Raw genomic sequence first — 72089 nt, 5'->3', positions numbered from 1 at the left:
CTGGGTTTATAATGGGGGGACTTAGGTATATCAACTACTTGAGTCGCTGGTGTTTGTGATGTAGGTAGACTGTCATTTATATCTTTTTGATCTTGGTTCAGTGCAGCATCATGTGCTAATGTGACGTCTGCGTTATCAATAGGAATCAAATCTGAGTCTTGACTAGGGGATGATGTAGTGGCTAAGACAGTATTGTCAGTTGCTTTACTGGTTGAAGAACTTGAAGCTCTGCAGGCAGCAGCATCCTATAAAATGGAAACATATATATATATATATATATATATATATATATATATATATATATATATATATATATATATATATACAGGAAGCAGCATCCTATATATATATATATATATATATATATATATATATATATATATATATATATATATATATATAATGTTTCCATTTTATAGGATGCTGCTGCCTGCAGAGCTTCAAGTTCTTCAACCAGTAAAGCAATTCCCACTTTGGGAACCACTGATCTAAGTGAACTCCTAAGACTCCTACCTACATGTGCGTACTTCCTAAGACGAATAAAAGCTTTTTAATGATAGCCAGAATACAGTAAAAAAGGCAGCTCGATACTGAAGTTAACTGAACAGCGGGCTAGGAACATATTTACATTGACATCCTTTAGTATACCTAGTAAATTATTGTGATTATTACACACACACACACACACACACACACACGCATGCACGCACGCACGCGATATATTTCACTCAAAACGCATTGAAGCTAAACACAAATTATTTTTAATTTCACGGTGACAACCTTATATTTTTTTCGTTAATTGTAGTAGATTTGGAGGTCCCCTCAGAAAGCTTGGTTGGGAAGTGCCCCTCGCTGCCCCCCCCCCCAATGACGCCCCTGTATGCGGTGGTATTTCTGATTTTGTTTTGTAAGAATTATTATCCTAAAGACTCTTTACTTGAGCACCGATTATATTTCCCATTAACCGCACTGCATAAATTATATCAGGACAGCACATTTTTATATCGAGCGGGCGGATAGCACGAGAGTATATTGTTTCACTAAGAGAGAGAGAGAGAGAGAGAGAGAGAGAGTGTGTGTGTGTGTGTGTGTGTGTGTGTGTGTGTGTGTGTGTGTGTGTGTGTGTGTGTGTGTGTGGTTTCATCCTGTTTTAACCAAACTTGGTGGAACGTCTGAGGATATGACAAGGAAGAAAAGGTTCAGTTTTGTGTTTAGTGTCAAAGGTCAGGGTAACTGGGCAAAGTCAGATGTCCGACACTATAATTCGGACAGCTTTAAACTGATTTAGACAAAATTTGGTATATAGACAAGGATGAAGTGAATCGATTTTGATAATAATCGGGTGCAGGTTAATGTTACATGACAAAGTCAATTGTTTGTCTCTTAATCCAGTTAAAGACGGCAGGTGGTTCTTCTTCTGTTTAATCATATACTGTAGGCTACCAACGTTGAGTATTAATATTCAGTCTAAACACACCAATAGCCCACCTGGCGCTGGTATGTAGGGGTGCAGCAGACAGGGGTTCATAAACAGGGAGGCATGGGTGGATTAGCAAGTGTAATGACGGTGTAAGCGGGGCGTGATGCTGGCCCTTACCCCGGGATATCGTGCTACCTGCGTTGTACCCCAGACAAAAGAGAAGAAGAGTGTTTTTGTCTTTTTTTCGTCTTTTATTTTTCAGTTAAAGTTGCCAAAGATTATATTAGTCAGCTAGAACAGTGCAGAGATTAACAATGGATACCGTACATTTAGTTTCCTTCAGTTTTAACATTCCCCTGCAAGCTAGAATTAATTGAATGTAAAATAAAATCCTTATACTGGAAGAGGTTATTTCTTATAATAATAATAATAATAATGCGATTTACGTGTAGCTTTACACTTTCAGCACCCGTACTATTATCAATCTGTCCGACGGTAAAATACATTTCGGATATTCCTTTAAAGCTTAATTTGTGCATAATAATGAAAAGGCACGAGCGGTAGAGGCGTTTCCGTATCTACCATATTATCGTTATACGCAAGGATATTGCTTTTATACAAAGTCATCCGCTTTACATATAACAGAAAAAAATCATCAACCTATAAGAGGACAGTGTTCCTTAATATTATATCTGATGTAATTTCCGTTTGTCCATTATATTGATATATTTAATAAAGTTAAAAGATTGCAGGTAAGTTACGACTCTTACATAATTAACGTGTTATTATTCTTCGTAATCATGCATTGAGGCAGTGCCATAAAAAGTAATATAGGAAAATCTTGGTGAGTTCTTAGAATTCTCTTATTCAGCACAAATGATTACATGAACATCGTTATTTCTAAAGCAATTACACACAGAATGTCAACACGAAGAATGAAGTGAATGAAGTTAAACTTTTTCCTTCTGCAGCTAGAATATCGATGGTTACTAGGCAAAATTCAGAGCCGGAACACAGAGTTACGAACATTAACAACAATCATGCACGGGGAAGTATGGAGATTTTATGTGTCTGAAAAGACAGGGCATAAAAGTGATACACTGAACACTTGTTTGCGTGGTATGGAGGAATTGAAGGTTTTACCATTATAATATGTTATTAAGAAAACCAATGTGTAGATTTACTTCTTAATTAATGTAATTTTTATACATTTATTCTATTTTATTTTATCTATTTATTTATTCATTTACTTATTTATTCGTAAGAATGGAGGATGCTTGGTTCTTCGGCTATATCGATCTCGCCCTCCATCGAGTTAGGTTTTTCCGTGTTTTGTCGTCTACGGCTCCTCTTCAGTATTGCCATTCCCTTCTTTTCATCTTGTTCACATACGTCAGTTTAGTCCTATCAACGCCCTGATTTACTTAAATATAAATAGTGTCAGAAGCATAATAATTTACATCGATTGGAAACATCATTATTACTACAACTTGTATGCAATGGTCATATGAAGGTGGTGATTTGTATTTTTATGGAGGCCACTAACAAATCATGTTGACTGTCAAAGAAACTTAGCCATGGGATGACAGTGGTATAGTACCGTAGACCAATTGTCCTTGAAGCATGATAAGCTATTGCTTAGTAGTGCATAACTTGTGGAAATTTACTTCGATTTTTACTTCCGTCAAGAAAGTCTCGTGTTTGTTTCGATTTGTTTGCCTCTGTGTCCGTTTGTCAGCAACCTAAGCAAAAAACAATGTATGGAACTGCATCAAATTTGAAATAATGTTAGAAGAAAATGAGAAGAAAAAGTGATTAACAATTTCATAAGTGAAACAAGACAGATATGGCACCAGGAACATAAATGGACATGTATTATAAATAATAATACTAACCTGAGGATCATAGGAGGAACAACTTGTTAAATCTTAGCGAAAAATAGGTTAAAAGTCAGGGTCAAGAAAAACATGAGTATCATCAAGCATACAGTACATATCTCACGAATGAAACAGATAGAGACATAAGATCAAGATCACAGATTTTTTTTTTTTGATAGAAAGCCCTCTTGGAAAATGTGTTCGTCTTTGTGTATAAGTGCTACCTTCTTTCATTAGGTCAAGGTCTAAATGACCTAATGCGATCTTTGAACTTCAAATCTTTGGTGGAGGTGTGCGGTCTCTGAGGCTCTTGTTTAGTCAGTGCTTTTGTTTTCGCCATTGCAATAATCCTTATAGTTTCTTTTAACCGATTATGTTTTTAAAAATTGTAAATATGAACATATAGATGCGGTGTATTGTATCCTTCCAGTCTTTACTAGTTCATATAACTCTATAGGAAACTGTCACTGATTAGGCAATTATTGATATACTGACTATAATATCACCTCATCACCCCATGTCTATACATATATATATATATATATATATATATATATATATATATATATATATTAAAGGTATATATGGTCAGGAGATTTCCTGTAATACATACTTTGCTGAAAGTGATTGCAAGTTCTTCACCGTATATTTTCTTCAGCAAATTTTCTTCACACCTCAGGAGTGCCTTAGTCTCGTCTGGTAGGTTGTGTATGATTTGGCTGTAGTTTGTTCGTCCACTTCATTTCTTGTATATCGCGATTTCGGGTCCCTTAACTCTTGTTAGGCAGCCTTGGTAGACAGATGTCTTTTCCCCCATGACTGAGGTAGGAATGTGCTGAGTAGGTGAGGTACATGGTCTAAAGACTTCACTGACAGCTCCGTTTTCTTGATATTATATATATATATATATATATATATATTTAATGCATACTATTGCCCTCTACTTTACTACAGTAGCTTTTTCATATTTTTGTTACCTTGCCTTGAATTTTTGCAACTGTTTAGACTGCACATTCTAAAAACTATGCAGTATATCAACGATCAAAGTACTAAACATTAAATGAAGCCAAAGCAAAAAAATTTACCAATATCTTTTGTATGAACTTTCAGTATATATTTGACAGATAGAGGGATAGTTTGATAAATAGGGAGATAGATAGACTTACTTGTATAGATGAGCTATTGCAAGAAAAATGTAGTGAATATGTCCACCCATTTGATATTTTCATAGCTAACTGTTGAAATGTGTCTGATAAAAAATTTCTCTTCTTGTTTCTTTTTTTCGTCATGTATCCCATTCTTACCTTTAGAATTTAGTATATTCAGTGCTGGAAGTGCATCATCCTCTAGTCATCTTTGATTTGGAGGAATTGGTATGTCCAGCAGTTCATATCTTAATGACCTTTCAGATGAACTCTACTCAAAATGACGACTGCATACTCGTGCTATGTCTAGGATAAAAGATGTCTTTTCTTTTACATCTACTTTTGACCAACTACTCCATTTCTTGAAAATCTAAAGAAGCTGAAACCCTTAAGTTTCTTTCTATAGTCTTAACAACACCTAAATACTGCACAATTAGAAGTCATTAACCCGCTGCATGCCAGTGCCATTTTAAAATGGTCTGACATAATTCTGCGGCCAGTGCAAGTGCCGTTTTAAAACGGTTTAAAATAAATACTTCACTGTGACCGCATTTTTCAAGATTCGCGGGTAAAAACTGGCAGGCATATAAGGCAACTGTTCCTCTACGATCCCCCAGGCTGTGAAGGTCATACACTCACTCGCTCCCCCCTCACTCTCGCTCTGCCTCACTCTCCCTGTGTGCCTCACCCAGTGCTGTACATAGTGAAGGCATTTTGTAAATATTTTCATGTAAGTGTAAGTTGCAAATATTTTCTTGTAAATGTAAGGACTATATCGTGAAGTCAAGTTATAAATACCTTCTTGTAAGTGCCAGGACTGTACGTAATGAAGTCAGGTTGTACCTATCTTCAAGTAAGTGTAAGATAATGCATTCACAGTGAGAAAGACACGCAAATTTTGATAGATGCTTAAGTAATAAGTAATCAGAAAAGTGTACTGAACATTCCTATACCTTTCCAACATAAATACCTCAGTATACCTTACAAAGAAAACGGCTTTCTCTCACGTATGTGGTGAGCGTGAGAGAGCGGCTATACCTGTACACGAGTATGCAGGACTCAATAAAACTGATTTCCGAGCCTCAGTGAGCATTTTAAGGGCGAAAATCGTTGTTTTCACATCAAATCTATCATTTTAGCCCCCCCAGAAAAAGGCCGAGAAATGGCCGGCACTGGGGTGACCCATTGAGCTAAAAATAATCGGCATGTGATGGGATAAATAGTTGTGAACTGCATGGCGACCTAAAGAGGACTCAGCAAGCGAGCTCCACTGTTGGCAACATGACGTCATCCGCGAAGATAGATACATTTTTGTCCGGCTATGGTTTGACCTTGTGTATGCTTTAGACCTTCTGTCCTGGACTGGACACCTGCATGCACTCAATCCTGGCTGGTTGTTATATTTGGGGTGTTACCCACTGAAATTTTGGGAGGGCTTGGAGATCTTCCACTTGTATAATAAGTTTGGGGTTTAGTTATTTAATATACTGTGTATCTAGTAAGGGGAGGCATCTCACATCTTTGCATATAGTTAAAATTTTTGTATTTTCTTCCAATATATTCCTTGTAAGGGCAATTCCATGTTCCTGTTTAAGGTAGTTTTTAGGTGGTTCAGCTGTAATGTAGTAACTCAAATGCTGAGACAATTTCGTGGCCACCATGCCCACATAGGCAAAACGAAGGGCTTCACAGTTCCCTCGTTGACAAGTGAACCTGCATACAATATGCGACCTCTGAAATATGTCTCTCCTGGCAGGGGTTGTTCCTTAGTAGTAGGTGACTAGTCTTTTTACTCTTGTAGTAAATGGCTTCACATTTCGCTTCACTGTTTGTTCTTGTAAGGGCCAAGAAAAACGGCCTAATAATTATTGTAATAATTATTGTAATATTTGTATGTTATCCCTGACTGTTATATTCACCCAAATTTGGTAAGATTCAATGAGTTTCATTTGTAAGTCTTTACAGTCAGTAATTCGTTTTTAAAATCTCAATATTAAGTAATTGAAGCTTCATAAACCTTTATTTTGGTCTCGTCTCGTTATCTTTTAAGTTCCTGTTCTGTTTCATTTGTTTACTTACTGTTTCATTTGCTTCATTAACTTTGCTTTATGTATCTCACGAGAATTTTCGAACTGACTGAAGGCTATATAAGGGCGTCTGTGACCCATTAAATTCGGGGGACTTTGATGAATGGTCGTGGAGAGAAAGGACGTGTGCTGATCTCTCCTCCAGATTCTAGGGCTGCCCCACCGGCAATAGTTTTTTTGCGCTTTTCCCAATAAAGTTAGGTTAGCTAGCAGTCATATTCCTCCCTACCCTTATTAGAGATATAGTAGGTGTCTATATCTGTTTCCTGAGATTGCCTTTGCTTACTCACCTCTGGAGTGTACCCCCCACTGATCGCTCTGGGGTGTGAGTTACACACGGGCGCGTCCTCCCGAGAGTGGTTTGAGAGGGTAATTTCAGATTAGGTGTGTGATCCCCGGGCAATTTCTCCCTTGGTCGTTTTTCTCTCTCTTCCCACTTCCCCCGTGAGGGGGAAGTGGTAACTATGGCGGACGCCACACCTGCCTCCCCCCCCTTCAGGGGGGGAGGTGGTCCTGACGAAAGTAGGAACGACCGGACTGACCACCCCCAGACTGACGGACGCCAGACTCGAGCCCCACTTGATATCCCGGTAGCAAATGCGACCTATGTCACCATCCATGCGCTAGGTTCCACTCCCCTGTCCAGTCTCAATCCCTTCCTTATCAAGAAGGTGATTGACCACTGTGCGGGAGAAGTCGAACAAGTTAAAAAACTTACTAATGGAGATCTCCTGGTCAAAACCGTAAACTCGGCACAAGTAAAGGATTTGTTGAAACTGCGCAAATTTCATTGTTATGATGTCGAAGCCAAAATCCCAGTCTCCATGAATTCTTGCAAGGGTGTTGTCACTTGCAGGGATCTCATGGTGATGAGCGAGGACGAGATCGTAAGTGAATTGGCGCAGCAAGATGTCATAGAGGCTAAATTCATAACTCGCTACTCGGAAGGCATAAGGACGAAGACAGCAACTATCATCTTGACGTTTGCCAAATCTTCTCTTCCTAATGAAATAAAAGTTGGTTACGAAATTATTCACGTTCGGCCGTACATCCCTAACCCTTTGCGTTGCCTGAAATGCCAGCTGTATGGGCATGGTACAAAGACTTGTCGGGCTCCCCAGCCAGTGTGCGGCAAGTGTGCAAGCCAGGGTCATGATGCGGAAAGTTGCACATCAGAGACAGTACGTTGCTTTCACTGCAAGGGTACTCACTCCACTTCCTCTAGGGATTGTCCCAAGTGGAAGGAGGAGAAGGAAGTCTGCGCAGTGAAGGCAACTGAGGGTATTTCCTACTACGAAGCTAGGAAAAAGGTGAAGGAGTTGCATGCAACTCCCACGCCGAATAGGTCCTATGCTTCGGCGGTAATATCCCGTCCTGTGATGTGCTCTGTCGAGACGCAGACTGACCCTGTCTTTCTCCCTCCTGCCGCTCACAGTACATCTCCATCTCGACCTCCTGTCCGTTCCAACTCTCTCACTGACATCCCTAAAGCTTCAACTTACTCTCAGGCTGCTGCTGCCTCTTCATCAGTACGGCCTAAAACGAAGCCTGACAAGCCTACTAAGAATAACATGACCACCCTCACGAAACAGTCACGTCCTCATGTCCTTCCGGTTCCTACTCCAGCGAGGGAGAGAAAGGTTAGCTCTTCCTCGGGGGAGGCTGGGAACCTAGTTATTGATGATAATATGGAGGTTTCCATTAACAAGCACCGGGATAGGTCCCCGGTAGTCGCTCGCCTGCCGGCGGGCGACAAAAAGACAAAGCACACTGGCCCCCAACGAAAATCTTAAACCGCCGCATTCACTATACTACAGTGGAATTGTAGAGGTATTGGGAATAAGTTACACAATATAGCGATCTTGCTTTCTATACACAGGCCAGACGTTGTTTGTTTACAGGAGACGCGCCTGGAGGATCGTCCTGATCCTCCACAGTTCAAACACTACTACTCGTATAGAAGATATGAAGGTCACGGAGTTGCCATTTACACACACAAATCACACCCACAAACGGAAGTGATTCTAAATTCTACTCTGGAAGCGGTCGCGTGCAGAGTAAAATTTAATAACACGTATCTGTCTATTTGCTCTCTGTACTGTCCTCCACATGGCCCCATTGATAGTGATGCTTTAAATTCACTAGTGGAACACCTGCCTGGAAATAAGTTAGTGTTGGGCGATTTTAACGCCCATCACTATCAATGGGGTAGCTTGAGGATTGATGGTCGTGGGGAGCAAGTAGCCGACCTAATACTACAGTCCAGCCTCTGTCTTCTGAACGATGGTAGAGCGACTCGTGTTGATGATCGTACTGGTAACTTTTCGGCCATTGACTTATCTTTGGCCTCCCCTGGTATACATCAAGATCTCTCATGGGACCCTTACGACGACTCCTTGGGAAGTGATCATTTACCCATCTGTCTTTCTTATACACGCAACATCATTTCAGACCCTCCACCTCCAAAATTTAACTATAAGAAAGCAGATTGGGGATCCTTCTCAAGGATCGCCAATTTAGATATATCTGGGGAGACCATAGATGTTAAGGTCGAAAATATAACCCAATCCATATTACACGCAGCTGAGGCTGCTATTCCCAAGACTTCTACAGATCATGCGAAGCATAGAGCACATTGGTGGACGCCGGATTGCCGACAAGCATTAAGAAAACGCAATAGGAGATACAGGATTTTTGATAGTCAGCCCACTGAGAAAAATTTTATTGCATACAAACAAGCACGGGCTGAGGCAAGGAGAATAATAAGAAGGGCCAAACGTGACTCCTGGCAGTCCTTTGTGTCCACGGTGACTCGTACAACACCATTACGTAAAGTCTGGTCCACTATAAGAATATTAAATAATAAAGGCCCATATTTCCCCATTACCACCTTGCAAGTAAATAATAACATATATGACGAGCCCGTGGACGTTGCTAACATCCTCGCCAGGAGTTTTTCTCATGTAAGTAGCTCAGCCAATTATGACCCGCGTTTCCAACATCATAAACGCACGGCTGAGCTACAGATATTAGACTTTGCCACAGAAGACGTAAACTCCCCGTACAACCAAGAGTTTACGCTAGATGAACTACTCCTTGCCCTTAAATCCTGTAAAGACACCAGCCCTGGAGCAGACACCATCACGTACGGTATGATCCAGCATCTTAATCAGGACAACCTGATTAAGATGTTAGCATTGTACAATGAGATTTGGGCGTCTCGAACGTTTCCAAACTCATGGCACTTTGCGCACGTCATACCGATACCCAAAGAGGCTGGTCGCCTTATGAATCCCACTTCATTTCGTCCTATTGTGTTGACTTCTTGTCTATGTAAGGTCATGGAACGTATAGTTAACAATAGGCTTCTTTTTGTTTTAGAGTCGAAGAATTTGTTAAATGATCAACAATGTGGCTTTCGTAAATACAGAAGTTCACTAGATCATTTAATGAATTTGGAGCATTGTATTGCAGAGGCATTTGCCAATAAAGAATTCATGATAGGGGTGTTCTTGGACATCCATAAAGCCTATGACATGACCTGGCGACACGGTATACTAATGAAGCTCTATGCTTATGGTTTAAGAGGAAATTTGCCTGTTTTTATTTCAAATTTCTTAAGGGACAGAACTTTCTCTGTCAAATTGCCCCGTAACGTAACATCGGATATATTTATCCAGGAAAACGGGGTGCCACAGGGAAGTGTGCTTAGTCCTACTTTATTTAGTATTATGATCAATGATATTCTGTCATCAGCTCCCATCCCGAGGAATCTTAAATACTCACTCTACGCTGACGATTGTGCAATATGGCACTCTTCCCGTAATGCACAATTTTCGGCTGGGCGGATTCAAGCAGCCCTTGACTCCGTCCACCAATGGGCCTTGCAGTGGGGATTTAAGTTTTCCGTACTTAAGTGTGCCGCTATAGTTTTCACTAATCGTAACGTACCTAATTTGTGCTTAACTTTGGATAATCAGGCGGTACCTTTTCAAAATTCTGTAAAATTTTTAGGAATACATTTTGATCGTAGAATGAATTTTAAACTTCACGTTAATACTTTGCTTGCTCGTTGTGATAAACCGTTAAATGTCCTCAAGTACCTAGCGGGTACTACCTGGGGTGCCGACAGAAAATCTTTATTAATGGTGTATAAGTCCCTTATTCGATCGAAGCTAGACTATGGCGCACAGGTGTATGGCTCGGCATCCGATGCCACGCTGAAAGGATTGGATGTGTTACAGAATAAATGTTTGCGAATGTGTCTTGGAGCTGTCCGGTGTACCCGTGTAGCTCGTATGGAAGTGGAGGCGAATGTGCCTCCCTCCGTATTCGCCGTGACCACCTGGCCTTGTCCTATGGTGTAAGGACATTAAGAAAAAGTAATATCGGCAATGTGGCCTGTACCCCCCTGCGTCAATACCACCACCTTCTGCGGGGGGTGCGTCGGCCACTTGCCGCTCGCCTCCACTTACTGACTCAGGAGCTTGATGTGGACCCCAGTGACTGTGACAAGTTGGTGCTTAAAAATATAGCGCCTTGGGAGCCACCCGGCTTTACAGTCGATGTTACATGGCTTCCAGCACCAAAGGCCAAGGCGCCGGAGGCGGAGGTCCACCACTTGTTTCGTAAGATCATTGTTCGTCACTTGGGGTCCCATCAATTGTACACCGACGGCTCCAAGTCAAGTGAATGTGTGGGTGCAAGTGTGTGGTCGACTGAATGTGCCCTCAGGTATCGGTTGCCGACTCATACATCTGTGTTTACTTCAGAACTTTTTGCTATTGACAAAGCCATAGACTATGCTCTCAATTCTAGACATGACTCATTTGTCATATTTTCAGATTCAAAATCAGCCCTTCAGGCAATTGCATCTTGCACTACGGACTCTCATGAGATCCAGGGCCGCATCGTTAATAAGTTGCATTCATGCAACAAGTCATTCACGCTGATCTGGGTGCCTGGTCATTGTCGTATCTACGGCAATGAGCAGGCTGACTTACTTGCAAAGTCGGCTGTGGAGCTCGAGGAGACTTGGGACGTTCCTCGTGATCTACGGTCGAGTCTATCTCTCGGAAAGAAATCAATAAATCTTCTGTGGCAAGGTCAGTGGACCAGACTAAATATTCCAACTTGTAAGCCGTACCTGGGCGACTGGGACACTGCCAACCGTCCCAGTCGCCTAGAAGAAAAAGTGTTGGCACGGCTACGGCTGAATGCCACCGTTTTAACCCACATAAAACCTTATATGGAAAGACGCTTCCCACCGCACTGTGACATCTGTAATGCGGTGTTATCTATCAGTCATATCATCCTGCGCTGTCGGCGATTTATTCGTGAACGCGCTTCACTTATGAATTACTGCGGCGCAGTTGACGTCCCCTTCACCCTTTCCACCATCCTGGGTGATGGGGACATTGTTATGACTGATAAATTGATGGCTTTCTTGAGAGAGACCGGACTGATCAGAGTGATGTGACTTTTTTACTGTGTGGTTATGGTTTTTATGAACAGTAAATATGTATATATTGTAATATTAATTAGGGTTGACAGTTGACATATTTTAAATAGTTCCTCCTCCCACCGATCTATTTCTAATATAGATGTCCCCTACATTAAGCCAAATTCCTTGCCTGACAGTCACCAGCTGATGAGTGCAAGTGTGCAATATAGGAAGGTATTGGGCACTTGCAGTCGATGGTAGTCTGCTGGGCGAGGTTCTTCAATTTTTGTATAAATTATGTAAATACATTATATTATCTTGCTTAAGTTATTCTAATTAGGGACGACAGCTGACGTATATGGAAATGTTCCTGACTCGTCTGGTTCCCTTTCATATATTGATGTCCTCTATATTAGGTTGTGCCTCGACTGACAGTCATCAGGTGATGAGTGCAGGTATGTAATGTAGAAAAGCATTACATATCTGCAGTCGATGGTGTTCTCTTGGTCGAGGCTTTTTGAACATTAGTGTAGGTCTAGTTATTTGTCTCTTAGGATTTAGTATAGGTTAGCGATTTGTCTGTTAGGTGGTTAGTTTTAGGGTCTTTAGATTAGGTATTTTGTTTATAAGTAATATAAGGTTAAAAATATAAAAAATAAATAAAAATAATAAAAATAAAACTACAAAAAAATAATAAAATAAAAATTATTATATATATATATATGTACGTGTGCATGAAAGTGTGTATGTTCATATGCATGGATGTGTGTATGTATGTATGTATGTATATATATATATGTTTGTATATATATGTATATATGTGTCAATATATATACATATATATATATTTGCCTTAATGACCAGAGGCTTCGGCCTCAATGGTCGATAGGCAAAAAAAAAAAAAAAAAAAAAAAAAAAAAAAAAACATTAAATTCACTCTACCATCAAACAGCAGATCGACGGGACTAAGGTAAAAGTTAATCATTCTTCTGTTTGCTTTGGTTTTGTCTTCTATATGAAACTTGGTTAAATGTCTGTGAATTTGCTCTAGAGTTTTAAGAATTTTTTATATTCTTTTATTTTTCCATGTACTGTGTATATTATTGATTGAGTTTATATCAATGGCATTATTTACTGTTTTATTGTTAGACTTAAATATTGAACTTTATGATTTCCTTTTTGTACTCGGCTTTTTGCTTGTTGTGTAGGTCCTTGGTTCACTTCCCAGAAGAGCCATCATAATTTATGTACCTTTGTTATTTTATTAACTTTTATCAAATTTGGGGGACTAAGGATCCTACACCTACCGAGGGCCGGGTCGGTGAGGCATCCATTCTACCCACCATGCGAGAGTTCACCCAGGTCGTCCCTGTGCTGCCATGTAGCGGTGTTGAATGGCAGGCATATCACTTCTCTACTGTTCCCGGAGTTATCTGCTACCATACGCAGTATCCTCACCTCTGCCTAGCTTCAGGGGGAGTTTAATCGCTACTTGTTTGTTTTTTCATAAATTTATTAATGGGACTTGTTAGCCCTGGGGGAAAGTCTCTAGAGGGTTTAAATATTGATAATGTTTGGTATTTCAGTATCTTTAATTAATTTGTAAATAAATGTATGGTTTTACTTCGGAGTTTCATTTGGTGTTTCATGTGTGAATAATGTGAGATATTCTGTTTTCTACCTTGTGGATTTGGAACCTTCTTACAAGTGGCGACCCTGCCAGGATTCTCACACTTATGCACACTTGGAGGCCATAGGGAGCTTGGACTTTACTATTCATTTATTTATGTTTAAGGTCCGGTAAACAGATCAGGCCTGTCACTGTCCTTGGGGCCCGGAAGTGACAAGCCACCCCCTCTCTTTCATCAGGGTACTTGGTTATAGCTGCCCTTTTGTCTTGATGGGGGTAATGTAGAGTCATTTGATTAATCTTTTTTCTTTTGTCAGGGTAACTGGCCACAGCTGCCCTTTGTCTTGGTAATGTTAATGTAGAGTAGTTTGGTTATTATGTACCATGGATCCTAATATAGAAATTTTTAAGGCAGAAGCAGAACAAATAGGTCTCACTGGTGATGATGTAGCAAAGTATATAATTAATGCTCAAAATAATGCCAGAGACGAACGGGCTAGAGAAAGGGAGGCTAAACGAGAGAAGGAACAGAGAGAACATGAGTTACAACTAGCTAAGATAAATGCAAGCTCAGGTCAGCCCATTGATAATCATGACTATGCTGGAAGGCCCAACTTGCCAGTGTATCGTGAAGGTGAAGATATTGGGTCGTACTTGATCAGATTCGAGAGAATTGCCAAATTATTGAATATTAATGAGCAGACATATGCTGCTAGATTGGGTAGTGTATTGACTGGCAAATGTGTTGACATTTATACTAGTCTGTCAGATGAGATAACTAGTGATTATGAATTGTTAAAGAAGGCGCTGCTAAGAGGCTTCCACAAGACACCAGATGGGTATAGGCAGGATTTTAGAGCAGCCCGCCTTAAGGAAGGTGAAACTTATGAACTTTTTTCCATAAAAATAGGACGTCTTTTTGACCAGTGGCTAGAAGCGTGTGATGTGAAGAAAGACTTTGAATCACTGAGATCTCATATTATTCTAGATCAACTAATATCTTCAGTGTCACCAGAGCTACGGATGTATTTAAAGGAGAGTGATGTGAAAGATTTGGAAAAGGCAGTCGGAATGGCTGATAGTTGGACTTCTGCCCATCGTGCCTACCCGAGATCTTCTCTTGTGAAGGGTAAGCCGAAGAAATTTGGTTACAAACAATCTCCTTCTGCTGAAGAGACTAACCAAAGCAATGTTAAGCCTACACAGACTCATCGTGGTAAAGGTGATTTTAGTAATGTGACATGTCACGGTTGTGGTGACAAGGGCCATATTCGTCCTAACTGTCCCAAGAATCCTCTAAGATTTAAAAGTAATACCTCTCCTCTCAACCAACAAGTACAGATGGGGTTTTGCTTTGGTGACCTCTATAATTATTCCCAGTACATGTTCTGTGGTACAGTTAACGGAGCCTGGGTGTCTACTATTCTTAGAGACACTGGTTGTACTGGTATCATAGTGTCTGAGGAAGTCCTTCCTGATGTTGATGTAGCACACTGTGAGAAGGTAAGAGTAGCTGATTATCTGGGTAGAGTTGACACTTTCCCTAAGGTCAAGTGTTATTTACGTTGCCCCTGTTATGAAGGGTGGACAGAAGTAATTAGAGCTCCTATTAAATTTTGCAGTGTTTTAATAGGTAATGTCCCTGGAGTAAAACAGACTGAGCTTGATAATCCATCTACTACTGTATCAACTGGAAACATTGTTCCTGTTCCATGTTCACCTAAATTAACTTCTCATGAAACTACCATTGCTATACAGAGTGAACTGACCCAATCTCCCACAGCTTCAGTTGATACCACTGAGTGTGTGCAAGCTGTTCAAACTCTATCTTCTAAAACTAGGAAACTCCATCCCCTGGTAACTCCCTCTATTGAGCCCTTAAAAGTTACTCCTAGTGAATTTGCAAATCTTCAACAAAATTGTTCTAGTTTAGTCACTGTCAGGATGAAGAGTATGTCAGGTGAGACAGAGGAAACCAAAGATGGGAACGTGTTCAGGTATGAGAATATTGATGGACTTTTGTACAGGAGATGTATTAAGGCAAAGAAACCAGACAGAGAGGGAAAACTTTCTCTAGTTGTTCCCCTTGACTGTCGGAAATCTGTCCTTTCAACAGCTCATGAAAGTCTTCTTGCAGGTCATCTTTCACATAGAAAGACTGAGACCCGTATCAAAGAACAGTTTCACTGGCCAGGTCTCACCTCGGACATAAGGGATTATTGCCGATCATGTGACAAGTGCCAACGTTTTTCCCCTAAGGGTCGTGTGAAACCAGTACCTCTCCAACCTATGCCTATCGTGACTGAGCCATTTTCCAGGGTAGCCATAGATTTAGTGGGACCTTTAAATCCCCCATCCTCTGAAGGACATCGATATATCCTTACCTTGATAGACTTTGCCACCGGGTTTCCTGAAGCCATGCCCCTGAAAGATATCTCTTCTATTGCAGTGTCAGAAGCTTTAATTTCCATATTTTCCAGAGTAGGCATTCCCAAGGAAATACTTTCTGATAATGGCAAACAGTTCAAATCTGATTTAATGAAGGAATTACATAGATTGTTAGGAGTAAAACCCCTTTTCACTACTCCTTATCACCCTAGTGGAAATGGTAGAATAGAGAGATTTCACTCCACATTGAAAGCTTCTCTTAGAAAAGTGCGTGAGGACAAACCTAAAGAGTGGCACCGGTATCTTCCCCCCTTGATGTTTGCCATGAGAGAAATGCCCAGTGATCGCACAGGGTTCTCTGCCTTTGAACTCCTGTATGGTAGACAGGTAAGAGGTCCTTTGTCAGTACTTAGAGATCTTTGGGAGGATAAATCTGTACAGAGTGGTGATAGACCACTATATCAGTACGTGCTTGAGCTTCGGGATAAATTAGAAGATTGTGCCAAGATTGCTGTTCAGAATGCTGATATCAGTGCCAAGAATTACAAGTCTTACTTTGACGTAAAAACTCAAGATAGGAAATTCAAACCCGGAGATGAAGTCCTTGTCTTGCTCCCTGATGAACAGCGTAAATTATTAATGTCTTGGAAAGGACCTTACAGAGTTTTAGATTGTAAGAATAAGGTTAATTACCTAATAGATGAACAGGGTAAGCCAAAGTTGTACCATGCAAATCTCTTAAAGAAGTACCATCGTAGGTCGCAGGTTTCCATGGCATATGTACTAGATGAGGAAACCGGATTAACTTTTGATGATCAGCCTTTAGTTTCTCAGTTATGCACAAAGGCAGAGGTAAATATGGATTCTGAGCTGGACTTGCCTACCTTTCCAGATCTTGGTACACCATCAAATATTTTAGATTTAAACATAAATGAGCAACTGACTCCAGACCAGAAAGAGGATGTTAAGAATATCATTGAAGAGTTTGGTGATGTTTTTTCTGACAAACCAGGGTATACCACTACTTTATCACATGATATTTCTCTCTGTACTACTGAACGACTGAAACCCAAATTGTATCCCATTCCTGTACACCTCCAACCTCAGTTCAGGGAGGAAGTAGAAAACCTCCTAGACCAAGGGATTATCAGACCCTCTCAGTCATCCCATTCATCACCTGTGGTCATGATTAAGAAACCTGATGGCACCTATAGGATGGCTATAGACTACAGAGTTCTTAATGCAGTTACCGAATTTCATGCAGAACCAATGTGTAAGCTAGAGGATGATCTACACAGGTTTTCTGGGGCTAAATTCTATACTGAATTAGATTTAACCAAAGCTTATTACCAAGTCCCTCTTACAGATAGAGCCAAACCATTAACTGCTTTTCCAACTCATAAAGGCCTGATGGAGTTTTGTCATATGCCCTTTGGACTGGTTACTGCCTGCGCCACTTATATTAGACTGATGCGCCTTGTATTGACAGGTTTGGAGAATGTCTCTTTCTATTTTGACAATGTGATGATATATGCTAATAATTGGGAAAGTCATGTTGCAGCTGTGTGTGCAGTTCTACTTCGTCTCCGTGAACATGGGTTAACCGTTAAGCCTGATAAGTGTAAATTTGGGTTAAAGACCATTCAGTATCTAGGCTTTGTTATAGATGGACAAACTATCAGACCTGTTAATGATAAGGTTCAGGCAGTTCTCGGTGTTTTTCCTCCCTCATCCAAGAAAACTTTGAGATCATTCCTAGGTTTGATATCATTCTACCGAAATTTCATTAAACATGCTTCATCCTTAACTTCACCTTTGTCAGACATGTTACGAAAGGGTGTGAAGGAGCCTTTGGAATGGAGTTCAGAGTCTATAGAGTGTTTTGAGAAGCTTAAGTCTGTTTTAGCTGATGGCCCAGTTCTTAAACTTCCTGACCTGTCATTGCCTTTTATCCTTAGAACTGATTCCTCGGGTTATGGACTGGGTGCAGTATTGCTCCAGTACGTAGATAATAAGCCATTCCCAGTTTCTTACGCCAGTAGAAAGCTCCTAGACCGAGAACGTAGGTATTCCACTATAGAAAGAGAGTGTCTAGCAATTGTGTTTGGGGTTAACCGGTTTAAATATTATTTGTTAGGGACTGAATTCATTCTTGAGGTGGATCATAAACCCCTAGTATATCTAAGTAAGTTTCAGGGAAATAACGACAGATTACTCCGGTGGGCCCTAGCATTACAGCCATTTAGATTTCGGCTTGTACATGTAGCAGGGAAAGATAATGTTGGTGCAGATTTTCTGAGTCGGGCCATCGGCTGAACCATGACTAGTCCTAGTATACGAATTATAATTGTCTTCATTATGGTAGGAGGGGGAGTTGTATAATTAATTTATATATTCCTTCTGTATCTACCCCTGGGTAGATACTTTTGGAGGGAGCCATGTAAGGGCCAAGAAAAACGGCCTAATAATTATTGTAATAATTATTGTAATATTTGTATGTTATCCCTGACTGTTATATTCACCCAAATTTGGTAAGATTCAATGAGTTTCATTTGTAAGTCTTTACAGTCAGTAATTCGTTTTTAAAATCTCAATATTAAGTAATTGAAGCTTCATAAACCTTTATTTTGGTCTCGTCTCGTTATCTTTTAAGTTCCTGTTCTGTTTCATTTGTTTACTTACTGTTTCATTTGCTTCATTAACTTTGCTTTATGTATCTCATGAGAATTTTCGAACTGACTGAAGGCTATATAAGGGCGTCTGTGACCCATTAAATTCAAATCAATAAATCTTCTGTGGCAAGGTCAGTGGACCAGACTAAATATTCCAACTTGTAAGCCGTACCTGGGCGACTGGGACACTGCCAACCGTCCCAGTCGCCTAGAAGAAAAAGTGTTGGCACGGCTACGGCTGAATGCCACCATTGTAACCCACATAAAACCTTATATGGAAAGACGCTTCCCACCGCACTGTGACATCTGTAATGCGGTGTTATCTATCAGTCATATCATCCTGCGCTGTCGGCGATTTATTCGTGAACGCGCTTCACTTATGAATTACTGCGGCGCAGTAGACGTCCCCTTCACCCTTTCCACCATCCTGGGTGATGGGGACATTGTTATGACTGATAAATTGATGGCTTTCTTGAGAGAGACCGGACTGATCAGAGTGATGTGACTTTTTTACTGTGTGGTTATGGTTTTTATGAACAATAAATATGTATATATTGTAATATTAATTAGGGTTGACAGTTGACATATTTTAAATAGTTCCTCCTCCCACCGATCTATTTCTAATATAGATGTCCCCTACATTATGCCAAGTTCCTTGCCTGACAGTCACCAGCTGATGAGTGCAAGTGTGCAATATAGGAAGGTATTGGGCACTTGCAGTCGATGGTAGTCTGCTGGGCGAGGTTCTTCAATTTTTGTATAAATAATGTAAATACATTATATTATCTTGCTTAAGTTATTCTAATTAGGGACGACAGCTGACGTATATGGAAATGTTCCTGACTCGTCTGGTTCCCTTTCATATATTGATGTCCCCTATATTAGGTTGTGCCTCGACTGACAGTCATCAGGTGATGAGTGCAGGTATGTAATGTAGAAAAGCATTACATATCTGCAGTCGATGGTGTTCTCTTGGTCGAGGCTTTTTGAATATTAGTGTAGGTCTAGTTATTTGTCTCTTAGGATTTAGTATAGGTTAGTGATTTGTCTGTTAGGTGGTTAGTTTTAGGGTCTTTAGATTAGGTATTTTGTTTATAAGTAATATAAGGTTAAAAATATAAAAAATAAATAAAAATAATAAAAATAAAACTACAAAAAAATAATAAAATAAAAATTATTATATATATATGTACGTGTGCATGAAAGTATGTATGTTCATATGCATGGATGTGTGTATGTATGTATGTATATATATATATATATGTTTGTATATATATGTATATATGTGTCAATATATATACATATATATATATTTGCCTTAATGACCAGAGGCTTCGGCCTCAATGGTCGATAGGCAAAAAAAAAAAAAAATAAATAAAAAAAAAAAATAAATAAATTCACTCTACCATCAAACAGCAGATCGACGGGACTAAGGTAAAAGTTAATCATTCTTCTGTTTGCTTTGGTTTTGTCTTCTATATGAAACTTGGTTAAATGTCTGTGAATTTGCTCTAGAGTTTTAAGAATTTTTTATATTCTTTTATTTTTCCATGTACTGTGTATATTATTGATTGAGTTTATATCAATGGCATTATTTACTGTTTTATTGTTAGACTTAAATATTGAACTTTATGATTTCCTTTTTGTACTCGGCTTTTTGCTTGTTGTATAGGTCCTTGGTTCACTTCCCAGAAGAGCCATAATTTATGTACCTTTGTTATTTTATTAACTTTTATCAAATTTGGGGGACTAAGGATCCTACACCTACCGAGGGCCGGGTCGGTGAGGCATCCATTCTACCCACCATGCGAGAGTTCACCCAGGTCGTCCCTGTGCTGCCATGTAGCGGTGTTGAATGGCAGGCATACCACTTCTCTACTGTTCCCGGAGTTATCTGCTACCATACGCAGTATCCTCACCTCTGCCTAGCTTCAGGGGGAGTTTAATCGCTACTTGTTTGTTTTTTCATAAATTTATTAATGGGACTTGTTAGACCTGGGGGAAAGTCTCTAGAGGGTTTAAATATAGATAATGTTTGGTATTTCAGTATCTTTAATTAATTTGTAAATAAATGTATGGTTTTACTTCGGAGTTTCCTTTGGTGTTTCATGTGTGAATAATGTGAGATATTCTGTTTTCTACCTTGTGGATTTGGAACCTTCTTACAGTTCTATAATTCTTTCCTCTTCCTTGTAGGCTGTTAAGGTGTTTTTGTAGTAGAGTTTGATGTCATCCTCCTTATTGTTTCTGTCATTATTCTTGTTGTACCAGCTAGCGATGATTTTCCTTGTCAAATGATGTCCTTATTAGAGAAACCGATGATGAATAATACTTATGTAGAGCATTAGATTTCTTTGTGTACTTGCTGCCAAGAGCTGCAGTGTGTGAGTGCTCCTTGGACGTAGGCACCAATTTTTGAGTCTTTACATCTCTATGGGCACTCACTACCACCGTGCAGGCAGTGGCCAGGGTTCATAGCCTTCACATAGACATCCGTATGCATCATGAGAACACCGAGAAATGGCATCGTACCATCAACACTATTTTCTTTGGCGAAAGAAAGGCCAGAGATTTCTTGCAAGTGGAGCCCAAGATGTTCAGCATTCCCTTTGCTGTTATTCTTAATAAATATATCATTGATATACCTGTAGTAGATGTCTGGTTTGTCTGTCTTGGTGAGCACTTCTGACTAGATGCATCCCAGGAAAAAGTTTACTATCAGTGCTCCCAGGGGAGAACCCATAGCTACACAATCTATCTGGTAATATTTTTTCCTTCAGGGATGGACAAAGAGAGCTTCCTTAGTATAGCACTCTAGCAGGCCAAGTAGTTCTGATTCTGGGATGTTAAGTTTAGGAGTGGAGTCATCATGGTATACTCGATTGAGGATGTATGTGATTGTACGGTCGACAGGGACATTACTGTAAATAACGACTCCAAGTAAGCTGATAAAATTATATGATAAGTGGAACACGATAAGAAAAAAAAGTCAATAGACTGAAGCAATAAACCAAACATAAACAAAAATGTTTTACTTTTTTTTTTCATTTTTACGGTAAGGGACGGCATACACAACTCAGAGTACTGCGTCCTCTTCAGTCTAAATAATAAATGCAAGCAGTGTGTGTGTCTGACTGTGCTTTTGTCAGTTTTTTGCACGAGAATGGATATCAACCTAATTCTTTTTGCATTTAGTCGGGGTATATCCAAGGATATTAAAAAAAAAAATGCTCTCCAAAAGATTTGGCGATCACACGCGACGCGACGGCGGGAAACGAGAAAATTTGGGAAAATATTTTTTTCGACTTACTGGTAAGAAGTGATCTTAATTACAATACAGAAACAAAAATAATGTTATTTGCAAACACTATGTGATTGAATAGCTGATAGTCCCACAAACTTTTGCATTGAAGCACTTGTGGTGTTAATAAATCCTTCACCCCATTAGGTGTTCTTTATATTACTTTGTTACCAAGCGATTCTACTGACCGCTAGAGAACCCCGTCGAAGTGAAAGACTAGTATATCTAAATTATCCAGCAGAAAATGTCTTCACTTCAATTTATTAAAAGCGTCTGCAGGTATAAAAAATGTAGCAAAATGAGACCACCCTACTGAAAGGTAATAACCAGGACTGAGTGGGAAGAACAGTGGTCACACGCAATAATTCGATATTTTTGACAACTCTCTCTCTCTCTCTCTCTCTCTCTCTCTCTCTCTCTCTCTCTCTCTCTCTCATTCTACCGAATGTGTCTGCGTGGCTCATAGGACATGGGAATCGTTCTTAACCCTATTGAACACGATTATTTTCTAATCGTTTATTTTTGCTACTAAGAGATGTTTACATAGCTAACGGTACCTGTGTCGTAAACAATTTGATGAGGGCCATATGGAATCACACTAGTTCAAAAAATATTCCCTTTGCTGAGTATAATCCTCCAGAAATAGGAAGAATACAACTTATGGACGTCCTCCTTGTGAATGGACTGAATAGACGATAAAAGACACATTCTAGTATTATGTGCAGAAGTGCAGGATGCTGCAGAATGATCGGCAAGGAGAGAAAATAAAAGTAGAGGTGATGTGTTAACACATGTCATAAAAGAGAGTTCGTGGTAATGGGCAGTGATGTTCAACATTAATGTCAGTGGCAGCGACAATAATAGGATACGCAGGTAAGAATCAGTCCTTTTGTACCCGTTACTAGGTGTATGATCCCGAAGCTGGCCTCTAGTAATCCCTGAACGTTAACCAACAGGACTGATTCGAAGCAGCCACAACTGCAGCTAGTGTATTTTACTACTAGATCACTAAGTGCAGAGTACATGTCAGTTTGACTGAGACGAGAATATAATTAAAAGAACAACACGAAGAACCCATTTTACTTGTCTGATCCTCTTATGGAATATTATAATTATTTTTCGTGCCCTTCTCTATTTTTCATGTTCAACAGTTCATACGTTATGGTCCAGTGAAGTAAAGGTTTACCTTTGTGTCATTCTTTTATTTTAGCCATGGAAATACATAAGACCTTCTCCAGCTACAACCCGATGAGTCATTCTACACACACACTACGTCCCATTGAGGCAAATTTTTTACCCACCCAAAGACCATGGGACTATCTTGTAACATGCGGTTATATTGTCCCCATAGAGAAGCGCGTAATACCTACGTAGACCTATTTTTCCGCATGGACATATTTTCTCCGCTGATCTATTTTAACCCATTCGAACTATACTCCTACTTCGGCCCGAATACTCCAGAATATATTCCTCCCGAACCATTTCTCAACGTGGTACTATTCCAGCCATGGTCCTATTCATCCAATAGACCCATTTTTTTTCTCTTCACTATCCATCCACCTACCCATCCATATACCCACCCATATACCCACTGCCTCACCCAGTATACTCTGTGTCAGAAGATGATGACTAGACAAGATTCAACACACACACACACACACACACACACACACACACACACACACACACACAATAGCTCAACAGATTTAATAGTATAGATGAACTTCGTTCAGTGACCTAACGAACATATCTATATGAATTTCATAGCAGACATACCAAATATAGCACAAAGAGTCCTCATATTTTCTGGACAGAAACTGGAGCCTAGCTTTACTGGTCAGTTCCGATGTACTGATTTTTGCAGATAGAGTAAAATTTCCAATTGCAAAATGTTTTTATACAGCAGTTTAGCGGACAGACATGCAGTGCTGGTGCCTGTTATCGATGCCGGAAAAAAAAAAAGTTTAACTGTCTTTCAACAGTCAGAGCTGAGGGAGATAGAGATGGCAGGTGCTGTGCTAAGTGTGTCCCATGTTTCTCAACTTATTCATAGATTCATTCCTCCCCCAGATAATCGTCTCAAGTTGGCAAAGGTAATTTTATTCATGTTGATAAAATGGTGATTTACGTCACAGTATGTTTATATTTAATAGTAATTTTAACCCTGAAGTATCTTGAGTCTTGGATGGAGGCTTTTTGGTGTGCTTCTACGGACAGGTTGAGTGGCGTGGAGTATAACACTTTCAGTTACTGTCAACATTTCCTTTGCGTTGTTTGAAAATTCCACCACAGTGTACTTACTGTAGTATGATCTTTCCATACTCTCCAGTAATATCAATTAATTCTGGCCCATTGGCGCAAACAGAATTGAAAGTCGTTTCACCTCTCCTGCTTTTCTCTCCATGCACTTTAAAAGAGATTATGGTGAATCTACAGCAAGCAACATTAATAACTTTATTCGGCCTCAGATCAATGTCAAAACGTTATTTATTGCAAGTTCACCGCAATGATTTTCTAAATCCGTGGAGAGAGAGGCAACGGAGGCGACAGCTTTGTTGCTGAATGACAGATAATTCAGATTCTTGACACTGGCATATCAGCCCATTCTGTACGATGACATTTAAAAATATTGTTTTTGCTTCCATCAGATAATTACCTCGGCCAGTGAAGTTGGACGGAGGTTGTATATTCACCCGTGTTTCACTGCTTGTATACTAGGTATCTCAAAAAAGTTATTATATTACTACTTGGTTTCTAACGCCTCTAGTGAATTCAATTTCACCAGTAATTTACAAAATTTGAAGGAAAATCCGCCTCATACAATTATTTTGTTAATAATAAGTAGTTTTCAGGATGAAGCTGTGATCTTATATTCCAGACAATAACTATCTCTGGCAATATTCTCGTGTATTCTAAAGCCAGGGGCTTCGTATACCGGTACTTTAAATTCTGGGGTTATCTGACATCCATGACTGGGACATTGTTGAAGAAACAGTTTGATACAGTTGGTGTTCCCATATACACTAAGTAATGTCCTCATAAGGAGGGGAACGTACTATATTTCTGCTTGTGTCAACGTATTTGCATTTTACCTGCGGACGTACTGAAGATGTGTAAAAATTATACTGATATTGTTCCGAAAACGTTCAGGAATCAAATTTAGATGTATTCGAGAATTTCTAGCAGAAGCGAATAGTGGTAGTTGTCTTCATGGCGTACTCGCTGGGATATTACCTTAAGAGGCTCACCCCAGGCCCCCATCATAATCCACACCCTCCTTTACCTATCCCGGGCATACCATAACTCACACCCTCCTTTACCTTTAAACTTAATTCACATTCTCTTCTCCTCTAATATTTCCACACTTCTTCCTCATCACACACACTTACTCCCGCTTCTGTGCTTTCCTCCACACTGCTGCATTCCCAGTTTTCCTCCACCTCGTCTACTCCCCAAGTTTCCTCTACCTCCTCCTCCTCCAACCTTTTCCATGCTTCTTGATCAGCAGTGTCCTCCATTCATCTTACACCTTCCACCTCTCACTGGCCTCTCCATCTCCAGCCTCCCCGCACTTCTTCACCTTCATGCTACATCCCTCTACGCCATAGCCATACAATTCCTAATTCTCCATCACATCCATATTAACCTCCCCCACCTCTCCATCACATCCGTACCTGCACTACCCCCTTTTCTTTCACATCCGTACAACCCCTCTCTCTCCATAAAACACATACTGGTATTACCCACTCACTTTAAAATGTTTGCCAGTACTAACTACCCCCCAATCATATACATATTCCCCTCTCTATCATATACATAGTGGTACTACCTCCCTCTTCATGCCATCCAAACTACTCCCTTCTCTATCAAGTACACACCAGAACCATCCACTCTCCATCACATCCATACTTGTCCCTCCTCTCCACCACATCAGAATAACACCCTCTCATCAGCTCCAGTCAGCTTTCTACTCTTCATCTCTACCACTTTACTATCTAATTCATTACTTCTACAGTACTCCTTCATCTCAATCACTTCCAATTACTCCCTCCTCTCCAACTCCCTCCCTTCCATCACATTCATATCATTTCCTCATTTACATAATTTCCAAAGAACAAAACTCTCCTTCACCAACCTCTCTTTGCTCCTCGCTGTCCAACTACCCTATTTCCTCCTCTCATCTCCCCAGTTCACCTCTCTTCTCCTGCCCATTTCCTTACTTCTATCCATTTCCCCTCACCTCTCGATTTCACCTCCCCACTCAGTGTCCTCTATCTTACTTACCCTATTCTCCCTTCCCTTCCCTCCCCTTGTCCCCTGTCGTACCGTCTCCTTCCCTCTCCCATATCTTCCCCTCCTTTTTCTTTCCATCCCCATGCGCCCCTCCCTTCCCCTGCCCACTTTCCTTTCCTTACTATGACCCTCTCATTTTTGTAGCATCTCAATCTATCCCATGCCCCTCTTCATTTCCTGCCAAGTTCCCTAGCCTTTCTTCCCCATTTTCTCTTCCCTGCTATCCTCCTGTCCATTTTCCTACTTCCTCCTCCCATCTTTCCGCCCCCGACCCAACCCTCTTTGTTGCCCCTACACACCGTTTTATCTTCATTCTTACGTAAATCGTGCCAGAATGGTGAGGCCCTCTGATCCACTTTATAATCCACCCTCAGTGAAAGAATTCTGCTAAAGAGCGAAATATGACACAGCAATTCATTTGCATTCGATTCAGTGTTTCTTCACAGATGGATTTCTCGAAACCTTGAAACATCTTCGTTGAATCTTTTTAGTCCTAAACCGTTTGATTTATTATATGCTGACGCTACAATCTACAAGCATTCTGTCTATCTATCTACATACCTAAGCTGCTTCCCCAAAGAAAAGAAGGTAGCCGAGACAGGACGACACACTCCCAATTTACTCATTCACTCAAACACGCATTTGCATCTTAGCCCCAAAGGGGAGAAGGGACAGATCCTCAGCGCACCACACCGCAGGAGGGTCAACTGCGCAGTGCAGTCAGTGACATCTGCAGTAGGGCCCGACAACAGACCTGGTTTACCCCTGCCACATCATAATAGACCCATCCCCTTACCCGAACCTGAGCTGATCAGCTGGTCAGACCAAATGCGGGAGAATATCCCCTCAGGGCTGCGTCATCATTTATTCATTCACAATTTCTCTCCATTTATTTCTGTCACGCACAGCCACTCTTCCTTGCTCAACGGACATCTCTCTCGCATCCAACGCTCTCTTCACACTGTCCATCCATCGCATTCGTGGTCTCCCTCTCAGCCTTACACCTCTCACATCAGATCTAGTTATCTTTTTCACCAGTAGCTCATTATCCTTTCTCTCCATATGCCCAAACCATCGCAACACCCTCTGCTCAACTCTACCAGCCATCTCCCGAACAACTCCAGTTCTCCTTCGCACTTCATCATTTCACACTCGATCCATACGCGTCACTCCACACATACTCCTCAGACACCTTATCTCCATTACATTCAAACGTTTCCTCTCTGCTACACCCATATTCCATGTTTCAGCCCCATATAACGCAGTCGGTACCACAACACCTTCATACAGCCTTCCCTTTACATCCATTCTAAGCGAACGACATCTAAAAACTTTTTTCATTCCTCCCAGCACCTTTCCTACTTCATTCATTCTAAACTTCACTTCTGGATCTATTCTTCCATCCACAGGAACATGTGACCCTAGATACTTAAAACACTCTACTTCCTCAAGCAACTCACCATTCAAAACTATATTCATCCTCCTACAATCTACCAACCTCGTACACTTCATCACTTTACTCTTATTCTCATTAACTTTCACTTTCCTTCTTTCACACCCTTCCAAACTCCTTTACCAACTGTCTCAATCTTTCCTCTGAATCAGCCACCAGTGCAGTATCATCTGCAAAAAAGCAGCTGCTTCAGATTCCAATCTCTACCATCAACATTCTCCAGACTCAGACCTCCACCTAAAACTCCTGCATTCACCTCCCTTACAACACCATCCATATACATATTAAACAACCAAGGAAACATCACACATCCCTGTCGCAGCCCCACTCTCACGGGAAGCCAATCACTCACAGCATTTCCCACTCTTACACATGCTCTACTATTGACATAAAAACTTTTCACCACTTTTAGTAACCTACCATCAAGTACATCAATCTTAAAACAGTCCACAAAGCCTCCCTATCAGTTCTATCATACGCTTTCTCTAAATCCATGAATGCCCAAAACACATCCTTGCCTTTTGCTAAATACTTTTCACACACTTGTCTCACAGCAAACACCTGATCCACGCATCCCCTCCCTCTCCTAAGGCCACACTGCTCATCACCAGTCCCTTCCTCTGTACCCTCTCTAGCTCTCTTAATTAACACTCTACCATACACCTTACTCAACAGACATACCCCTAAAGCTAGTACATTCATACGTATCACCCATGCCTTTATACAATGTGACCACACAAGCACTTGCCCAATCAATATGCACCATACCTTTCACAAAGCACACATTGAACAGTCTTACTAACCAGTCAGCAATAGTCACTCCACCACTCTTCAGGCATTCCACAGCACACCCATCCTTACCTGCAGCTTTCCCGTTTTTTATCTCCTTTACTGCCTCCTGCATTTCCTCCTTTGTGATCAAAGAATCATTAATCTCTTCCAACACATTTATTCCTTGCACCCTTCCATCCGCCACAATCTCAGCCATCCTTTCCTCCTCTACATTTAACAATCTTTCAAAATACTCTGCCCATCTCTTCCTTACTGCATCCGTCTCAGTTAACATCCTTCCATCCCCTGCTTTTACTCGCTCTTCCTTCTCAGACTCTCACTTTTGCAACCATTTCACCTCCTTCCAAAACACTTTCTTATTCTGCTGAAAATTCTTGGTCAACCCCCTACCCCACCTCTCATCTGCTGCCACTTTAGCATCACGCGCAGCCCTTCTCGCCCTATTCCTCTTTTCCTTATACCTCTCATATGACACCTTATCCTTCCTCTGCAGCCACACTTCATATGCACGTCTCTTCTCAGCCACAGCCATACGTACTTCCTCGCACCACCGTTCACTTCCTTTTCCTACACTACCACCCACACGTCTCACACCACACACCTCTTCCGCATGCCCCACCAAGCAAATATTAAAATTAGGCAGACGTTCATAAACTGAACAGGTCAGTGGGAACCGATACACTGTTTCTAACCCCTTTACTACAAAAGGTGTTTCGTGGAGTGGATAAAATCGTACAGCGGTACTCAGGTACTGAAAGGGTTAGCTACGTAAAATTAGTGAATTTAATCAGACGACATGAATAGTTTCTGAGCTTCAGTAAGACATATGCGTTGCCATTTGCAGGATTAAGTGTGCAAGAAATAATACTGGTATGAAATAGAAAACACCCACACGGTACCAAAAACTTCCCTGACCTATCCATCTTCACCTCAACTTAGCCAAACCTAACGTGTCCTCACCTCTTTCATCTGCAACTCGAGGCGACAACAGCACTCAAAACGTAAATAAAATCACCAATTTATCACGTCATTCTTACTGTGTACAAAGAGAGTTGCTGAACAGTCATGCGAAATATATATTTCGTTATTTTAGGCCGGTTTATCGTCCAGAACCTCAGGCATCAAAGTTGAAACTGCGAACATTTGTCTTGTCTGTGTCTGTTGCCACACTTATCCTTGCTAATGGATTGTAATTGCTTGCGTCAGCAAGCTGAGTTTTATTCCTTACAACTACATACAACCCAGTCCAATGAATGCCAGTTGAATGTTGATGAATACCGTATGTTCTTTATTTTTATTTATCTATTTATTAATTTATTTTTACTGAGAAAAGAAGAGCATTCATATTTCAACATACGGCATCTTGTTGCTACTCTTGAAACTGTCATTTTCGTTTCATCCATAAAGTAGACAAAGTGTTAACTTACCATTTACGTGTGTAAACTATTATATTTTCAACTAAGAACTACCGTCGTTCCGATTTAACAAGCATTTTTATTTTGTGGTTCATATGCATTATGAATGATGTTAGTTGATATATTACTGAGAAGATTCCTGCGTTTACGGAACAAAAAAGATAGTACCGTGTCTAGTTTGAGGACATTATGCATTTATCTGAAATCGCATTCCGGTATATAGAAGGTTTTATTTTTTTCCCCAGTAAGCGAGTAAAATCGCAACCCCTCTTCTCTTTTTGCTCTCTTCATTAACTTCTTCCCTGTCATTTTACGTCCTCATTACTTTCTAGCTTCATCCTTCTTTTTCAGAATAATGTCCTCCGTTCTTGTAGTTTAATAATATATTGTGTGTGGTTGTTGAGTGAAGACGAAGGGGAGCTGCAAGGCTTGGTGGATGAGTTTGAGAGAGTGTGTAAGAAACGGAACCTAAAGGTGAATGTAGGGAAGAGTAAAGTGTTGGTCTTTGAGAGAGGTGAAGTTAGTGAATGTACAGCGAGGTTGGATGGTGAGGAATTGGAAAATGTGAGTACGTTTAAATATTTGGGTAGTGTGATGAGTAAGGATGGAGGTTTGGAGGGTGAAGTGCTTGAAAGGGTACAGCAGGGAAGAAAGGTTGCTGGTTCCTTGAAAGCAGTGATAAGAAACAGGGAAGTGAGCATGGAAGTGAAAAAGTTACTACATGACAGTATTGTGATACCAACTCTAACGTACGGAAGTGAAGCTTGGACATTGTTGGAAGGACACAAGTCAAGAGTGAGAGCCGTGGAAATGAGTTATTTAAGAGGAGCCTGTGGAGTCACGTGGAGAGACAGGCTGACGAATGAGGATATAAAGGAGCGTTGTGGTGTGGATGTGGATGTGATAGGAAGCGTTATGAGGAACACACTGAGGTGGTTTGGCCATGTGGAGAGGATGGAGGGTGAAAGACTGACGAAGAGAGTGTATGTGAGTGAGGTGGAGGGGGAAGAGGGAGGGGGAGGCCGAGGATGAGATGGAGGGATGGGGTGGAGAGGTATATGAGAGAGGGGGGTGTGAGTTGGGAGCAGGGCAGTGAAATGGCGGGGGACAGGGCGACTTGGAGGCGATTTGTTTGTGGCCACCCCAAACGGGATTGAGGCGTCTGGCAATAGATAGATAGATAGATAGTGTGTGTGTGTGTGTGTGTGTGTGTGTGTGTGTGTGTGTGTGTGTGTGTGTGTGTGTGTGTGTGTGTGTGTGTGTGTGTGTGTGTGTGTGTGTGATATTCATCTCTTCTTCCTGAATGTTGTTTGGTCCTAGTGAGACATAATTAACTACTCCTACAAGTAAAATCATCGTTACCTTAAAATTTGACGTACTCATGCAAAACCTAACTCGTATAACCTTCACCGCATAGTAAACCCTGCCCTTACCCTCTCAACAGTTTAACCAACTAACTAGAGAGTGGTAGCAGGTGGTAACGACCATCATCCACTCACCTGATGTAGTGCTACCTACTTCACCCTTCATCTTTATCATTCTATCACTTTGTCTGCCCTCCCCTCTCTCTATTTCTCTTTTCCTCCTATCACTTTTATCATACTTCTTTCCACTTCAGGCGCCTCTGCACCGAGTGACGAGCCTAATGATGACTCGTATCCTAAGAAACCATTTACAATGCTGGGTGGTGCCCATATAACTAGATAAAAAGGGTACCGTGAAGCCTGCTTAAGTGCCCTTGCTAACAGGATGGAGCACCGTTAATCCGGCCTTTCTCAGTTTCCAAACATCCACAGCTTTTCTCACGTCGGAAGATGGTGTCAGAAACATGGGAACATCAGATCAGTGCAAGAGACTACCCTGCAAGGGTGAGTTCTTGCGTGCGGTTGATGGGTCTCCTCATCCAAATAAACTGGGGTGATCAGTGACAACAACTATGTAGAGTTTCTGTTTTAGATATATGTGAGAGGAATGAGTGGGACTAGCAGATCATCTAACATGCATCTTCACTGACTTTAAGATTTTTTCCAACACTCATTCTCAGCACATACACACAGACACAGACACACACACACACACACAGAGAGGGAGTCAATCGAGGCAGACGTGCGACATCAGAGCTCCGTACCGAACCAACACGGCCAGTGGCATTACCTAAATTAGTATCTTTGTATGAGTCAAGCTCTGTACCAGGTTAGACTAAATGATTTTTCATTATTAAAAGAAAAAAATAAAATAAGTTTAAACAAGACTTGTTCAAACAGAAAAGAGAACCAAGACAAAAGAAGGCACTCAGTCATCTGAGGTTTGTTTAGACTACAGCAGCACGGGGAATGTAAGTACATACTCTGTACTTTTAGTATTGCAAAATGGATACATACTTTAGTAAAGCAAATTTGGAAAAGAAAAAGGATAAAGGTAGAAAGCAAAATGATGATTTCTACCAAGAACTGGTTGAAGTGGAGACTCACAATAGACTGGTTGAACGTGTACACAAACTAGAAATGGCTTTCAAAAATGAAATTGATGTAATAAAGAAGCAGATGCACTTGCAAAAGGAAGAAATAGAAAAACTAGGAGGGGAGGCCAACAAGAAAGACACAACCATCAGTGAACTAACAGTGGAATTGAGTACACTTAGGAAGAAAATGAGTGAAATGGCAAGTACAGTAGTCAATCACGAGAGTGTTATGGAAGAGTTCAAAAATGACACAGAGACAATTAGGCAAGTAAGCAGTCTTATAGACCAGAGCAGTGATATTGAGGAGAATATAACACTGGTGAATGAAGCTGTGCAAAGCTACAAAAATGATGTGGAAACCACGTATGCTGAAATGGTGAAAGTAAAGAAAGACTTAGAAACAAGGGTGGAGGAAAAAAGCATTAAACAGGAAGTGAAAAGAATAATCCAAAACAATCCAAAGTTAGTAAGAGATTCAGTAGATATAAACAAATCTATAGTAATCACTGGTATAGAAGAGGAAGAAGTAAAAAAACAAGATCACAAGAGACAAAAAGGAGATGGCAAATGTAATGAGCTTACTGAAAGAAGTATCAAAGGAAATCTGTAGTAAAGACATAGAGGAACCCAAAAGGTTAGGGAAATACGAGAAAAGCAGGACAAGACCTTTAAAGGTGACTTTCCAGAGTGTAAACACTGTGGAAGAGATACTAAAAAATGCAAAGAATCTTATGGAAAAAGAGGAGTTCAAAAATGTATGGATAAAAAGATGCCTAACACAAGAGGAACTGGAATTACTGAAAGAGAAAAGGGAGGAAGCAAAAACAAAAAATGAGGGAAGATCAGAAGAGGAGAAGAAGAAATTTTTTTTTATAAAGTAATAGGATTGCAGGTACGAAAGTGGTACACAAACAGGATGGAATAAAAAGGAGGAAGGTAGTAAAACCATGTCATGACAAGTATATAAACAAGATGATAAAGTTGATGTACTCAAATGCGGATGGAATGGTATCTAAATTATTAGAGATGAATGATTATGTCAGAGAAAATGAACCACAGATAATATGCCTAACTGAAACAAAATTAACACCAAGGATATCCAATGACATACTAAACTTAGAGGAATACAATATATGGAGAAGAGACAGAAATTAAAAAAAAAAGGAGGAGGAATTATAATATTAACTAAGAAAAATCTAAAAGTCAATGAAATAAAATTAGATATACCATCACAAGTAGAACTGATTGCAGTAGAGATCAACACATCTGAAGAGAAAGTAATTGTAGCCAATTTGTACATGCCACCCAGATCAAACACATGGGAAAGAGATGAATATGAGGACCTGGCAGAGAGTACAGTTCAGAGTTTAAGATCATTACTACATAAAATGGAAGAGAAATCGGAAAGAATTATACTAACTGGGGATTTTAATACAAATATAAATTGGAATACTCTAGATATAATTAGCCAGGAAAGCTGTTGGGACCAAAAGCTCCTGGATCTCGTGCAAGAGTTTTCCTAACGCAACATGTGAGGGAAACCACCAGAAAAAGAGTACTTGATGTACCTTCAGTGCTAGATCTAATATTTACTAGGCAAGAAAATGATATTGACAGTTTAATATATTACCCTCCACTCGGCAAAAGCGATCATGCAGTATTAAATTACAACTTCAGGATAGCATATGACATAGTTAACAGCAATGACAGTTACAAAAAGAGCCTAAACTATAAAAAGGGAAATTATCAAGACCTAAAGAAGTATTTCTTAGAAGCTGATTGGGAAAATGAGCTTAGAGGACAAGATTTAAATGCTGTATATAAAAAATTCTGTGAATTTTATGAAATAGGAGTCCAGAAGTACATCCCACAGCACAAAGAAGCAGATAAGAAAATACAGAAATGGTTCAATACAGAATGTAAAAAATAAAAAGAAAGAAGAGATTTGTTGTGGAATAGATACAGAAGACACAATAGTGAAAGGGCGTATAATAATTACAAACAGGCAAGAAACGATTATACAAGAATAAGGAGGGAAGCCCAAAAACAGTTTCAGGAGGATATAATAAATAAAAGTAGTGATCAACCAAAACTATTTTACAGCTACATCAGAAGCAAAACCAAAGTAAAAGATATAATACAATCCATTACGGACGAGGGAATCACTTATACACAAGAGAAAGATATTTGTGAAGCACTAAATAAGAATTTCCAATTAATTTTAACAGAAGAAAAAAATTTTGAGAGGGACTATGTGGAACATGCATGTCCACACATACTACCAGATATACAAATAGCACAAAAAGTAATACAGGAGGAGTTAAGTAGATTAGACAGAGGAAATGCAAGTGGTCCTGATGAAATTTCATGTTAGGTACTACGAGAATGTGCAAAGGAGTTAAGTAAACCATTATTTTAAATTTTCAAGAAATCTTTGAGTCAAGGTAAACTACCTGATATTTGGAAAAAAACAAATATTGTCCCCTTATTCAAGAAAGGAAATAGACAAAATCCACTCAACTACCGACCAGTAATACTGACCAGTGTTGTACGCAAGGTATTAGAAAAGCTTATAAGAAAAGCTTGTATCATCTAGAAGAACACACTAATGATAACAGAAAGACAGTTTGGTTTCAGAAAAGGAAAATCATGTGTTACTAATCTGTTGAGCTACTATGACAGAGTAACAAACAAAATACAGGAAAGAGAAGGATGGGTGGACAGTATCTATTTAGATTTCAAGAAAGCTTTTGACACAGTACCACACCAAAGACTTTTATGGAAACTGTACCATCAAGGATGAATTAGAGGCAAACTGTTTTGTTGGATGCAAGACTTTCTCATAAAAAGAGAAATGAAAACAGTACTAAGGGGAAACTACTCATCATGGAAAGAAGTGACTAGTGGAGTACCACAGGGTTCAGTGCTGGCACCAATCATGTTTTTAGTGTATATAAATGATATAAACAGTAACACTGGAAATGAGAGTTATCTGAATATGTTTGCAGATGATGCAAAAATACAAAGGGGAATTACTAACACAGACTCTTGTAAAGAGCTACAAGAAGAATTAAATAAACTTCATGAATGGAGTAGTACATGGCAAATGGAATTCAATGTGGACAAGTGTCATGTAATCAAGTTTGGTAAAAGTGGAAAAAGACCTGACTGGGATTATAAGTTAGGAAATAAAACCCTATACACATCAGAAAGAGAGAAAGACCTAGGTGTGATTATCAATAACAGACTATCTCCGGCTGACCACATCAGTGAGAAGGTACGGAACATGTATACATTGCTTGCAAATATGAGAATAGCATTTACATACATAATTGAAGACATGCTAAGAAGGATAATAACATCATTCATTAGACCAACCCTGGAATATGCATCAGTAGTCTGGAGTCCTCATCTCAAAACACGCATAGACAAGATTGAAAAAGTTCAAAGGGCCGCTACAAGATGGATACCAAGCATAAGGGACTTAAGCTACGAAGAAAGACTAAATAAACTGAATCTACCAACACTACAGGAGAGAAGGAAAAGAGGTGACATGATAATGCTATATAAGTGCATATCAGGGAAGGAGAAAATAGACATAAATGATTACTTAACATATGGAGAAGCATCAGCAAGAGGACACTGCAAAAAAACTGCAGAAGAAGAGAGGTGATAAAGACGTAAGGAAATTCAGTTTCCCAAACAGAGCAATTGATCATTGGAATGCACTACCGAATGAAATAGTGTGTGCCAAAACAATTCACAAATTTAAGGATATGTACGATAAATATGGTTTAAGACACGGGAAAGTACGAGCTTGACTCATTCCTGTAAAGATACAATTAGGTAAGAACAATTAGGTAAGGTAAGAACACACACACGCACGCGCGAGCAGAAGAATGTCCTCGTGATATAAGGGTTGAGGGATGATTAACCGGTGCTTCCCAAGGACCTCAGTTTTTTTTCTGTTTTCTGTCTAATGATGACTTTACCCAGCTTCGAACAGAATTTACGAAAGAAGGAGGTTAAATACGGACTTCATTAACAGACATGATTTTACCAGACGATAGACAAAACAATAAAATATGTGTGTCAATATTTGTTGTTGTTTTTTTTTGTTCTCATTTTATTGATTACTCCCGACAACATGGATTTTTTGTATGGATGATGTTCCTGCAGTTGCTCTATCACGGTCTGTCTGGCCAACCAGATTAATCGACCATAAGCGAGCAGCCGCCTTCCTGTGCCAGACAACGACTCGCCAGGGTCAGAACAGGTGCAGGGAAAATTAGGCAGGCGCAGCCTCCTGCTTCTGACAACACAGATCAATGATGCATGCTGAAGAGGTTAACTATGGCTACATCTAACCCATCCACTTAAAAAAAAAATAATAATACTCTCCTAGAGTGACCAAATTCCTCCAGGCATTGTTCGGTAGTAATGGATTATGGAGTTAATATACAAGTTGCTGCCAAACCTACAAGACAAAGCAGGAAATAATATTATGACGACACATGACACGACCTATAAAGCAGGACGACCAGTCTTTACAGTATGGTGACGTCTTCTTCATTTTTCTCTAATTACGGTTTGATGATTGTACTCTTTGGGAACAGTCAATAGGGAGGAAGTTAATGAAAACTATATCGAGCCGCGCCAGATCAAAATGGCCATCCCTAGCTAATCGCGTGGTGGTGGCAATATTATAAAAAAAACCGTCATCGTAATGAAAGGGTTTAAGTAAGACATGTGTCAGATGTTTACAGTTCAAGAGCTGACATCATTACGATCACGCCTGACTGCCGACGAAAGCAAGGTGACCTAGTAAGAGGAGGTGTAGCGTTACGGTGACATGAACCCGTATTCTCATCTGATTAGGTCCTTGTGAAAAGTGCTTAAAAACCTCCGTGGACTTAGTAGATTTTCTTGCACTCTTTGCCATTTAACTTGTTAAATAACATTCGTTCGTGAGACGTATGCAATTAATATTGGTAATACACGGGATTAATTAACACACAAACAGGAACATCAAAGCACTGGAATTAGAAGGGTTAGATACAGCCATATTTACTCTCGTAACTACTAGTTTGTAAGATGCATTACATCGTCTATTGGCAGCATGATTACAATGGAGGAGACGCCACTGAAGGGACAAGAGTTGCATACAGTTATTTAAATGAGTTAGATAATGAACCTCATTTGCCAAGCCAGATTAGCAAACGGTAAGGGCGACAGAGGGCAAGATTTGATAGCGATGACTGTAACTTTATACAAAAGTAGTGGCTAGAATCTGAGAAACAATTATTGTTTTGTAAAACCCGATAACATTTTAATTTTTGGATTCGTAATGATGATTTACCCAAAAATATGGTCCAATTGTGTAAATTGAGTCATGTTAAACAGTTCAAGACTGTGGCGGTGGAAGCAGTGCAGCCGTCAAGTAAACTGGCCAGGCTACGGTATTATATTTGGATTCTGCAAAACATGAATGATCCCAAACTACATTTCTAAGAAATCGGTGATTTATTAGTACGAATCCCGTAGCGCCGCTATGTTCTCTCATTTTTGCTGCATACGGTGAGCAGTTTTAAAAAATTGTAGCTACAGGATATTGAATAAACTCATTTTGTTCATTTTAGCGTTGACAGCACGCCTCACACGTAGAGGGATAGCAGTTGAAGCGTCTGTGTTTGATTACCAGATAACTATCAATGTGATGTTCACATATAGGAATGGGCTGACTCATTCACTATATCACTGAATGAACAATATCCTACCTGACTCAGTGAAGGTGTAGAATGGATGTTTAAGGATAGTTGTATATTGATTATGGAAGGGACCTTGATGCATCTAAGCTTCAGAAATGTTTCAGTATTTTTTCTGAGGAGAAAAATCACCAATACTGTAGGTCATGTCAGCAAATTACTGAATTTAAGATAGTTTATTGACTACCACGACGATAAAACTAACGGACAATGTGCTTTTACTTCACCATACGTCTTTCGTCAGGAATAACGTGTTTATGAAAGATAATGGACGTTCATTCATTCGTTCAAAGATTTCCTGCACATATAGCGCAGGCTGGGCCATACATTAGCCCGGTCAGTGGGGTATGGGCTGGTTACAAAGTAGTAAGGGAGGAGAACAGGACCTGGGGATTGCCCAGCCCACACGTCCTGTCTCCTCTTAACACAAGTGAAGTGATGAAACGTAAATATGTCTACAGTACAATAAAAACAGTATTTTCACACTAGTATACTTACATACGAAAATATCATTCGTTTTTGGAATGAATTTTTCGGTCTGTAGGAAGAAGCTAAATGAGAAAGCATGAGTTAGGTTGCTGAGAGCAGTGGTGAACAGAAAGGACAGAAGTGAATGGAGGCGGAAGGAGGCTCAACCATTTTCCATCTCGTTCCCCTCCGTACATCAAAGACATTCATTAAAACAGGTTGGAAGCAATCAAGAAAATGCCTATTAAGTCCTAACCTGACATGATTACGTTCAATCTACCGAAAAGCCTCCCTAGAAGAAAAATTACTTTTACGGTTATTATAAATTATGTAACAGCCCTATATAAAGTGTTAATATTGTCACACGTCATCATCATCACTGTCACTATGGATCCAAGTTGCATCAACAGACAGACCCACCTCAAGCAGTTTATACAAGTACAATTCATCAGCAAAATCATTAACAGTGTCCTTTTTAGATGATGTGAGGGGTGATGATTACATAAAAATGACTAATCTGACTTTAAAGCACTATTGGAAAAACCTTCTCGCCCTTGACTGACTCCCATTCGTTTTTTTTTTTTTTATCCTGCAAATATATGAGACATTAACCAGCAGAGTGTGAGTGAGGTAGAGGGAGAGGAGTAGAGAGAGACCCTATGGTGAAATGGAGCGATGGAATGGAGAGGTATAAAGGTGAAAGGACTATGAGCTGGAGAGTGGGTATCTATATTGCAGAGGACAGAAAGACGCAGGCGATTCATTTGTGGCAAACCCTTACTGGATTAATGCGTCTGACTAGAATGAGAGAAACAGAAAGTAAGGAACAGACGTTACATCAAGAAAATCACCGATTTTTTTTTTTTTCCATTGATGCATGTAAGACGGAAAAAACCAATAGAACTAAATGGATCTAATATGAAGGTCGTAGTTCACTTGTACATTATATGTATCTGAATATTGAGATGATTGGAATTTTTTCACTGAGTCTTTTTCCGCCTCAGCATACACAGTAAAGGTCTACATTCGGATGTTGTTTGGGGTACATTGCTTATACGGCATAGTGACGCTCAGAAAAACGGGAGTCATCACTCCTGCTCTACATGTCTGGTGATAATACCCCAACTCCCAGCCCAGGCGCTCCTGTTGGATTAGATAGTAAATATCAATAGATCTGTCACATGTCATGCACAACAATTTATACCCTACTCCCTGGTTCTGTGCCTACTTCTTTCTTTTCTCCAGCCATCCTACTCTCATAAACCCCCTGATCACTCACCATTCACTCCATATGAGCAGACCATCTCCAAGCACTTTTTTTTTTTTCTAACCAGTCAAATCTACTTTAACTATGATTTCAGCTCTCCTAAGCATTCACTTTTAAATTTATCTCCCATATTTTGTTTTTAGATAATGTGAGTGGCGATTATTACATAAAAATGACTAATATGGCTACAGCACTTCTGGAAAAACCTTCTCACCCCTGACTGGCACTCACTCATAATGGTTTCATATGTAAACAATTTTAGATAGGGATTAGTTACTGTTAGGTTAAGTTTGTATAATAATGAAGAATAATATTTTCTTTTTATTTTTAATTATTCTTAGTGCTTAAGGGTGCAAAAGAGGACATACGTGGATTAACTGAGACTAAACGGTGAAGGGAAGGTGTGAGAGAGTGGGAATATGGATACGGTATATCCGCGGGAGTACTGTAGGCGAGAATGAGAGGGCAAAAGAGGATGTTAAGTATTGTCGTGTGCAAGAAATGGAAGGGTATTATAGGAGAGAGTGGATTAGTTGCTTCAAGGATTGAATAGGTAAGACTGAAAGGAGGATTACAAACGTGGACGACTGTGTGTGTGCGAATAGCCACAACAGTGTCAGCGCTATCATTTCGAGGCTATTTTTTCTGCAGATCAGTATTTTTATATAAGAACAGGACGAAATTAATTTAAATATGAGCTGCCTTGCTTAGACTGACGAAGTTACAGCAAGTGATATTATTCTGAAACAGTGAGATAGTAACGTGGATGGAGGAGAGAGAGAGAGAGAGAGAGAGAGAGAGAGAGAGAGAGAGAGAGGATGGCCAGTTTCATAATTGCCCCGGTGAATTTTCACAAGTAACATTTTTCCTTGCAACTTTGACGAGTGACGAGAGGAAGTTGAGATGAATCACAAGACCCGGAATATTCCTATGTCATTTCCTAACTTCACTCGTTAATTGTGGAAGTTGCCAAAAGAAAAATGTCCTATCAGTGTCTAGCACACCGAACTCTCTGAGACTGGCATATTATTTTCGTTCATTTTGTTTCGTGCAATCTGAATGTTCAACCCGTGTGTCATTAACACATGTGATAGTGTTGCTGCAGTTGTGAATGCATAATAACACATCTCACCGGTCAAAAACTATGAATGGTATTTCTTACGCATCTCAAAATAAAAACATTTATGAATTGCAGACAACTGTTCCCGCTCCCTACAAAAGGCACAAATGACGCAGTTCCGACTATTCCACCAAAAGCCTAAACCTGAGAGAAACCGGTGTTGAGAGGACCATCTGACAATGGATAAAGTCCATTAACTTGGCAGAAATCGGCCCTGTAGTGGAATGGGTACGATAAAGGAAGGAAGGGGAAACACGGGAATGTGAGAGAAAAGAAGCATAAAGTAGACACGAAATGCAAGAGAGCGAACACGAACGTGAGAGAAACTATTGAATGGATTAATGAAACTAATCAGAGCTAGAACAAAAACCATTTTCAAAATACCCCTCCCATTCCCTGCTGATGTTGCCACGCTGGCAGACGCAGAGTTATGATCCTGCTGAAGCTGAATTCTTGATATACATCACCTGAACAACATCAAGAAACATAGACATCTGTTGGTAATAATTGTTATTTATATCTGAGGTGTAATGTCTTAAATACATTATTATGTAAAATAGTTGTTAAAACACGAACCGTGCAGGGACATTTCTTACTCTGAGGGTCAAACCAAAGGTAGTGACACATAAACCAAAAAAATAATAATAATAATAATAATTTACTTATGACATTTTTACACAGCATATCACGGTATTAGTTCCATTTTATAAAATAAGCTGGTGCAAAGTGGGACACTCCTAACCTAAATAGGACTATTTACAAACTTACCCAAAAACGATCAGTCAGACACTTCAGGTAACAGAGTACGCAATGGGGACAGCTACATTACTAGGCTGCTGTGCAGAAGTTATAGGCTGCTATGTACAAGTTCAATACAAATTCTTAACTTATTTGTACGAATCGGGTTCTTGGAGTAGTTCTTATACCAAATCACTAAACTTAAGACAGGGACTTAGAGGAGGCTGGAGTCGAGATAGGAGTGCTCCGCCACTATAGTCACTGTTGATATATCCCACTGTCCACTCCTCTTTTCCTCAAATGAGCCTGTCTAACACTTGGATACTATCTCTTTCCAATACTCTCTTGGAGAGGGTGGTTACATGCAGCTGGGGTTGCATTCAGTGGGGCGGTCCACATCACTTGGGTTCAGCTCCGCCTCCTTTTTCTTCTTGTAATTCGATGTGGGTTGACCATTATCAGTGACTGCAGCTATATCAACACACAGGAGTCAGTAGATAAGCTGCGGCTAAGATCAGCATTCACACGATTGGTTCCCCCTAAAACAGATTTCACATAGCCAAAGGCATCACACGGTAATTGCCCAGATTAGTGGTTGGGCAGCGGGCAGTAACATAATGCAGAGCTTTTCTCTTCCCCTTCCAAGCTTTGGAGCCATAAGTATTTTTTATCAGCGTTTTAAAAATATGTGAAAATTTCAAAATTATTCTCCCTGTGTGCTTAAAAACTCAATTTTAAAAGTGAGTGAGATCGTCACGAAACTGTGCTGTCAGGATAAGAACGGCAGATGGAAAATAATTATGTTGTCTTTACTTTCTTCTAAGGCAACGTAAGTTAACCCATAGATGATTAACTATTAACGGTTAGTGAATGAGACTTCCTTAGCCTGTATCATTCTTTTTCTGTGCCTGCCTCCTCCTTCCTATTTCTCCCATCTTTCCTGTCACTTCTTATTGCTTTTCTTTCCTTTACAGGTGGCTTTACATTGAGTGACAAGCCAAATGGTTCCGTTTAAGCCAAGAAACATTTTAGAACGCTGAGTGGTAACCATATAACCAAACCATACGTGCTCCCTACGTGTCAGCAAGTGGGTTGGTGGAGGGTTAGTGCCTCTCCCCGTAAAACAAATAACTCAGAGTCAAAGGGCCACCCCATACGGGATTATGGCGTCTGGCGATAGATAGATAGATAGGATGAGACTGCTGGCATATATCTGTACCACCACGACACAAAACCTCTGATATACAAAACAACATGACCAATGTATTCTTCCTTATATGTTTAGAAAATAGAGCAATGGGAGTCACATTACACCAAAACATTACAAATATTGTGTAACAACGACTGGCAAAAGTAATGCCCACCGCCTTTGTATATCTTAAAGTACTACTGTATAGCTTCACTATGTTCGCTGTCAACACTGAGAACGATAAATATTTTGTTTCTGGTATCTCGTTTCAAGCAGAGCCTGGTGCCATTAGCATTCATAACAAATATCTCACTGAGATGTGAGTGTATTGGATTAATTGTTTTCATCGTACATGTCTAAAAAATTATGTGAATGCAGTCTGGTAATTTTTTTTGATACATAGTACCTATTCTTGGTTGTTCCTCAGAGTATTGAGTTTTAAATATTCTCTGGCATCACATTTAGCCATCCTCCCCTTCTATCTTGACTTTCTTCTTGACTCTGTCTCTTTCGTATTGAGACTTGATTTCGTTCCAAAGCAACCAAGACCAAGATCCCTCTGTATCATCATGACGTTATGTGTATGCCTTTTTTATGCTGTAAATTCTATAGTTATAACAAATTCTAGCTTATTAATTTTTGCGTAATGAATGTTTAGAATAGGTGCCACAAAATATCAATAGAATCAGTGTATATCAAAGCCATGTGCAGTAACAAGCGGGGTGGAAGGTCATGTTTAGCTGTGAAAAGAGTAGGATACTATGGAAGTCCTGACGTTTCCTTTAAATTTTGATTACGACACCTTGGCATCCTTCAGCCCATAGTGGATCATACAGATGATAAGAAATGAGAAAATTTTAACAGGCTTCTTCTAGCTTCAACCACTTTCAAGATGCGAGAAATGCTCCTTCATGTTTGCTAATCTCTCTCTCTCTCTCTCTCTCTCTCTCTCTCTCTCTCTCTCTCTCTTCCAATTTACAAAAAAAAAAAAAAAAAAAAATCGATCTCGCATAGTTTTAAAGGCTACTGAGGACTACAGACTTTCATGTCAGGGTCTGATCTCAGCATTACTGAATGATAACTTTCACGCAATATAAAAATAAATATTTATATATATATATATATATATATATATATATATATATATATATATATATATATATATATTGCCAGACGCCTCAATCCCGTTTGGGGTGGCCACAAACAAATCGCCTCCAAGTCGCCCTGTCCCCCGCCATTTCACTCCCCTGCTCCCAACTCATACCCCCCTCTCTCATATACCTCTCCACCCCATCTCTCCATCTCATCCTCGGCCTCCCTCCCTCTTTCCCCCTCCACCTCACTCACATACACTCTCTTCGTCAGTCTTTGACCCTCCATCCTCTCCACATGGCCAAACCACCTCAGTGTGTTCCTCATAACGCTTCCTATCACATCCACATCAACACCACAACGCTCCTTTATATCCTCATTCGTCAGCCTGTCTCTCCATGTGACTCCACAGGCTCCTCTTAAATAACTCATTTCCACGGCTCTCACTCTTGACTTGTGTCCTTCCAACAACGTCCAAGCTTCACTTCCGTACGTTAGAGTTGGTATCACAATACTGTCATGTAGTAACTTTTTCACTTCCATGCTCACTTCCTGTTTCTTATCACTGCTTTCAAAGAACCAGCAACCTTTCTTCCCTGCTGTACCCTTTCAAGCACTTCACCCTCCAAACCTCCATCCTTACTCATCACACTACCCAAGTACTTAAACGTACTCACATTTTCCAATTCCTCACCATCCAACCTCGCTGTACATTCACTGACTTCACCTCTCTCAAAGACCATCACTTTACTCTTCCCTACATTCACCTTTAGATTCCGTTTCTTACACACTCTCTCAAACTCATCCACCAAGCCTTGCAGCTCCCCTTCGTCTTCACTCAACAACACGGTATCATCTGCAAACAACAGTACAGGGAGTTTCCAAACACTATCCTCTCTCACCAGGGCCACTCCAACATCCACTACCCTACCTTGTACCTCTTTTATTACCCCATCCATGTACAGATTGAACAACCATGGAGACATGACACATCCCTGTTTCAACCCAACTTTCAAAGAGAAAAATTCACTTAGTTCACCATCCACACGCACTGCAGCCTTCGCACCATCGTACATACTCTTCACAGCATTCAACAACTTCCCATCTATTCCATATATTCTTAACACTTTCCACAATCCTAGTCTATCCACCCTATCACATGCTTTCTCCAAATCCATGAAAGCCGCATACAACTTCTTTCCCTTCTCTAGAAACTTTTCCACTAAAGATCTGAGAATGAATATCTGATCTACACAACCTCCTCCCTTCCTAAAGCCTCCCTGTTCTTCTCCAACTAATTTCTCTGTTCTTTCTCTAACTCTGTCAATAAGTATCCTACCATATACTTTTCCCATTATACTAAGAAGACAAATGCCCCTATGATTACCACACACTTCTGGCTGCAGAAGGAAAGGAGTATCGGTATTAGCTGAAAGAAATTCACGGAGACCAGAACAAGGTAAATCCCACTGAACCTACATCTTATGAGAGATCTCACTCAGAAGCAATTATCATCTAATCTACTCCTAAGATAGGCGATTTTAGCAATGTCAGTCGGAAGTCCATTATTTGTATCTGCAGACTTGATCACTAATGCAATCATACAAGCTAATAGCAGGATTCATTCCTGTAAATTAATGACGCAATTCATCTTCCAGTATGATCGTTTAGGGGGTGGGAGGGGTTGAAGTTTGTGAAGCCACAATTTCAAAAGTCGGAGAACGAGAAGGTAAATGGGAATTATGTGATGTATTGAGGGGTTGGATATGAATGGGACTCAGCTGATTGAACTATTTCTCATGGTAATGTCTTCCCGTTTCTCAAACAAGTACAACTGTCGTGTGAGCTTTCAATCTGAGTCCGTTCTATTTCTTCTCCGGAAATATGTGTATAATCTTCAGATAAACTGATGATCTTAAAGTAAGGAAATGCCATTAAGCGATGACCTGGAGAAAAAATTAGTACAAGGATAATATTATGTACGTGAATACAAGTGAAGACATGTTTTTTAACTAAAATAAACTATTATGTATAATAACAGATAACGAAGGAGGATCTTTATATACCGGTGTGTATATATATATATATATATATATATATATATATATATATATATATATATATATATATATATATATATATATATATATATAAAATACTACCAGGAGTGCCTGATGTTGCCAGGGCCAAAAAGGCGAACACACTAATCCTATTTGTTCTAGTTCAGTCTTCCTTTCTACTCCAAAAAGACCATGTACTTCTTATACTTTTGAAGAGGGATTATGAGAGGTCCAGGAACTGTCTATTTCAGCTTTCCCAGACTAATGCACAATATATGTTCGTCCTTGTTTGCTATTACCGGTGACCTAAAATGATCTCGGAGATCAACCTCGCATAGCCTATGTCCGAACTGGAGGTCATGTGAGACTCCATGACAAAAATTAGGCGGCTGGGTCCAGTCCTTCGAGCATGTATTACCGATAACCTCAAATGACCTCCGACCAGTGACCTCAAATGACATCGGAGGTCGACCTCACATAGCCTATGTCCGAAATAGAGGTCATGTGAGTCTCCATGCCAAAAATTGGACTGCAGGGGTACCCGGCGTTGCCCCGGCCAAAAACATGAACACAACCAGTGACCTCAAATGACCCAGATCTGAATTTTGATCCCCCTAAAAACCATCCTTAGGTCACCTGATTCAGAATACATATGGGTCTGGGTGGTCTCTGGCCCTTAGTTTGGGCATGACTAAAGGACAAACAAACAAACAAAGCTGCTCTTATATATATATATATATATATATATATATATACTGATTTTTGCAAATGAAGTGCTCATATATATATATATATATATATATATATATATATATATATATATATATATATATATATATATATATATATATATATATATATATATATATATATATATATATATATATATATATATATATATATATATATATATATATATATATATATATATATATATATATATATATATATATATATATATATATATATATATATATATATATATATATATATATATATATATAAAATGTTTTGGAAGGAGGTGAAAAGGGTGCGAAAGGGAGAGTCTGGGAAGGAAGAACGAGTAAAAGCAGAGGATGGAAGGATGTTAATTGAGATGGATGCAGTAAGGAAGAGATGGGCAGAGTATTTTGAAAGATTGTTAAATGTAGAGGAGGAAAGGGTGGCTGAGATTGTGGCGGATGGAAGGGTGCAAGGAATAAATGTGTTGGGAGAGTTGAATGATTCTTTGATCACGAAGGAAGAAGTGGAGAAGGCAGTAAAGGAGATGAAAACAGGGAAAGCTGCAGGTATGGATGGGTGTGCTGTGGAATGCCTGAAGGGTGGTGGAGTGACTATTGTTGACTGGTTAGTAAGATTGTTGAATGTGTGCTTTGAGAAAGGTATGGTGCCAATTGACTGGGCAAGTGTTTGTGTGGTCCCGTTGTATAAAGGCAAGGGTGATAAGTATGAATGTACTAGCTTTAGGGGTATAAGTCTGTTGAGTGTTGTAGGTAAGGTGTATGGTAGAGTGTTAATTATGAGAGTTAGAGAGGGTACAGAGGGAGTGATTAGTGATGAGCAGTGTGGCTTTAGGAGAGGGAGGGGATGCGTTGATCAGGTGTTTGCTGTGAGACAAGTGTGTGAAAAGTATTTAGCGAAAGGCAAGGATGTGTTTTGGGCATTTATGGATTTAGAGAAAGCGTATGATAGAATTGATAGGGAGGCTTTGTGGACTGTTTTAAGATTGTATGGACTTGATGGTAGGTTACTAAAAGGGGTGAAAAGTTTTTATGTAAATAGTAGAGCGTGTGTAAGAGTGGGAAATGCTGTGAGTGATTGGTTTCCCGTGAGAGTGGGGCTGCGACAGGGATGTGTGATGTCGCCTTGGTTGTTTAATATTTACATGGATGGTGTTGTAAGGGAGGTGAATGCAAGAGTTTTAGGTGGTCTGAGTCTGGTAAATGTTGATGGAGGAGAGTGGAATCTGAAGCAGCTGCTGTTTGCAGATGATACTGCACTGGTGACTGATTCAGAGGAGAGATTGAGACAGTTGGTAGAGGAGTTTGGAAGGGTGTGTGAAAGGAGGAAATTGAAAGTAAATGAGAATAAGAGTAAAGTGATGAAGTGTACGAGGTTGATAGATGGTAGGGGGATGAATATAGTTTTGAATGGTGAGTTGCTTGAGGAGGTAGATTGTTTTAAATATCTAGGGTCACATGTTGCTGTGGATGGAAGAATAGATGCAGAAGTGAAGTTTAGAATAAATGAAGTAGGAAAGGTGCTGGGAGGAATGAAAAAAGTGTTTAAATGTCGTTCGCTTAGAATGGATGTAAAGAGAAGGCTGTATGAGGGTGTTGTGGTACCGACTGCATTATATGGGGCTGAAACATGGAATATGGGTGTAGCAGAGAGGAAAAGTTTGAATGTAATGGAGATGAGATGTCTGAGGAGTATGTGTGGAGTGACGCGTATGGATCGGGTGCGAAATGATGAAGTGCGAAGGAGAACTGGAGTTGTTCGGGAGATGGCTGGTAGAGTTGAGCAGAGGGTGTTGCAATGGTTTGGACATATGGAGAGAATGGATAATGAGCGATTGGTGAAAAAGATAACTAGATCTGATGTGAGAGGTGTAAGGCTGAGAGGAAGACCACGAATAGGATGGATGGACAGTGTGAAGAGAGCGCTGGATGCGAGAGGGATGTCTGTTGAGCAAGGAAGAGTGGCTGTGCGTGACAGAAATAAATGGAGAGAAATTGTGAATGAATAAGTGATGACGCAGCCCTGAGGGGATATTCTCCTGCATTTGGTCTGATCAGCTAGTCAGGTCAGGTGCGGGTAAGGGGATGGGTCTGTTATGATGTGGCAGGGGTAAACCAGTTCTGCTGTCGGGCCCTGCTGCGGATGTCACTGATTGCATTGCCCAGTTGACCCTTGTGCGGTGTGGTGCGGTGAGGATCTGTCCGTTCTCCCCTTTGGGGCTAAGATGCAAATGAATGTGTTTGAATGGATGAGTAAATGGAGAGTGAGTCGTCCTGTCTCGGCTACCTCCCTTTCCTTGGGGGAAGCAGCCTAGGTATATAGATAGATAGATATATATATATATATATATATATATATATATATATATATATATATATATATATATATATATATATACTGATTTTTGCAAATGAAGTGCTCATATATATATATATATATATATATATATATATATATATATATATATATATATATATATATATATATATATATACTGATTATTGCAAATGAAGTGCTCATATATATATATATATATATATATATATATATATATATATATATATATATATATATATATATATATATATACTGATTTTTGCAAATGAAGTGCTCATATATATAGTATATATATATATATATATATATATATACTGATTTTTGCAAATGAAGTGCTCATATATATATATATATATATATATATATATATATATATATATATATATATATATATATATATATATATACATACTGTATATATATATATATATTGGTTTTTACAAATGAAGTGTTCATATGGATGTATGTAGTAAATGAAAGTGAAGAGTATAAAAAATCATCTGAGGAACTTGTTTTGAATACAGTATTTCAATCTTCTAAGAGAAGAGAAAAAAAAGGTGTGAAGGTTATTAGTCCATTGATAACAGCAGAAACTTTTTACTGAATGGTTTTAACTTGCAACCTATTTATACAGCATATGGCGTAGGGCGTGTATGAGTTGGTATTGATAGCTGGTGGGAGGTGCGGTGGACGAGTTGCAGGTCATTTGGTCACTGGAGGTTTAGCAGTTAGCAGAATCGTGGTAGGAATGGACAGCCAAGTAGGCTTGGTGACCGGCAGTCTGGGCGACAGACAGGCTTCGTGACGGGCAGACTTGGTGACAGACTGGTTCGATGACAAACTAGGTCGATGACAGACGGGCTCAATGAGAGACAGGTTCGGTAACAGACGGGCCAGATGACAGACAGGTTAGATGACAGCCGGGCTCGATGACAGGCAGGTTCTATGACAAAATGGCTTGGCAACAGATGGCAGACAGTCAGTTTACAGGCTATTAGATCTGATGGTAGACAGACTTGAAAGAACGGCGTGTGTTTGGCCTTCCTGAAGCCAATATGTGTGACGTAGAGCCACAAATGTACCATCAGGATTTCAGGTTATTCTTAAAGACTCCGTATTACTACTGGATGCTATACTGGGAAAGAGTTGTGTTACACTCCCGGAGTCTAGTTGATCTCTGTCTCTCATACAATCTTTCAGGGTAAAGGTAAGAGAGAATCCTTGTTGTGGCTTGCTCAATGTCATGACTATGTTTGTGTATACATAAAACAGTCTCCTTAGCAGGTTTGGCAAGAGGGCAACCGACCGCTGCCAATTCATATCACTCTGGCAGCGCCTGAGTCATGACAGCTGAGCAACAAACATCCACTCGCTTACAGGACAGTTGAAAAAATCTAGATTTCTCGATATTATTCTTTCTTCATTTTTCTTTATTAGACCTATCCAGTGCTGAAGTGGCAAAATCGACAACCTTGTTTTTTTCTTTTTTGACACTCATGGAAAGAAGCCAATATCCATCCAGTTCCGAAGAAAGGAAATTCCTCTGACCCCTCTGATTACAGACCAATAGCTGTCACATCTTCTCTTGGCAAGGTATTTGAAACTTTAATTAATAAGCACATTGTTAAACATCTTGAATCCAACAACTTAATTAGTGATAGACAATATGGTTTCCGCCACGAAAGATCCACCATTGACATATTCAGTCTCCTAACTCATTCCATCCATCAATCAATTGATCTACATGGAGGAACTCATGCAATAGCTCTTGATATTTCTAAAACTTTCGACAGAGTATGGCACCGTTCCCTGCTGTCCAAACTCCCTTGCTATGGACTAACGTCCTTTGTTCCTTTGATTTCTTCATATCTTAGTGACAGGAAAGTAAAATTAAAAGTAGATGATATACATTCCAATTTCCACTCAATTAACGCCGGCATGCCGCAAGGGTCAATTCTGGCGCCAACCCTATTCCTGGTCCATGTTAATGATCTCTTATCTGTCACCCACAATCAAATCCACTCATATGCAGATGACTCAACACTACATAGTTCATTCACCCTCAGACACCCATTTACAAAGCCTAATATCTCTATCTCTCAACTCACTACAGCCATCTCCATAAATCAAGACCTATTTACGATCAGTGAATGAGGACAAAACAACCTTGTCTCTTTTAATGCTAGCAAAACTAAATATATACAATTTACTAATAGACAGATATTGCCAGATTCGTACATTACCTTCAGTGCTACTAATACTCCCATCTCCAAAAGTATTGAAATTCTTGGCGTCTCATTACCAATGCTCTCAGCTGGACCTCTCATGTTAGATCACTTGCTAAAACCGCCTCAAAGAAACTTGGATTATTGTACAGAGTCCGTAACTTCTTCGCTGATGAGCAGTTAGCTATAATTTATGAGTCATGTGAGCTCGCAGCTTGAATATTGCTCACCCTTGTGGAGTGGATGTGGAGAGGTTGCATTAAAACAACTGGACAAAATTCAGAACAAAGCTGTTAGAATTATTAACAACCCTGCCATTACAAATAAACTACTTCCCCTGCAAGTAAGAAGGAATGTTGCATCCCTTGCATTATTTTAGATATTTTTATGGCAAATGCTCAGACGAAGTTGCGTCCATAGTGCCACCTCTCCGTGCCTTCACTCGTGCTACATGGGCATCTGGTAGCGCTCATGACTGGAATGTCACTCAGCCGTATTGCAGAACTTCTGCCTATCAGAATTTTTTCATTCCCCGACCTCCATCTCTCTGGAACACGCTTCCTCAGAGTTGTTTTCCTCCAAATTTCAACCCATAGCTGTTCAAGTCTAACTATTACAAATATTTTATGAACAGAGGACACCAGTAATCTGGTGTATGGATCATTTTTTTTTATTCGTTTGTTTTTCCTTCCTCCGTTCTGTTATTAAATATATACATATATATATATATATATATGTTATTATATATATATATATATATATATATATATATATATATATATATATATATATATATATATATATATATATATATATATATATATATATATATATATATATATATATATATATGTATTGCCGAAAAAATTGTCAATGGCAATAGGTTGAGATTTGGTCAACTTTAACAGTTTTAATCCGATTTTAACCAAGCTTGAAAGAAGAGTGCAGGGCAAGCAAAGGATGAAGTCGTTGAATTTTCAGAACAATAAGTTAAAAATTAAGGTCACAGAACACTCTTGAACTTATGACCCTTTAACTCATTTTTTTTTTTTTTTTCCGGTTTAACTTGGTGAATCGGTTCTTGGCCAGTGAAAAGTTAAAATTGTCAAAATTGAGAACAACAACTCCATGTTTAAGGCTGCATGACAAGATCAGCTTAGAACTTTTTATCTGATGTGAAGCAAAATTAGTGGAGGGATTAATGGTCACGCAGTTAGTCAAAGGTCAAGGTCACAGAACTACATTGAACTACAGTGTTAGACCAATCGCAAGCCGTGGGTGCTGTGGTGTGTCACAGTGCTCCTCCTTGTTAGTTTCCCCGGATTTTTTTTTTTTTTTCCAACATGAAGTATTTCAAGTTTGAAAAGAATCGGTCAGAGCTCAAAGTCACAGAGCTACGTTAAAAATTCTGTCATCTGCCTATCACGTGGCGTGGGTGTCTTGCTCACTTAGTGATCATTCTTGTTATTATCTCCAAAAATTTCATCAGTTGAAGGGAAACTTCTCGAAGTGAAACGAGTTAGTCAAAACCTAAAATAATCACTTCACTTATTCGAAATTCTTAAGTTGAAAAACTTAACAAAAATCGTAGAAAAGAAACTCAAAAAAGAAAAAAAAAAGAAAAAAAAATGAAGATGTAGAGATGGAAGTGAGAAAAAAATCACTGGAACATAATCGAGACAGTAAAACCTCATCAAAACGACATATAATCACACCCCAACTTTTTAAAATAGCTTATTGTTGAGATCAATTGGAGGCATTTTTGTTACACCATAATGGTGCACACTGGAAAGAGAGAAAGAGAGAGAGAGAGGGAGAGATGCGCGGCTGGGATTATATGTCGTTTTACAGTTAACAGCCCTAGATCTTGTTCCGAGGTATTTTGGCGCACTGTCACCCCCACCCCATCGTACATAAAAAAAAAAAAAAAAAAAAAAAACAGGAATTGTAGTTGCTATACCTAAGAACAATGAGCTCTTATTACTGAAATGTCTGATAACCCTCTCACTGTAAGTGATCTCTTCAAAGATTAATAAAATAGTTCTAAAGTAGGAAGAACAAATTATAAGGGACGTTATCACGCTGAAAGCACCAGTATTCCGGCCAAAAGCTGACCAAGCGTAAGCAGTCGGACCCCGAACAGAAATTGACTGGCTTTTCTCAACTTTTATTTCCTGAACTCAAAGAAGTAAAAAATGTGGTCTTTTTTTTTCTGGAATCCAGCCCACCATATATATAATCATGGAGGGGTGGCACAGTATTCATTACGGGTCAGGTGACTTCAAAGGATAGGATGTATCGTTTGTTTTTACCCAGAGTTGCGTTGTAACCTTTCAGACTAATGGATGAACGACTCTTTAGCTGTGAATGAGCTTCAGTGTGGTTTTGAAGGCCAACATTTAAGCTTGCAAGCAGCATGAGCAGCCGCACCACACTTTACTCCATCAGTGGTTAACTCACGGTGACAAGTATGTTGTAGGGATGGGATAATTCTCACACCATGACTCAAATACTTTCACCTGATGCATTCCAGAATCTAGAATAACACGAGACACCGCTGATAACTCTTGCACGACAGCTTTGGATATTTCACGCCTCTTGAAAGTCAAGTTAAATTTATAATCATGAACATACAAAGCCCAATTTTTACAACTGTAGTAGCAGCAGCAGGAGCAGCAACAGCAGCAACAGCAGCAGCAGCAGCAGCAGTAATAATAATAATAATAATAATTAATAACGACAGCATTCTTAAAACAGGGATCATGAAGGCGTCTGAACCAGTCCTGAAACTATAATGAGACCAAAGGGTCTTTGACCGAACTTTTTCAGTCAGAATATTCCACAGTGTAGAAGAGTATCTGTTCAACATCGAAAGCAAAATCGAAATAACGTTATCGTACTAAATGGGTTACTACTGAGGTTTCTTCAAAGCTGAGTGCATTGTACGTGTCTTGCGGAACAACAGCAAAAAAAAAAAAAAAAAAAAAAAAAAAATGGAAGAAAAGAAAAAGAAAGGAAGAAAAGAAAAAGAAAGGAAGAAAAGAAAAAGAAAGAAAAGAAAGAAAGGAATATGAAACAGAAAACCGGACTGAAGGTGTTAAAGCGCTATGCAAAGGGGCATTCAGGCTTACCGCTCACTTGTAACTAATACAGTTATACTTATTACCATTATGACTCTCAAAACTTGGATACTTGCATGATTCATTCTGTCAGGTTTATGAATACGACTACAGTCCATTAAATTCACAAGATTATCAGAAAACCCTTTCTTCTAGTGTTTTTTTTATTTTCATTATTATTATTATTTTTTGGTGGTTATTAAGGGCACCAAGGGAGGACGTCCTTTGCATATGACGCACTGTACCACCACTTTTGGGTTATTACTAAGTTTTATTTATTTATTTATTTATTTATTTATTCATTTGTTTATTGCCAGGGGTAGGGGAATGCCTCTTAAAGAAGGCGAGGGGCCATTGATGGAGTAAAAAAATAATTTGGTGGTGATGAGGACAAATATTTTGGTATCTCACGTACCGGAAGGTTTACTGAGGACTATTTTGACCTTCAGAGGACAGAAAATCAAACCCAAAATAAAAAAAACGGAAGAAGGAAAGAATAGAACACTACAGGAATACATTTCACTTTGCTCTGTGGCCATGACATTTGACAGACTGCTCTAAATATCGAATGCGTTCGTTCTTGCCTGACCCTTCACCTTTCCACCATGTTGGGTTCAGACCAAATCAGCGCCTTTTGAGCTTAATCTTGCCCTGTGACCATAACTTGACATTTCCTTGTCACCTTGTCCTCTGACTGATTGTTCTCAAAAGTAAATGCCGTCGCCATTACTGTATCATGGACTCTTCCACAAAGTTTGGTATAACACGAATAGAAAAATTTTAAGGTCGAGCTTGCCGTGTAACCTTGACCTGATGTACGCTTGTCAAATATAATTGGTCAACATCTTGGCTAAACGTCAGTACTTCCATCTAGACAGGTTCATATTAGATCAAGATTATTTTAGATTTTCTGTTCACACGCAATGGGTCGAACTTTGATCTTACCCTGTGACCTTGATCTTTGACTTTTTTTTTTTTCTCACAAATGACTCACATCATTCTTCTCTTAACCTCATCCGTAGTAGCAAATTTGATTTAAAGTGGATAAAAACTATAAAAGTTGATATTCCTACTTCAAACTATGAACTAGCCCTGAGACCTTGGCCTTTGAACTATTGTTAAAATAAATAGGTCACCCCCTTAGCTGATCCTCAAGTTTTCCACTAAGGGTTTCTTAAAATCGGATAAAACTGTTTAAGTTCTATTGTTCACACACACATACACACACACACACACACACACACACACACACACACACACACACACACACACACACACACACACACACACACACACACACAATCAATCAATCAATCAATCAATCAAAACATATTACTGGCTCTCGCTTCATGAACTAGAGTATAAAAATCGTCTGGCGTCAGTCGGACCTTAACCTGGAAAGATTATACTCAGAAATATGTAAAGTATGTGTAAATGCTGTAGGACGTTAAATATGAATAATATATCGCAAGGAAAGAGTAGCTGTAAGTCTCCTAAGCCAACGAGAACGCGGCCTAAAGTGTCCTTACTCATGTTCTGTTTGTTATTTGCTACGACTCACTGCTGTACCCTGGGTACTCTACCGGTACCTTTTTGGCTGCTGAAAATGTATGTTTTGTCTTTCCCTGTAACTGGATGTCCTCTGAGTTTCTTTTTAACTGGATATCTTCTGTATCTCCCTTTAACTGGATATTTTCTGTGTCACCCTGTAGCTCAATGTTCTCTGTCCCCCTGTGATTAATTCGATATTATTAGTCACTATACTTTGTGTTTCCCTGTAACTGCATGTCCTTTCTCCCCCTGCCCTGTCTCCCTTTGACTAACTGTCCCTTTGTCTCCCAGTAATTGTCATGTTCTCCGCGTCTCCCTGTAAATGTATGTATAGTTTGATTCGCTGTGATTGCACGACCATTTTTATCTCCCTGTATATTATCCGCTGTGTCTCCCTGTAACTGTGTCGGGCCATTGCGGCATCGAAGAGAAAAATGATTGGATGGGCAGCATATTGGATGGGAGCCTCGCCAATACCCGCTGAATAGCCACCCTCTCTCCCCCAACCATCACACAGCGCGATAAACGGCGTGAACCTCAAAGCGATTTGTTTGTTGATATTCTACCTACAAATAACTAATTTTTTAGACTGAGATAAACGGCTGAAAAACAGTACGGTTGAAATCCAGTATACAGAGAGAGAAAATAGAGGATATGATGTTGGCAAAATGCAAGTAACCTTCTTTTTTCTACATAGATTTTCTTATTTTATATTATTTCACAAAAATATTACACACACCTATATTTGTTATCTGAAATATCATACATAGCAAAATTTCTCTAGTGAATTATAGACTGAAAAAAATTACTTGCACAATACAATAGATTCTCAGTGATGAAAAAAGAATAGAGGCTCAAAGATGACACCAACCTCCAAGAGAGACCAATTACGTACACTAGTGATGGTCCTAGTGTATGTTTTTCAACATTCGGGAATGCATATAAGCATTTTCAGTATTCGTGAATACGAATGTGAATATCTTGTTTGATGACATAGAAATGTTAGTTATTCATATTTTTTTTGCACGATAGTAATTTCCTTGTAAGTATTTCAGCCACAGAAAACTGAAGGAACAAGTTTCTATCAATTTTCTTTGTTACAAGATCCAGCTCTTACATGCATCCCTCTGGGATTCCTCCTGGACCAACTTCGAACAAACCCAGAACTGATCACGTGAGACAGGCGTTCTCTCTCTCTCTCTGAAATTTTTGAGATTTACCGTACTTTTTCTGGTTATGTGCTAAAAATCTGGAGATTATCCATTTTTCAATGAGAAATCCTGAAAATCTGTCATTAGGTAAGAAGTACTGAGAAATCCAGACGTTCCTGGGAAATTAAAAACACCGCATGATGCAGCAAGCAGCCTTGGCTAGCTTGGTGCAGCTGCTTGGATGGCAACATTAGCTTAGAACACTCGTTCAACTCATGCTTTTAATTCTTTCTTAGATTTTTTCTTCGTGTCCTAGTCTGGGCAAAGGCTTCAGGGCCTATTCCTAAGAAAGGGTTTTCCGATAATCTTGTGAATTTAATGGACTGTAGTCGTATTCATAAACCTGACAGAATGAATCATGCAAACACCCAAGTTCTCAGAGTCATAATGGTAATAATTATAACTGTATTAGTTACAAGTGAGCGGTAAGCCTGAATGCCCCTTTGCATAGTGCTTTAACACCTTCAGTCCGGTTTTTTATATTTCATATTTCTTTCTTTCTTTTTCTTTTTTCTTCCTTTTTTTTTTTTTTTTGTACCGCAAGACACGTACAATGCACTCAGCTTTCAAGAAACCTCAGTAGTAACCCATTTAGTACGATAACGTTATTTCGATTTTGCTTTCGATGTTGAACAGATACTCTTCTACACTGTGGAATATTCTGACTGAAAAAGTTTGGTCAAAGACCCTTTGGTCTTATCATAGTTTCAGGACTGGTTCAGACGCCTTCACGATCCCTGTTTTAAGAATGCTGTCGTTATTATTATGATTATGATTATGATGATGATGATGATGATGATGATGATGATGATGATGATGATGATGATGATGATTATTATTACTACTACTACTACTATTATTACTACAGCTAGTACTGCTGCTGCTGCTGCTGCTGTTGCTACTACTACTACTACAACTACTACAGTTGTAAAAATTGGGCTTTATATGTTCATGATTATAAATTTAACTTGACTTTCAGGAGGCGTGATATATCCAAAGTTGTCCTGCACGAGTTATCAGCGGTGCCTCGTGTTATTTTAGATTCTGGAAGGCATCAGGTGAAAATATTTGAGTCATGGTGTGAGAATTATCCCATCCCTACAACATACTTGTCACCGTGAGTTACCCACTGATGGAGTAAACTGTGATGCGGCTGTTCATGCTGTCTGCAAGCTTAAATGTTGACCTTCAAAACCACACTGAATCTCATTCACAGTTAAAGAGTCGTTCATCCATTAGTCTGAAAGGCTACAACGCAACTCTTGGTAAAAACAAATGATAAATCCTATCCTTTGAAGTCACCTGACCCGTAATGAATACTGTGCCACCCCTCCATGATTATATATATGGTGGGCTGGATTCCAGAAAAAAAAAGACCACATTTTTTACTTCTTTGAGCTCCGGAAATAAAAGTTGAGAAAAGCCAGTCAATTTCTGTTCGGGGTCCGACTGCTTACGCTTGGTCAGCTTTTGGCCGGAATACTGGTGCTTTCAGCGTGATAACGTCCCTTATAATTTGTTCTTCCTACTTTAGAACTATCTTATTAATATTTGAAGAGATCACTTACAGTGAGAGGGTTATCAGACATTTCAGTAATAAGAGCTCATTGTTCTTAGGTATAGCAAGTACAAATCCTGTTTTTTTTTTTTTTTTTTTTTTTTTTATTGTATGATGGGGTGGGGGTGGCAGTGCACCAAAATACCTCGGAACAAGATCTAGGGCTGTTAACTGTAAAACGACATATAATCCCAGCCCCGCATCTCTCCCTCTCTCTCTCTCTCTCTCTCTCTCTCTTTCCAGTGTGCACCATCATGGTGTAACAAAAATGCATCCAATTGATCTCAACAATAAGCTATTTTAAAAAGTTGGGATGTGATTATACTGTATGTGGTTTTGATGAGGTTTTACTGTCTCGATTATGTTCCAGTGATTTTTTTCTCACTTCCATCTCTACATCTTCATTTTTTTTTCTTTTTTTTTTCTTTTTTGAGTTTCTTTTCTACGATTTTTGTTAAGTTTTTCAACTTAAGAATTTCGAATAAGTGAAGCGGTTATTTTAGGTTTTGACTAACTCGTTTCAGTTCGAGAAGTTTCCCTTCAACTGATGAAATTTTTGGAGATAATAACAAGAATGATCACTAAGTGAGCAAGACACCCACGCCACGTGATAGGCAGATGACAGAATTTTTAACGTAGCTCTGTGACTTTGAGCTCTGACCGATTCTTTTCAAACTTGAAATACTTCATGTTGGAAAAAAAAAAAACCGGGGAAACTAACAAGGAGGAGCACTGTGACACACCACAGCACCCACGGCTTGCGATTGGTCAAAGACTACAGTTTAATGTTGTTCTGTGACCTTGACCTTTGACTAACTGCGTGACCATTAATCCCTCCACTAATTTTGCTTCATATCAGATAAAAAGTTCTAAGCTGATCTTGTCATGCAGCCTTAAACATGGAGTTGTTGTTCTCAATTTTGACAATTTTAACTTTTGGCTGGCCAAGAACCGATTCACCAAGTTAAACTCGAAAAAAAAAAAAAAAATGAGTTAAAGGGTCATAAGTTCAAGAGTGTCCTGTGACCTTAATTTTTAACTTATTGTTCTGAAAATTCAACGACTTCACCCTCTGCATACCCTTCACTCTTCTTTCAAGCTTGGTTAAAATCGGATTAAAACCAATTTCCAACCTATTGATATTGAGTTTTTTGGACAATATTTGCCGTGCATCATACCTAATGGAGAATGAAACCTTGAAAAAAGAAAGAAAGAAAAAAAAAAAGGTTGTCGATTTTGCCAATTCGGCACTGGATGGCTCTAATAAAGAAAAATGAAGAAAGAGTAATATCGAGAAATCTAGATTTTTGTCAACTGTCCTGCAAGTGAGTGGATGTTTGTTGCTCAGCTGTCATGGCTCAAGCACTGCCAGAGTGATATGAATTTGCAGCGGCCGGTTGCCCTCTTGCCAAATCTGCTGAGGAGACTGTTTTATGTGTACACGACATAGTCATGACATTGGGCAAGCCACACCAAGGATTCTCTCTTACCTTTACCCTGAAAGATTGTATGAGAGACAGAGATCAACTAGACTCCGGGAGTGTAACACAACTCTTTCCCAGTATAGCATCCAGTAGTAATACGGAGTCTTTAAGAATAACCTGAAATCCTGATGGTACATTTGTGGCTCTACGTCACACATATTGGCTTCAGGAAGGCCAAACACACGCCGTTCTTTCAAGTCTGTCTACCATCAGATCTAATGGCCTGTAAACTGACTGTCTGCCATCTGTTGCCAAGCCATTTTGTCATAGAACCTGCCTGTCGTCAAGCCCGGCTGTCATCTGGCCCGTCTGTTACCGAACCTCTCTCATTGAGCCCGTCTGTCATCGAGCCAGTCTGTCATCCAATCAGTCTGTCACCAAGTCTGCCCGTTACGAAGCCTGTCTGTCGCCCAGACTGCCGGTCACCAAGCCTACTTGGCTGTCCATTCCTACCACGATTCTGCTAACTGCTAAACCTCCAGTGACCAAGTGACCTGCAACTCGTCCTCTGCACCTCCCAGCAGCTATCAATACCAGCTCATACACGCCCTAAGCCATATGCTGTATAAATAGGTTGTAAGTTAAAACCATTCAGTAAAAAGTTTCTGCTATTATCTATGGACTAATAACCTAGAAATGGACTGTCAGTCTAAGAATTGCAAAAATTATCCTAAAGTTCCAACCACACTAATAAAGGTAAACCAGGCCACTGAAACTAGCCCTAGGGTTCCAAAACCGCTGGAGGAGAAATAAAGACTATAATTAAAGATACAGACTCTTGACACTTGAATAAAATAGGCGGCATTAGGAAAAGTAAATGGAACGACTCTGACTTAGCAGGTCTTATAAATAAATGCAATATCTGTAAGTACAACCTAATAAGCAGATCATGTGCTGACACTCATAATTAACAAATAGTAACTCACGTGTGGGAGATAGACTACTGTACGCAAACTGTCCCAGAGCATAGCACACCAACACACCAGTCTAACTCCAGCTGCTAAGTCAAAATGTTAACAGACAGCCCGGTCTTTATATACAACCTCACAGAAACACAAAGGCATAACAGAAACACATTAACGAGGTCGAAAGTAAAGCCGTGTTTTTGTCGTCCAAGCTGGAGCTTGGTATTCCAAGCGCGTCTTGGGGAGCTTTGTTTCTGTCTGCAAACGTAGAACCAAAAAATTACACTTGGCGATTACAATGTAAGCAGAGTGATTCGCTGAAGTCATCTGACGAATATGCATTTTACACGGAGCCCTTATTTGTGCTGAACTGACTCATTATGTCGTTAATATTAGCCACCTGCACCCTAATTTTACGTATATTGTGCAAATTTCATGATATTTATCATTTACGTGTCCTTGCTGGCCATTCTCACCATCTCCATGCTGCACGAAGACTGCTCCCTACCACCCTTGGGTGAGATACGAAGACGGTCTTGGTTTTGATGACAGTGCTTGGGCCAGCTTCGTATCATTTTGGCTGACATAAATGGTGTAGCCTGGTTTCACCAAAGATGGCTTCAAAAACGATCCGTCAGCTTGGACGACAAAAATGCGGCTTAACATGGGCCGACACAACGAGTATATGGAAAGTCCTAGAAGTGGATGTGTGCATTAACTTACATATAGGGAAGGCTCAAAATTTAGGATCATAGTGATAGAAACTCCTACTGGTAAATTTCACCTCACGACATAGCACTTCAACAAGCGACAACACAGCCGGGCCAGCTGCTCGCACAGGGTCTGTTATAAATAAAACTTCTCTATTCACAAAAGTGCTAAGCATGATATTAACAACACTGTTTATAGCAAATATTAAATGCTCTGAATGACACGTGAATACATAAGCAAGTTGATCGGCCACACGTAATAATATACTGTATATATATATATATATATATATATATATATATATATATATATATATATATATATATATATATATATATATATATATATATATGATCCTCTGTGGTAGAGTGTGCGTTTTTGTACATTGGAGAATAAGGGTTTGCGCTCCGACAGGGAAATGAACGTTGGGAGTGTTCACCTGGCCATGTACTGCTTTGGCGGACATAAGGGGTGCTGTGGTTGAACCAGTGTCGCATACTGTAAAGCAGAGACGTCAAGCTGATGGCACGCAGGGCACTTGTGGCCCGAGAAGAGGAAAAGAATGGCCTGCAATGACTTACGAAAAAATGTCGTTTGATCAAGTGAACAATTATTACTGCAATGTTAGGAAATATTTATTGATAATTTGATTGACAATAATAGCATTTAAAGGATTCATTGTTGAACAAATATGTCACGACAGTTTTACTTAGATAATATCAATAACCGAAAGCAGAAACCAATGCCACTGCAAGGGTTAGAAGGCTTACCGAACTTCGAACGTTTGAGTAGGCTGCAGTTTTTCCATATATTATACTTTACCAGTATTATTTTCATTCAACAAATTTCCAGTTTTTTATTGCAATTTTAAAATTTGCATGCACTTTAAAGTAATAATGGATAGTACAGTGCAAGTATAATTCACTAATCTGATGGAAATCGGGAAACAGTATTTCCTTTTTTGACAACTCTCATAACTTAAGACGAAATGCAAAACGTAAACTCGCTGGTCTAGGCTCCTAGGAACACACGTACCACAGTTCTGGGTGAGTTGATGCTTGCTCATCCGGTATTATGCTATTGCTTCTACATTTATTTGAGGTCAGTGGTTACTGTAGCTTATAGTGAATGGGAATTAAAGTTGTTGGAGAGAGTAGTCACCAGATTAAATTGATAATATGGGGTATGGGATGATGAATGTCTGTCCCAAAATTACATGTAATAAATCAACTGCACACTTCATTACAAAACCTTAGCAATCCCAACCTAACCCAGTATTACTTTACATAAATTTTTCTTCTCTAACCTAATGTTTTTAAGAGTGGCCTACGTTCATACTGTTTTCAGGAAATTTATTTTTTTCCTAGCTTTTTTTTATGCGAGTCGTTCAGTGTTAGCATTAATTTCTGTTGAATATTGTTTAACTAACATACCATAATCTAACATACCTAACCTAACCTAGCCAAAACTATACAACCTAACATTCTAGCCAAACGCAGCATGCACTGTACAATGAAACAACATAATATACCCTAACTTAACCTTAGGTAACCGAAACAAATCCTACCTAACCAAAGCATATCATTATTACCTTACACTGATTTCGATACGGTTAGGTAGTTTTGGCCCTCAGGCGATCAAAAGAACTGAAATGTGACCCTTGGGACGGAGGGAGTTTGACAACACTGCTGTTGTATGCTTGCATCCAGTCGGCTTGCGCGGGCCGATTACACTTGGTTCACAGACTACACACACATCCAAAGCCACTCCAACATTATATTCACACTTACAAGCACTTCTTACGATACATACAATATCTGCTGGACAGCATAAGCCATTTGGTAGAGATACATTGGCTGTATCGTCCCCACTTTGGTTGGGATAGGCCGATTCTGTAGTGGACACTCAAACGGCCGATGATATATATATATATATATATATATATATATATATATATATATATATATATATATATATATATATATATATATATATATATATATATATGTGTGTGTGTGTGTGTGTGTGTGTGTGTGTGTGTGTGTGTGTGTAAAGTGCTGAACACTGAATACTTATTAATGGGGTGTAGCATCATAGCTGGGTAAACTGGGAGCGCAACTAATACTCTCAGTTTTCGTGTGTTCAAAGACAAGAGTTTGTTTTACCGACTATATTTTCAGTGTAAGGAGAAGATATTTAAGTCGGTGTGTTTGAACATTCTATGCTTCATCAAGTGTTCCATCAATACAGCTAGTTACATTTGGAATTAACTAGGAATGCCAAAATTTGTGTGTTCGAATACAAGGATTTGTCGTACTGAACACCTTTGTCATTGTCAAAGATATGTCAGCGTGCTTCATAACTATAACATGGAAGAATTCAGAATTATACAAAGCAGTAATACTAAAAAGTCTTTACATCTTAAACATGTCAGTATATCAATAAATCTAATCCTTCAGTAAACAGGTATGAAACACATAAACCGACATACCTTAAAAGTGTAATTCATAGTTTCTTTGGTTTTAAAGTGGTTCACTGATAATTCTAATGATACTATGAAATTTGACTGTTTCAAGCCTTGTTCCCATTCAATATAAGTTGGTTTATAGATTTCAGCTTTTGCTCTGATCACTGTGGTAACAGGTTTCCTATTGCCCGACTAATTGATATTATGATTTAAAATTTATTGTCTTTATAATCCTACGAATACTTAGTTATTGCATATTATTTGAATTCAAAAGGGTTGATGAAGCGATGTGTTAATCCAGACTAGTCATAAGTCATTTAACACAGTGAATGTTATTGTATCACAATTTGGGAACCTCATTTTTGGACACGTTATTACTCGTGTGTGTGTGTGTGTGTGTGTGTGTGTGTGTGTGTGTGTGTGTGTGTGTGTGTGTCGTCAAAGCAGGTTGTGTGTACTAAAGATGAGTGTTTAACTAGAAAACCATGCAAACCACACAATTTTTATATATAAATGACGAAGAGATATTGTTATCGTAAAAGTAGTGACCATAAATAGACTTCGAACGTATTGTATTGCGAATACGAATACATAAAATTACTCGCAGGGTTACCGATTAAACGTGTGATTATTTGAAAAGCTGTATTTTGTCAAGTCTGTTACCGATATGCTTATGGATTATGATTACAGCACATCTGGTTACTTTACAACCCTGACCACGACCACTGACAACGACGATTAACCTGTATGTTCTGTGTAAAGCAGTGCTATGTACTGTACGCTTAATGGCCGTAGTGTGTAACTTATCGCCCTCAGTATTGTGACGTTTTCAGCATTTCGTAGTGAAGGAGTTACCGAAGTTGCTGAGTACCTCTCCACTACCTGAGTTATATTGTTAAGTACACAACAATAAAATGTATAGTCATGGCGCTGAAGGAGTAAATGCGAATTGATGTAAGTTCTCTGGTGTGAAGGGTAGCGTTTTCTTGATACACCTAATACATAATGGAAAGGCCAATATATTACAAGGATATGTTTACTGTGAAAGAATGAGAAATAAGATAAAACAGCGTTTGGTGTGATAGCAGTCTTTCTGAAATTGCGTGCAGTGTAAGGTAACGATTGAAATGTGCTGTTGTGTGGTAGTGCGCTATAAAGATTAGACCAAAGCTGATACGAAATATATATGTGCAATGTATGACTGATAATTTTCTTTTGGGAAGTATTGTTGTTGGGTTTGACCGTGTACCACCTCTTCCTCTACGATCAATTTTGCAGATAACATAATCATTTGTCAGTTACGCAAAGCATGTCGATATGATAATTACATAAATAATAACATACTCATGAATAGTATGGTGTAACATAAATTACTAAGGAAAAGTCGCTACGAAGTCTCCTATGCAAGCGAGAATTAATACGTGGTTCATGATGCCGTTTTATCCACTCACACATCTGCAGAGAAAAGTTCGGAATGTAAACCACACAGAAAAGTCTCACTTACGAGTCAAAGTGTGTCACAGATTTTTGTTTGTATGTGTCAGTATCGGCCTATAATAGGTCTACTGCAGGACCAAATATTGTCATAGAGGTAGTAATTGCCAGAACTATATTTCTCCATGTTGGAGAAGTATCAAAGGGGAAGGGATGTCTGCAGACAGTATATGCACAGGAAAGTCAAAGTGTTGTAATAATGGTTTATCGACATCAGTGTCTCCACAAGCCATTGTTAGAAATGACAAAGTGTGAATACTTTATAAGAAAGCTTATGAAATGTCATGAATACTGCCAGCATCCGCCTTAAATGTCTGCCACGGACTGGGTACTATTCCTCACGTATCACGAGACAAGTACAGCGGACACCGATCCACCGCAGTCCGCCAAGCCACCGAGCTGTGGGATGTAAAACAGTCTTATTTTTCTAGAATTTCTTAATCACTGTTCATGAGATGGTGTACGATTACCTACAGTAGTGATGTATTTACTGCTGCTGAGTTATCTTCCAAAACCACATGCCTGTACGAGGAAAACAGGAAAAGGCAATACATTCTATCTATGTATTGCCAGACGCCTCAATCCCGTACGGGGTGGCCACAAACAAATCGCCTCCACGTCGCCATGTCCCCCGCCATTTCACTGCCCTGCTCCCAACTCACACACCCCATCTCTCATATACCTCTCCACCCCATCCCTCCATCTCATCCTCGGCCTCCCTCTCCCTCTCCCCCCCTCCACCTCACTCACATACAGTCTCCTCGCCAGTCTCTCACCCTCCATCCTCTCCACATGGCCAAACCACATCAGTGTGTTCCTCATAACGCTTCCTATCACATCCACATCCACACCACAACGCTCCTTTATATCCTCATTTGTCAGCCTGTCTTTCCATGTGACTCCCCAGACTCCTCTTACATAACTCATTTCCACTGCTCTCACTCTTGACTTGTGTCCTTCCAACAACGTCCAAGCTTCACTTCCATACGTTAGAGTTGGTATCACAATACTGTCATGTAATAACTTTTTCACTTCCATGCTGATTTCCCTGTTTCTTATCACTGCTTTCAAGGAACCAGCAACCTTTCTTCCTTGTTGTACCGTTTCAAGCACTTCACCCTCCAAACTTCCATTCTTACTCATCACACTACCCAAGTACTTAAACGAACTCACATTTTCCATTTCCTCACCATCCAACCTCATTGTACATTCACTGACTTCACCTCTCTCAAAGACCATCACTTTACTCTTCCCTACATTCACCTTTAGATTCCGTTTCTTACACACTCTCTCAAACTCATCCACCAAGCCTTGCAGCTCCCCTTCATCTTCACTGAACAACACAGTTTCCAAACACTACCCTCTCTCACCAGGGCCACTCCAACATCCACTGCCCTACCTTGTACTGTACCTCTTTTATTACCCCATCCATGTACAGATTAAACAACCATGGAGACATGACACATCCCTGTTTCAACCCAACCTTCACAGAGAAAAATTCACTCAGTTCACCATCCACACGCACTGCAGCCTTAGCACCATCGTACATACTCTTCACAGCATTCAACAACTTCCCATCTGCTCCATATATTCTTGACACTTTCCACAATCCTTGTCTATCCACCCTGTCATATGCTTTCTCCAAATCCATAAAAGCCGCATACAACTTCTTTCCCTTCTCTAGAAACTTTTCCACTAAAGATCTAAGAATGAATATCAGATCTACACAACCTCTCCCCTTCCTAAAGCCTCCCTGTTCTTCTCCAACTAATTCCTCTGTTCTTTCCCTATCTCTGTCAATAAGTATCCTACCATACACTTTTCCTATTACACTAAGAAGACAAATGCCCCTATGATTACCACAAACTTCTTTTTCCCCTTTTCCTTTGTACACGGGAATAATTATACCTGACTTCCAATCCTCCAGGACTCTACCTTCCCCCCAGGCCAGTCTGCATATCTTCCACATCCATTCTACTACTGTCTCTCCCCCATGCTTCAGCATTTCACCACACACTCCATCAATTCCTGGGATTTTCCCCAATTTGACTTTCTTCATTGCTTCCACAACTTCTATTCTATTGATTTTTTCCTGTCTTCTCACCTCCCTCCTCCCAGCCATTTCCTAGCCACTTATATTCGCATTCCTTCCATTCTCTATGTTCAACAATTCCTCAAAGTGTTCTCTTCATCTGCTCACTTTTTCTCCCTTCTCCACTAGTAATCTACCATTTTTATCTTTCACTCCCCTGCTAACTTCACTGCCACCCTGTCTTACTCTCTTCACCTCTTTCCAAAACATTTTCTTACAGTCCCTCCACTTTACACTCAAATTCCTTCCAAATTCCTCATCCACTCTCTTCTTACTCTCTCTTACTAACCTTTTCACCTCTCTCTTCTTTTCTACATATAACTCTCTCTTCCGCCTCTCAACTTCTTCCACGCCCCTGTTTCTCATCCATTCATTGTATGCTTTCTTCTTTTGTGCCACAGCCTGTCTCATCTCGGCATTCCACCACGCTGTTCCTTGCACGTTCAAGAGAGCCAATTTATTTCTAAACTGGAGCACATATAAATAAACATTCAACTTTCGATAAAAATCATTGTCATATAATATTTTAATTTGTACAGTGATTTGTAACCTGTTAGTATGATACTGCCTACCATTCCGTATATAAAACAGGTCGTATAAATTTTAATATTTTCAGCCAATAGCCAAATGGAATGAAAAGTGGACATATAAAAAGTGTAAGTGTTTAAATGGGTAAAGGGGAAAGTGAGGGATCGACTGGCGGGGTGGGAAGCAGCGATGTGTACAGTGTACATTAGTGATGGTCAGAATATTCGCTTTCGCATTCGCAGGTATTCGCATATTTTTTCAATATTCACATTCGAGTTTGCATTCGCATGTTGTCATACGAGTATTTTGCGAATGCTAATACTGTGACTTTATGAAGTTTATAGAAAACCAAATAAAGAACTAAAAGCATGAGTTGAACGAGTGTTCTGCGCTTTTGTTGCCAAGCAGCCATGCCAAGCTAGCCAGGGCTGCTTGCTGCATCATGCAGTGTTGTTAGATTCCCAGAAAAGTCTGGATTTCTCCAGGTTTTTTTTCCTAATGAGAGTTTTTCAGGATTTCTTATACAAAAAGTGGATTATCTTAAGATTTTTAGTTCACGGATTGGAAAAAAAAAACGCTCTAAACCTCAAGAATTTCTGAGAGAGAGAGAGAGAGAGAGAGAGAGAGAGAGAGAACGCCCGTCTGACGTGATCAGCTCTGGGTTCATTCGAAGTTGGTCCAGGAGGAATCCCCGGAGGATGCATGTAAGAGCTGGGTTTTGTAACACAGAAAATTGATAGAAATTTGTTCTATCAGTTTTCTGTGGCTGAAAAACTTACTATGAAATTACTATCGTGTAATATATATGAAATTACTATCGTGTAATATATATATATATATATATATATATATATATATATATTGTTACGGAACAGAGAAAGATAATGTACACTTTAAGTGAGAATACTAAGAGTCACTACTGTCCCGTAAAGTTCCAGGTTCAAAACAAAAGAGTTAGGTAAAATTACAAGTTAAAGTTTAATGCTCAAACTAACAACAAAACATTCAGGACTCATAAGGATAATGTAATGGCAAAAAACGGGTTAAATATATGGTTAACTGCAATAGCCTCTATTAACATGAAATTAGCAAGAGTAAATTTACCTAAGTCAGCCCTGATAAAATGAAAATACACTGGGTAATGCTCAGTTAATGCAAGATAAATTATTACAGATACAAAATAGTATTAAAACTGGCTGACAAAATGAATCCCACATAAATTACAAAAACCCTACTAGGTCCAAGAATTAACCTTACGCTACACAGTACAAGGAAAAATGCAATAACAGTTATACTCAAATTACACAGCTGCTAGATGGTTGGAGACTTCCTGAGCACTCACAAAAATAACTGTACAGGGGAGGACAGAGATGTGAACAAAATGAGGAGTAGATCTAAGTGGCAATTAATGTAGAGACTGAGCTCATTATATAGAGGCCGGCAGAGCTTGATACAACTTGTAAGAAGGACGCGCAAATGAAGCCATGGGGACAAAGAGTTGACAATCCCGCTCTGAACAACAGAAAGGACGACTTACTCTACTATAACGGTAGAAGGGGGGGTCTGAGGCAGAACACGCTCGTGATCAAACATGCAGCATACTGTGCGTTAAAATTACACAAAGGATGATGAAATCATAGGCTATGTAACACCTCCCCACAAAGAAAAAGAAATTTACAAAGGAAATTTCTTATTACTCTAAAACAATCTGTCTAAAGTCTAGATAAGCAATCTGCAATAACATTTTCTTTCCCCTTGACATGTTGTATGTCTAATGAATACTCCTGAAGAAGTAGACTCCATCTTGTCAATCTCTGATTTTTATTTTTAAACTTACTAAGGAATTTCAGTGGGTTATGATCGGTATAAATGACTATGGGGTCAAAACCAGAACACAAATAAAATGAAAAATGCTGTAAACCAAAAATCAAGGCCAAAAGCTCTTTCTCAATAGTTGAGTAGTTCTTTTGAGGTGGAGTGAACTTCTTACTGTAATAAGATACAGGGTGTTCAATACCCTGATCATCCTCTTGCAGCAAAACAGCCCCAGCTCCTGTATCACTTGCATCAACAGCCATCTTAAAAGGCTTAGCAAAATTTGGAGTAGCGAGCACTGGCTGACTAAATAGAATAGCTTTAAGTTTGTTGAAAGAGGATTCACAGTTATCGGTCCAGACAAATTTAACTCCCTTTTTCAGTAGGTCTGTAAGTGGTGATACAAGAATTAAAAAGTTAAGAACAAATCTCCGGTAATAACCTACCATTCCCAAAAATCTTTGTAGCTCTTTCCTACTTTTAGGTCTGGGAAGATCACTTATAACCTGAACCTTAGCTGCTGGTGGTGCAACATGTCCATCACCAATTACGTACCCGAGGTACTGAACTTTAGCTTGACCAAACTCACACTTTGATAAATTAGCTACAAGATTAGCCTGAACCAAACGCTCAAGAAATTTACTGACATAGCATAGGTGATCTTTCCAGTTGTCACTGAAGATTAATACATCATCAATATAAACAACACACCCTGCCAAACCCTCTGTTACAACATTCATGAGCTTCTGAAATGTGGCTGGTGCATTCTTCATACCATATGGCATTACGGAACATGCAAAAGTCTTTCCTAGTGTTACAAAACATGAGATCTCCCTAGCACGTTCAGTCATAGGTACTTGCCAGTATCCCTTTAACAAATCAAACTTACTTATGTACCTAGCCTTTCCGATCTTGTCTATGCAATCTTCCACACGAGGGAGAGGGTAAGTGTCTGTTTTAGTTATCTGATTAACACGTCTGTAGTCAATGCAAAGCTGCTGTGACCCACCTGGCTTAGGGACTAGAGTGACAGGAGAACTCCACTCGCTCTGACAGGGCTCAATCATCTTGTGGTCCAACAGGTAGCCAAGCTCCTTCTGGATGAGAGGAACTTTCACTGGGTTCACACGGTAAGGAGGCAATTTAATTGGCTTTGCGTCTCCAACATCGACATCATGCATCAACACAGTGGTTCTTCCTGGAGTGGCACGGAACACTTGCGGGTACTCCTGCAGTAATGCCAAAAACTCTTGCCTTTCCTCGGGAGGTAGATGAGAAAGCTTAGTCTGGAGATCTTTCATGATATCAGGATTCTTCCCCTAACTATCACTCAGGCTCATACTGCATGGGAGAGCTTCACTTGCAGACTCGGGTGGAACAGCTACATTGCAGACTGGATTATTTTCATCCCGCCTGTGATATAACTTTAGCATGTTGATGTGACAAAGTTGCTTGTTCTTTCTACGATCTGGTGTGGCGATGACATAGTTGACATCACTGACTTTCTTCTCCACGAAATAAGGACCACTAAACTTGGCTTGAAGAGGTTGCCCATGCACTGGTAGCAGAATCAAAACCTGATCTCCTGGCTGAAAGTGGCGTAACCTGGACTTCTTATCATACCAAGTTTTCATCTTCTCCTGAGCAGCTCCTAAATTCTCTCTCGCCAGCTGTAAAGCAGTGGACAGCCGTTCTTTGAACTTCATCACATACTCCAGCAGGTTGACGTCATCTTCCTCCGACAGCCAGCATTCCTTGAGTAGCTTAAGGGGTCC

General features: G+C 39.5%; 1 protein-coding gene across 1 annotated transcript; it reads left to right on the top strand.

Moving 5' to 3' along the window:
* The first annotated feature begins 13986 nt into the window (after nucleotides 1–13986).
* On the top strand, nucleotides 13987–58381 carry LOC145414652 (uncharacterized). The gene is made up of 4 exons (XM_080284171.1): nucleotides 13987–15105; nucleotides 15862–16052; nucleotides 16203–17288; nucleotides 58240–58381. Exons 1-4 carry the CDS (start codon nucleotides 13987–13989, stop codon nucleotides 58379–58381), a joined length of 2538 nt encoding a protein of 845 aa, XP_080140297.1.
* Nucleotides 58382–72089: the final 13708 nt, after the last annotated feature.

The sequence above is a fragment of the Coenobita brevimanus genome, chromosome 100 (assembly GCF_032717465.1).
Source record: "Coenobita brevimanus isolate Jiangsu-jjx chromosome 100, ASM3271746v2, whole genome shotgun sequence".
Lineage (NCBI taxonomy): Eukaryota > Metazoa > Arthropoda > Malacostraca > Decapoda > Coenobitidae > Coenobita > Coenobita brevimanus.
This window is presented reverse-complemented; position numbering and strand designations above follow the sequence as displayed.

What these genes read in the sequence shown, in the direction of transcription:
- LOC145414652 (XM_080284171.1), top strand. Translation starts at nt 13,987, where the DNA reads ATGGATCCTAATATAGAAATTTTTAAGGCAGAAGCAGAACAAATAGGT. An exon ending in GATATCTCTTCTATTGCAGT is followed by an intron (nt 16,053 to 16,202) that starts GTCAGAAGCTTT and finishes TTATCACCCTAG; the next exon opens with TGGAAATGGTAGAATAGAGA. An exon ending in CTAGAGGATGATCTACACAG is followed by an intron (nt 17,289 to 58,239) that starts GTTTTCTGGGGC and finishes CTTGACTTTCAG; the next exon opens with GAGGCGTGATATATCCAAAG.